The sequence below is a fragment of the Mesocricetus auratus genome, unplaced genomic scaffold (assembly GCF_017639785.1).
Source record: "Mesocricetus auratus isolate SY011 unplaced genomic scaffold, BCM_Maur_2.0 Super-Scaffold_100009, whole genome shotgun sequence".
Taxonomy (NCBI): Eukaryota; Metazoa; Chordata; class Mammalia; order Rodentia; family Cricetidae; genus Mesocricetus; species Mesocricetus auratus.
The window spans coordinates 36,338,708-36,410,796 of NW_024429193.1; the positions used below are offsets into that span (position 1 = coordinate 36,338,708).

The window sequence follows — 72,089 nt, forward strand, 5'->3', positions numbered from 1 at the left end:
AGGGCAGACCAGTTTCTGGGGACAATGCCACCTTAGTTTTCTGTCTGCAGCCTTTTTGAGAGTCTGGTATAGTAAGTTGATGTCCGGAGATTGCTACAAGGAACTGTTTGAATTTTCTCTGAAGAGCCCAAGGAAACCAGCATAAAAGGATACAGGAGGGTTTAGTCAGCTCTAAAACTTCATAAATAAGAACCCAATGCCTCATTCTGGTGCTCAAGAATCACAGCCCACCCGAGGCTCTACTCTTGTGGGGAAGTGGAGTCCTGGGGGGGGGGGGGGGGCGTGAGTACCACCTCCAGGTACCTAGTTGCAGCTCAGCAGACCCTGGCCCTGCCAGAGAACACTCACCAGATATGAGTCGCAGCTGCCACTCAACACCTGGATCTTTCCTCACCATGTGGTAATCCAGCTTGTACCAGGCAGCCCACCCAGCCCTAGTCCCTCTCCTGCAGTGTGTGACTGCCATCAACGGAGGCCACCACCCTTTCCGGAACTTTTGGGAAAGCTCTCTCACAGGTGGAGGCTTCCTAGGCCTTTCTTGCTGTCTTTAGAGATGCAGAGAAGAGAGGGAGGGAGGGTGGGAGGGAGGAAGGGAGAGAGGGAGGAGGAGGAGGAAGAGGAGGAGGACAAAAGAAAGATTGATCTTCTGTGTCAAATGCACTTAGAAAACAGTATAATACATTCCTCCCCAGCCCCCAGGTCCCAGCCCCCGGCCCCTGACTCCCAGCTCTCCAACCTGGAGATTTTTAAAGTGTGCTAGTTATTAGAAGTGTGAGGTCCCACCATCATAGCAACTGTTCAGCATCACTAAACCAGTGCCTTCCAGAACAGAGGAACAGCACGGGGGGAGATGCTGCTCTGAAAGGTGCTGAGACCTGGCTGGGGGCTTGCAGTGCTGTTCCCACACTGGGATCTAGAAATCGATATTCCTAAATGCCCCTTGGACTGACTCGTGCCCCAGTGGGATGGTTCTGGGGGAGGGAGGAGCACAGCAGGTAAGGGGGTGGAGCACAGCAGCTAAGGGGGAGGGAGGAGCACAGCAGCTAAGGGGGGGTGGAGCATAGCAGCTAAGGGGGAGGGAGGAGCACAGCAGCTAAGGGGGGTGGAGCACAGCAGCTAAGGGGTGGAGCACAGAAGCTAAGGGGGTGGAGCACAGCAGCTAAGGGGGTGGAGCACTGCAGCTAAGGGAAGGGTGGAGCACAGCAGCTAAGGGGGGTGGAACACAGCAGCTAAGGGGGGTGGAGCACTGCAGCTAAGGGGGGTGGAGCACTGCAGCTAAGGGGGGGTGGAACACAGCAGCTAAGGGGGGTGGAGCACAGCAGCTAAGGGGGAGTAGAGCACAGCAGCTGCAGGTGACACTCTCCCTGTTTGCTTAGCTTGTCCAGGAAAGGAGGCTGCTGTGTATTAAGTCACTGTCCTCCCCTTGCCCGGTCGCCACTTGGGTGACATGGCAGTATTCTTGGAGTTGGCTCCCTTTTTCTTCCAAAGCCATCTGAGGATGGATTTTGGCCCCAGGTTTTTCTTCCTGGCTACCAGGAAGTGGCAGGACTAAGAAGAGAAACAGATAAAGGGACAGGACTTCCATGTTCGGGGCATGCAAGTGCTCATGGGCCCCATGCATGCCTGGCCCTTCAGGTCCTGCTGGGCCCAAGAGAGCACTTTCTGTCCTGAGGACGAAACAGTGTGCAATTGCCTCATGCTGTAGTGTTCCACTCCTCTGTCTTTGCCCTCTCTACTCCCTCTAGTTGTTTTCCTTGTATCAATGCCACCTTCAAAAACTCACATAATTAATTCTCTGAAACTTAGCCTAGAAATGTTAACCATTCCCATTCTATCTTTTCCAACCCAACTCCATCTACCAGCTCTATGTAAAACAATGACTCATGTGCGTGTGTGCGTGTGATAAGTGTAATGTTACATTTCAGAACATTTTACTAAGAATTTGTGCCATTTTACCATTTAAAATTTATTTTTGTTTGTGTATATGTCTGTGTGTATGTGCACATTAATGCAATTTCCCTCAGAGGCCAGAAGAGGGCATCAGATTCCCCTGGAACTGGAGTTACAAACATTTGTGAACCACCGTGTGGGTGTTAGAAACTGATTTTGGGTCCTCCGCAAGAATAGTAAGTTGCTCTTAACTGCCTTCTCTCCAGCCCCAGGCTTACAGTTATTCTGAGTGCCTTTGCTATCCGACAGTGGTTCTGGCTTTGTGATTCTGTAGGGTTCAGAATCCCACTAACCACTTGTCTTGCCTTCTTGCTAATCCCCTCCTGAGTTTAAATTCTACATTGTTTTGTCATGAGCTGATTGGGAGACTTACTGGCAACTTTCAGGACTCACCCACCCCCTCCTATCCCTCACCCTGAGGCAGGCTAAACAGGTAGATGTCTGAAGACATATGGTGTGCCAGAGACTGTGACTTAAAGGCTTAAGGGCAATACTTCAAGATTGTATCATGGATCCCCACCAGCCAGCAATTCCGGCTATACAGTTGCTCAGAACCACAGCTGACCTCAGAGTACAGATAATCTGTGTTCACCTTTTCTACCTTCAGCCTTTCAGAATAATCTCCCCTAAAGAGAAGGAGATAAAGGATCCGGAAGCTTCAATTGTCACCTAGTGACAGCAAACTCTTTGGTGATAATAACAATGGGGGATTGTATTAGTAAGAGCTTTTGCCATCTTTGAGTAACTAAATGTCCCAACAAGGAAGATTGCTTATCAACATAACAAAAAGCCCTGTGATGGGATGACTCTCCGGCAAGTGACATCATTGAGTTCCCAGCTTCTGTCCACTTTTCTGCTTTCCATCATTGGTCACATCTATCAACTTGTCCCAGGATATCAACCTCAAAGTTATAAAACGGCAGATAGTGTGGTCTTAAACACAACACAAAAATGTCAAGCCAAAAGAATGATTTGGGGTCCTTTTTCAAAAACAAAGTCGTCTTCCTTAAAATCCCACAGAAGACCCTTCTTCAATCTGAGTTTTCAGGGCTGCACCTAGTGTTCAGGCTTAATGATCACCAGCAAGATGTTCTCCTGGCCGAGTACTCCAGCAAGCTAACTACAATTGTGTTTCCCCAAGCTTCCCCAAAAGACTTCTCGGTGCGCTGACGAATCAGACATCACTACCAGACCAGCTGGCCTCAATTCCTAGTCGGAGACAGGTGAACCCTACACCTATGAGGAAGCTAAGAACTTTCAGGTGAATTTTCCACATCGTCATTCATTGTCCAAATGTGTTTGCTTTTCTGAGTCACACCTAGTTGCTGCTGCCAATGGCTAGAGAGCCACTTAGTGAGGTCTAGACTTGTTACACCCCCACCACTCGCCGCCCCTGCCAAGCACACACCTGTCTGCATTGTGACCCAACCTCTAAAGAGCTGCCCCCCTTCCCCGTCACAGCCCCAGTTTAGCCCATTCTTGACTCTTCTATCACCTGAGGTAGAACTGTCAACCCCAGGGGGAGATATTAAGGGCAGGCTTTTCTAATCTTTATGTGTTTATGTGGCGATGAATTTCCAGAAACATGTGCTGCCTAGGGAAAGCAGTGATCTCTCCAGGCAGGTTGCTAGCCCTGTCATAACAAAGCTATATTTTCTCTACCAAGGGCCATTGGCCGAGCTTGAGATGACAATGAGAAAGTTCTACATTTAATGGCTGCTATCACTGTGTCTCTATTGGGCCGTAAGTGCTCCACCTCTAGTGAATGAGACTAAGGTGCTTCTTACAGGGTTTTATGCAGCCATGGGCTCACTTACCCTCCTGCCTTCCATCATCTGAAGACTGGGTATTCTTTTCCTCGGGCAATGAGGCGCCATCTTGGAAATGAAGAGTAGACCTCACAAGACAACCAAGTCTGTCAATGTCATGACCAAGATTTTCTAGTCTCCATAACTGTGAAAAAATTCTCTATACTTTAATTGCCAGGCCACAGATATTCTGGTATAGCAACACAGCCTATGATATCATACTCCTAAAAGGAAGAGCATCTACAAAAGGGAGAGAGTACACTTGAAAGTCATTACAGTGCTTAGAACTCCAGGCTATTTTTTCCTACCTATACTTTGACTTTTTCTATTCCAATGTTTACGTTACTATACTTATAATCATATATTTTATAATTCAAAGACTCATTCTCAAACTGTCTCGCATTAGTCACATCCTGGGTTTGATTAACTGACACATGGCTCTCTGCTTCAGGAACTGCAGAAAGACTTCTCTAAGACTGTGTACCTGGTGACAGGCACCTCCCTCTGCTGGGTCCAGTGACTTACGCTGTGTGAGAGGTCTGCTCACCAGGGCAGTGGTGAACATCAGGCTGAGATGCTCTCTGCTGAACCAAAGAGTGAAGAATGGAAGATGAGAAGGACCAGAGATGGGACAAGAGAAAACCCATGGAAAGAAAGGGAAGGAAAAGTTTGCAATGCTGCCTTTGGCTCTGGAATGCTTCTTGCCTCCTGAGCCAATGCTACCCCACAGACAGACTCACTGGCCACCAAGCTGGAACACCCGAGAATACTTCTGAGAAAGTCTCTACACCTCACAGTGAAAACAACTGAACCACCAGCTCTTGTAGCATTGTTTCCCCAGATGTAGCATTAGCATCTTTAGGACAGGCAAAGCATGCTTCTCACATCAAACATGTGACGTTCAAATCTGGACACATCTTAGTTATTTCTTTAATGATTTGTCACTGATTTCTTCAGACTAAACTACTGAGTGTATGTTTGGGGTGTGCCAAGTATTCTTCTAAGTACTAGGGTGTGATTCATCCGTGAGCAAACAACTGAAGAAACCTCAGCTTTCTTTTCATCAGAGCTAAGCTATGGAAGCAGCCGAGTGCCTATAATCTATTGAATGGATAAAGAAAATGTCACACATACACACACACACACACACACACACACACACACACACAATGTTGTTTGGCCATAAAGTAGAATGATGCCATGCTGTGAGTGGGGGATGAATGGAACTAGAGATCAGTATGTTAAGTGAAATAAGCTAGACACAGACAGATGAATAATACTTGCATTTTCCTATACATATGTTAGACCATGGCCCTGATATGTTAAGATATGATTCACTCTAAGTGGCCAGAGTCTATAACATGAAGAAATCGGGTCATGCCCCCTAAAGCTATCTGTTTGGAACAGAGATTTAAGAAGCCATGCTGTGCTTCAGCTCCACAGACCCTAATTTCTGGTCCTACCTACTACCTGGCTCCTCCATGCTCTTTGTTTTTGGGTTTTTTTTTTTTTTTTTTTTGGTTTTTCGAGGCAGGGTTTCTCTGTGGCTTTGGAGGCTGTCCTGGAACTCGCTTTGTAGACTAGGCTGGCCTCGAACTCACAGAGATCCGCCTGCCTCTGCCTCCCAAATGCTGGGATTAAAGGTGTGCGCCACCAACGCCCGGCCTCCATGCTAAGCCTGTTGGTATAAGGATGAATGATGGCCCCACGTGGCGGGAGTGGAGTGGGCAAAGGGAGTGCATTCCGGGGAATAGAACTCTAAGACTGACATGAATCCTGTTGAATTTGATGAGAGGTCCAGGGAGGTTCAATAAAGGTCAGAGGTCATGGGAAGGGCCTACTGATGTGAAGACTGGAAAGTGAAGCCTTGGCGTTTGTTTTGGTCCTATCTTTAGAGGAGGGCAGGGATGGGTGGGGAGGGCCAGACTAAGTGTCATTAGATCACGGGGTCACAGACCTTTCTGGTGTGCTGTGACTCATGGTGCTTTCAGACAATAGGCCATTTCCAAAGCCTCTGCCTGGATGAATCTTTCTAGCTACTCCCACCTTTCATGCAGTCTGACTACTCACCTATTGTCCAAAGCAATTGAAAGAAACGCATTGTCTTCTTCAGCCTCTTCAGATACTCTTATCAGGTCTTCGGCAACGTTAGATGAAACAGCAAAAGTCCCTTTTATAATCAACCCCCACATTTTCTCCGAAGTGAAAAATAACTTTCCCACATCCTTGGGAAGGAGCAGGCCAGAGAAGAGACAGAGGTAGCAGGGGAAGGATAAAGTCTAACGCTCTGGTATAAAGCTGCCCTTGAGAGGGGGGAGGAGCCTCGGAAGAATGACTGGGGATCACTCTAGGCCACAAATCACCAAAGGGAAGCATTGTCAAACATGGCTGGTGGCCCTCTCAATTACCATCCTCTCAAAAAACCTGACACATTTCTAGAAACTCATCCCCCTTGAAAAAAATGTCTTGCTTAGGCCTGCAATGCGCTTTCGGTAAGTAGAGAGCCAGCCTGCTTCCCCATCTCTGTCCCATACCAACTGAACTCTGCTGATCAAAGATCAGGCAGCTTGGAAACGTCTATTCCCCATCTGTCTTGCTGTGCCACAGTATTTTGAATATGGATTAATAACAGAGAGAAAATGGAACTCTGAAGTATGCCAGGAATCGAGCTGTTGAGTTTCTGAGTCAACCAGCATCAGAATCAATGTCTGCCAACATATGTATGACAGCTTGAGATCACCATAAGGAGCTGAGCTCAGTGGTGACAGACTTGGTTGGTATTATTGGAATTTTTCAGGCCTTGTCGTGTTGACCTCACACAGGAGTCAGAGAGAAAGGAATGCCAGAATGATTGCCCAAGCTCCAGTCCTGTGCTTTCTTCCCTGCCTGAACTTACTACTGTCTCCCCAAGTATGACATCTTTAACACCCAATAATCTGCCCTTATGACCCCTCCATGAATGTAAATTCAATAGAAGATTCACTAGAATTTAGTGAGGCATTTGAACAGCTAACCCATAGTCAGCCACACTGAGAGATGACCATTACTGTAATCTCAGGCACAGGGAACATATTTCCCAAGCTATCATCCCTTGACCTGGCAGATAAGAAAAGCTGGGGAGTGGTGAAAAGATGGTTCTAAACTTCACAGTCTTCTAAAAGCATCTCACTGGTCCATGCTAAGTTCATGCAATGGCAATTTTTTGTGTGTTTACTTAACGGTGTCACAAGTTGCCCAGTACTTCCTCGAACATTATTCTGGGTATTTCTGCAAAGATGTTTTTGGAGAAGATGAACATTTTTGTTGATAGACAGTAAAGGAAATTGCTGCAATTCTTGATAGGAGTGATCCTTATCCAATCAGTTGAAGACCTAAACAGAATGAAAAGGTCCACCATCTCCTGGATTGTTGCGGACAATCTGCAACTACTGAATTGAGGCACATATGCACACACACACACACACACATACACACACTGCACACACAATGTTTAGAAGAATAAATGATTGAAAGAATGTCTGAAAACATCCCTGTCTTCAAATAAATCAGGAAGGTTAAGAAAAATTCTTCTATGATCATTGAACAAAATCAGTTTATTAATTAGTTGCTAGTCAGTGGCTCCAAACCCTACTAAATGAGGGTTTCAAGAAAAGCAGTATAGAGTTTGGAGTAGAAGCAGAGAAGAGGTTCCTCTTTTCCAGAAGCCAAGAAAGCAGCCTTCATTTGGGTAGAATTGTGTTAGCTTTGACAGAAGACAGAGGTTCCTCTAGGAGGAAGGTTTTCCCTGCTGAATCCTACTGGTCTCCATTACAAGATGCTGAGTCGTTTCAACCATCATGACTCGGTTATTCTAGGCAGGTCAGTCTGGTGAGACAAGGTCAGGACTTGTCTTGAGGCTTGCTATTTGGTTTATTGTCTTCATTTCCCTGGTCAAACTAGTCTCTTCAAAAATGTCCATTGACAACTTTCACCAATGAAATATGTTTATAAGTGCCAATGAAATTAATCTCAAATCTACCACTAAACATGCAATTTCTTCCAAATTATATGTTCCCACAGTGGTCAGCTTGCCTCTAAAATCCCTGTTGCCATTTGAGATCTCTGTAGAAGACTAGAAGCAAAGTGATGCCACACATAGGAGCTCTTCAAAGCTCCCACAAGCCAGTGTTTTTAGTCTCACAATCCAAAAAGAAATGCTAGCAAATTCAGGTTCTGTGTGATTCCTGGATTTGAAGTTCATGGGACAACTATAGTGGCACCTCACCACAAATGCACCACAGGAAGGAAAACATTTCCTTTTTGTAGTAAGTGTTCTCATTGGACCTTCTTGGACCACCAGCCCATAAATAATAACATGGAGACTTATCGTTGATTATGAAAGCTTGGCCTGAGCTTAGGCTCTTTCCCAACTTGCTCCTCTAACTTAAATTAACCTGTCAATCTCTATTAATCTGCATTCCACCATGTAGCTCAGTTACCTCTGCTTTGTAGTGTACGCCCAACTTCTGCATCTCCTGTCATCTTTCTGTGCACCTAGATTCCTATTCCTCTTCCTTTCTCTCCTCAGAAGTTCCACCTGTCCTCTGCTGCCTAGCTATTGGCTGTTCAGATTTTTATTACACCAATCACAGCAAAACATCTTTACACAGAGTACAAATATTTCACAATACCTTTTGACTCCCAGGATGGCCAAGGACCATCAGAACCAAGAAGTTAAGAGGTAATAGAAGGCATAAAGCTATCGGGTGCAGTGTAAGGACTTCAAGGTCACAAAGGGGAGAGTCTAGAAATACTGAGATAGAAGGGAGATGCCTGAGCTCCTCGGATCTTTCTTTTTCCTGGAGAGAAAGGGCCATGCCCTCTCGACATCCAATGACGAATACTAAGATGGCTAGTAGGATTCAGGTAATAGTGAATGGTGGGATCAGAAGTGATCAGATTCCACAAGCTGTGAAGGGCTCTCTTACCACTGGCTGAGCCCTAACAATTACTGTCTTTGGCTCAGTCTTCCACTGCCAGAATCTGTCTTTCTGTAGAACCCTCTAGCTTCTGAAACTGCTAAACAGTGCTGTTATTTCCTGCTATGAAGTGTATGTGGCCAGGGGCCAGCCACAAAACATGAATTTAATATCCCATTCAAATTTTGTCTTTATCTTCTCTGCTAATTTATTATACCATTTTCAAGCTAGCCTTAACTTTAAATCCTATAGAAAAAACTAAAGATACTGTTCAAAATTAAATGAACATATCCACAGCTAAGCATTTAGAAAGTACATTCTCACTGTTTTAGTTTTTTGAACACATTCACTTTTAGCAACTATATCAGTTATGCACTGGATGGAGTATAATGTTTTGGTGTACTTTAACCATGGATTGCTCAACACTTAAGTGATAAAAGGAAAATAGCCAAGTCCCTGCTGATACCAAGGGAGCTGACTTTGTGTATCTCAGCTGTCCATACCCCAAATCTGGGACTGCACAGTAAAAAAGAACTTTATCTGGGAGTCACAGGTTGCTTGGAAGAAGTGACTTCATAGCTCTGAATCAGTGTTCTGAAGACAGGAAAACTGGGAGCTCCTAGGGGCTGTGGAATATTGAGATGGAGTAGCTACCAAACTGAATATAAGATAAAGATTTAAGAGAGAGACAGATAGAGGGAGGGAGGGAGAGAGAGAGAGAGAGAGAGAGAGAGAGAGAGAGAGAGAGAGAGAGAGAGAGAGAGAGAGACTGTATGTGTAGAACAGAAATACTCTTGAGATTCAGGGTACAATGTAATTGTTCAGTTGTTTTGGTCATTCAAGATGCCTTTTGCCAAAGAGTTGGGGAGACCAAAGTTCACATTCCAGGCAAGCAGAGTCCTGCCTGGATGGTCTTAGACTCTGTATTGAGAAGCACTTTCAATGACGCTTTCATTATAATTTTCTATTTTCATTCAAATTCATACTATTGTGAATAAAGGCTGGAATCATTGTCTTATTTTCCTTCTCTGTAACTATATGTAAATCCAAGTTCTACGAGCCCCTATAGCACATAGCTTCTCAATTCAGGGGAAAGGAAGCAAAGCTTGGACTAGGGAGATGGCTCAGTTAGTAAAATACCTAGCATTGCAAGTACAAGGAACTGAGGTTGCATCCCCAAGTTGTACATAAAATCCACTGTAGATGTGCATGCCTGTAGTCCCAGGACAGGAAGAGCAGAAGCAGAAAGATCACTGGTTAGCCAACCTAACCAAATTAGAGTTGCAGGTTCAGTGAGAGACCCTGCCTCAAAAACTAAAGTGAGGAGCAATTGAGGAAGACACCCAGCACTAATCTCTGACCCCTTTATGCACATGCACACATGTGTGCACATGCCAACACAACACACACATACACACATATGTTTTTAAATAAATTAAGAAATAAGAATTGATTAACATTGACCCACTGGAAATACCTCTAGATTTAGGATGGGGGAGAGCCTCTCCAAACCATCACTCCACTCTTTCTTCAGGCCCAGGGCTCAGTCCCTGCTCTTGGACTGCCTCCGAGGCTCTGACCTTGGCCAGTGGTGAGACAACATTTGCTCATCTCCCTTAATGGATCTAAGAAAGCCATCCCAGAGCCCTGGGTGGTCTTCACCTAAGGGAACACAGAGTACACAGAATCACCCTTCAGTGACCCTTGTTCATGGAAGAGGTTTGATGAGAAAAGTCCCTAAATTCTTCCTCTTGACTTTGGAATGTGTCTTATTCTTTCCAGATGTTTTTCCTAATGACAGAGCTTGATCTGTTCTAAAAGTGAGTCTGAATTCCTCAGCACAGAGTGATCAATGGGGAGGATATACAGACACAGGTGGGGAAGCAGGGTGTTTGGGGATGAAATAGCTTTTTGCTGGATGGGCTGAGGTTGATAATATTATCATGACAGCATATGACTTGAAAGGAGAAACAAAACTGTCTTCACTTTCCAAGGACATGCTATATCATTATCTCATACATGATCCCAAATAATCTAAATGGCCAAGGATAATCAAGCAAATAAATGAAAGTATTCTTGAATAATATTTCAGAAACGTTACAGCACACAAAATCAACACACACAAATCCTGTTTCTATATAACATCAAAGGCCATGAGGACACCAAAGCCAAAATATACTACCATTTACAGTGTCCCCCAATAAAATTTGTAGGTAGGATGCCAACAAAATGTACCTTCCTGTTGAAAACTACAGAATGACAAAAGAAGTTAAGGAAGTTATAAATAAATACAGAAATATACTATGTTCACTGATGGAAATATTCAACAATCCAGCAAGAATTTCTGCAGAATTAGATAACATCATTATTGATTTCTGTGGAAAACCAACAGGATGAGAATAATTGGAAAAAATGTTTAGGAAAGAAACATGAAGAGAGGAATCTTTCTATCTCAGATCAGTATGATGATAAGGATAATGTGCACTCTGAAAAGAGGGTTGGAGCAGTGGGACAGAAGTCCACCTACACAGAGACTGAATTTTCTTTTATTTTTGAGATTACACTATAATCACATTTCTCTCTTCCCTTTCCTCTATCCAAACTCTCCCAAATACCCCACCTTGCTCTCTCTCCAATCCATTCCCTCTTTTTGAATTAAATTGTTATTATATGGATATATATATATATATATATATATATATATATAAAACCAACTCAGTCTGCATGATGCTAATCATGTGTATGTTCTCAGGTCTTACCATTTCTTGTTGAATAGCCAACTGATGTGCTCTTAGCTGGACAATATTTCTCCCACTCTGAGCATTCCTTAGTTGTCTGTAGTTCTTTGTATAGATGGGGACTGATACATAAAGTCACAGCCAATCAAAATGCATAGTTGTGGAGTCCGGTCCCACTGTATATATCTGAAAAATAAGTCCTCACTGGTTCAGGGAACATTGAAGAAGAAGGGGAGGAAAGACTGTAAGAGCCAAAGGAACCAGGAGTTAGCTGTGAGACTGTCTCCTAGGGATATCAGAAGCTACAGGCATGGAATCTCACCAACAGGAGTGCCCTCCAAACGTGTGCTTAGCAAGGACAATAGACATGCCAAAGGGAGTGAGGGCGTGACCACAGGCCTCAACCCTACACAAGGTTAACTGACTTTTGACAAAGAGCAAAGCAAAAGTCAGCACAGGAAAAGCATTATAGGATGGGAGGGATTTGGACTCAGGCCTCACATCTTACACAATATTAACTCAAAATGGATCATATACACCGTGTGACTATAAAAGCTTAGGAGAAAAATATATTAAAAGAATACTTAGGATCAGGAATAGTGAATGATTATAAACATAACACTAAAACTGTAATCAACAAAAGAAAAAAGACTTTCTTGAAAGTAAAATGACTGTATAGACCCTGTTTTTAGAAAACAGGAAAAGGAAGGACTGGGGTGCAACTCTGTAGAGCTCTGATCTAAATGCTCAGGACTCTGGATTCAGTCCCAGCTCTGCCATGTCTTGTGGAAGCAGGGGAAGGAGGAAGGGGGAGAGCAGAGGGAGAGTGTGTGTACACTACACACTACTAGAGAACATTAGCAACCACATGTAACAGAAGACTTGTATCTCAAACGCACAAAGACCTCTCAAAGCTCCTGGAGTTCAGGGTGGGGGGTCATAATTACAAAAGTGTAACGCCAGGGATAGCTCTGTGGTGCTGGAGAGTTCCATCTCCATCTTTGTGGCTGCTATGACTTTACACATGGTAAAGTTGCCAGGATCTATGAAAAGCTAGCAAACTCTGAATGGGGCCTGCACTGTATTAATGTCACTCTCTTGACTGTGATGATGTTTGGTGATTATATAAGTAAGTGTTGGCATTTGGAAAAAGGAGAAAAGTGGGTGCAGGCTACACAGGACCTGCTAGCTTACCATGTATAATTTTTGCCTATTAATTAAAATTTTAAAAGTTATTTTTTAAATTAAGTTTTTATCTACATAGTCATCCCAACTGAGAAGCTCATAATAACACGGATATAACTCCAATCTCCCACTCTAGACAACAGATCTTCCAGGGACTAGGGCTTGCATTTCTTTGGGACTTCCATATTCTGACCACAGATCAGTGTTTAGTGTATTTCTAAATCAGTCTTCCTGACTTCCTCCAACTTCCTCCTCTTCTTAAACTGCTGGTATTCCCATCAGCCATGCTCTTGTTCTAGACTCTTCGATCCAGCAGGCAATGGTACAATAGACATTAATGTTGTGTAAGATGTGAGCCATGGGCCAAAATCTCTACAATGCTTTTTCTGTGATGGCTTTGTTTTGCTCTTTGTCAAAAATCAGTTAACTCTATGTAGGGTTGAGGACTTTCCCTCATCTACATTGGCATGTCTATTGTTATTATCTTTGTGCAGCTCACAGTTGGGGAGCAGTCCATAGACATTCTGTACCTTCAAAGGACATGAGTTCTCAAGGACAAGGTTGTCTTTTTTCCTGTGCACCACGGAATCACCTAAAACAGTGGTCAGCACATGGAAAATACTCAGAAATTAACTATGGGTTGACTTACAGGACTAGGAGGAAGGGAGAGAGAGAGAATGAGAATGTCTTGAGAAAACTAAATCCCGGTCCTCAATTCTTCCCAGAGAGCAAAAGGAAGCACCCTTACTCAAGAGTCCTCCTGCACCACCCTCTGTGGGCTTCTCCTCTCTCAGAATCCCTACATGGTCAAGCATGGCCACTATATGGTTCTGTTCAGAAGCGTTTGCTCTGCATTGGTAATGTGCCAGCAATGGAGAGCAGAGACAGACACGTCTGCTTCCTGCCACTGTGAATCTCCTGATGCAGTTGGAGATGGACAGACAAACAATCATGCCAGGTAACTCAGGACAAGGAACTGGGGAGGATCTCTCAAGTCCTTAGACTGGCGGGGAGATGGGCAGGCAGCTGACCACTACCGAACACCAGAAGGCTTAGTAAACACTGCACACATTATGAGCCTTCCACAGCCACATAAGGACAGTTTTACTCTGTTCAACTCACCTGGATATAGGAGGGCGAGAAGGATTAGATGGGCAAGAGGAAAGGAAAGGTTCCCAGGCTCTGAGACTGCATGAACTGTCAAGGAGACACACAAACACAAGCGGGAGTCATTTGTACTGCTGGGTTGGAAATTTGACCAAGATTAGATGGGAAAGGGACTAGGAGTAAATGACAGAAGTCAGACCTGCTATGCTGCGTTTGAAGTCAACAAACGTCAGAGTCCTTCAGATCATCAGCTCTAAGGAAGCCTGGTGTTCACAGGGCTGGGCTGGCATATCTGTGAGTATCAGGTTCAATTTCCCATCAAAATCTTAGAATAGCCGGGCGGTGGTGGCGCACGCCTTTAATCCCAGCACTCGGGAGGCAGAGGCAGGTGGATCTCTGTGAGTTTGAGGCCAGGCTGGACCGACAGCCTCCAAAACAATACAGAGAAACCCTGTCTCGAAAAACCAAAAAAAAAATCTTAGAATAATGCCGTAAGTGTCCGTGATGCTCTCTAACGCTGCAATGCACGCGGGTTCACTTTAACCTCTGGTGCTTGCCTATCTTTGACAACAGCTTTCCCTGACTGCCAGAGTCCACTGGGCCTGGCCACGAGGCTGGCTGCCCACACTCCCCAGCTCTTAAAACAATAAAGCTGGTTATAAAACTCCAGCTTCATTTCCCTCGGGAGAAATAACTCTGAGTCCTAAGTCCTGGGCTGGCTCCCAGCATCCCTGGCAGGATTTGCTCTTCTGGCCAGAGTGGTGATTTATTCCATCATCTTTCCCTCTCCGGTTGTCATCCCTTCCAGTGTTTTGTGCTTAGACTTTCACAGGTGTTTCCTGGGCATGCCTATCAGATGATTTGGTGTGTCAATCTGTTTCTGGGGTAACCTGAAGTGAGAAACACACACACACACACACACACACAGAGAGAGAGAGAGAGAGAGAGAGAGAGAGAGAGAGAGAGAGAGAGAGAGAGAGAGAGAGAGAGGATCTTCAGTAAAGCTGGCAACAGTGGCTGCCTACAGAGAAACACATAAGTACAGAGTGGAGGGGACAGGACTATTGTCACCAAATATTCTTTATCTTTTTTGTTTGTTTGTTTGTTTGTTTGTTTTACGAGGCAGGGTTCCTCTGTATTGTTTTGGAGGCTGTCGGTCCAGCCTGGCCTCGAACTCACAGAGGTCCACCTGCCTCTGCCTCCCGAGTGCTGGGATTAAAGGCGTGCGCCACCACCACCCGGCCCTATTCTTTATCTTTTGATTTTTACACCATGCCCATAGATTTTTCTATTTTAAATGCAAATAACATTATACTTAAAATTACTCCAAATTTAAGCTTCAAGTCATTGAGAAATGAACTGTAACATCGTGATAACCTCATCTGATGTGATTTGTTTGAAATCTGATCATGTTAGACACCACCAGGGTACTCATTTATGTTGTCAAGTGAGAGTTCTACATATGACGTCGTCAGAAGACTTTTTTCAACTGATTTGATTCATACCCTGGAGTATTTGATGAGAGTATCGTCACTGGTTAGAAAGATTATTGTCCTGATATCCAGTCTCTTGAAGTCTTCCCAGTGAGTGACATATAAAGCAATGTGTATAAATATAACACTCTGAGTCATTGTCAACCAAATTCATGTTAGCAAACCCAGGGGGCCACCTCCCTTCCCTCCTCACTGTATGACACTAGCTAAATGTTGCATGAGCACCTGCCCTAAGTTTGGACTACATGTAACTTAACTTTTACATTGACTATAAGACATGAAAAACTTAGATGTTGGTCAACGCTAGACTCGCAATGTCCACCTATTCTACAATTGAAACCTTGGATACATTTCAAGAATCCTGTTTGAAGAAACAATTGAACTGTTTTTAAAAAAATAAACCTCTTCTTATTTATTTTTAATTGACACATAACAATTGTGTACAGTTGTGGGGTATAATCTAACGTTTCCACTCAAATACATCTGCACAATACATATTGTTGTGGACTATTACTTTAAGATGTGTTACATTTGTTTATTCTGTGGAACATGTGCTTTGCAACAACAAATTGCAAAGATGTGTTGCATTCTTTTATGTTGCATTTGTTTAACTCTGTGAAGCTGAGATACTTCCTATCTAAAACACCTGATGGTCTAATAAGGCGATGAACAGTCAATAATAGCAAGGCAGGAGAAATGATAGGCAGGTCTGGCAGGCAGAGAGAATAGAGAGATCAAGGAGCAAGAGAACAAGGAGAGGAGGACACTAGGGGCCAGTCACCCAGCCACACAGCCAGCCATGGAGTAAGAGTGAAAGTAAGATTACAGAAGTAAGAAAAGGAAAGGGCCCAGAGGCAAAAGATAGGAAGAATAATTAAATTATTTCTTAATTTAAAGTTAAGAAAAGCTGTTCAGGAATAAGCTGAGCTAAGGCAGAACATTTATAAGAAAGAATAAGCCTCCATGTGCTATTTACTTGGTAGCTGGGTGGAGGCTGCCCCAAAGAGAAAAGAGTGAAGAGTAAGACTAAAACAGCCAACAACGTACAATGGCCACATAACTGCACTATTCCTAAGCTCAAATATGTAGTGTGTGTATTGGAATACTTTGAAACACTCACTACTAGCTATTTGGAAGCAAGCAATGAATTGACAACCACAATTACCCTGTGGACATTGCTTATGACTTATCTCTATGAACCAAACTCTCAACATCAAACAATCAAAACAAATTCAGGAATAAATCAGATACCTGGCTGACAAAAGAAAATCTCTACTGAACCCATGACCATGAATATCTACACTCTTCAAAATGCCTATGTTGTCTTAAAAGCAAGTAGTAAACAAATGCTTAAAAATAGCTTTTCACTGGTTTCTTTGGTAGACACTGAATATACTCTTTATTTGAAATGGATTATATTTTCAAATGGTAGGAGCCTCTCCTACTTTGTTTCTTATTTCTACAATAAAGCATTGACCAAAGCCAATCTGGAGGAGGAAAGGGTTTATTTAATCTACAAGCGCAAGTCACAGTCTACCGGAAAGAAGCCAAGGCAGGATCTCAAGGCAGGAGCCTGGAGGCAGGAACCAAAGCAGACACCATGGCAGAACATTGCTTCCCTGCTTCCCACCACGGCTTGCTCAGCTTGCTTCCTTATACAACCCAGGGCCACGTGCCCAGGGCTTGCACTGCCCGCATCGATCATTCATTAAGAAAATACCCCACAGAGGTTGGAGAGATGGCTCAGTGGATAAGAGCACTTGCTGCTCTTCCAGAGGACCCAGGTTCAGTTCCCACACCTACATGGTGATTCACAACCATCTATAACTCCAGTTCCAGGGGATCCAACACCTTCTCCCGACTTCTGCAGGCACCAGACACGCATCTGGTATACATGCAGACAAGCACTCATACCCATGAAATGCATAAATCTAAAAAGAATTTGTTGTTGGTTTTTTTTAAAGAAAATATTCCACAGACATGCCCAAAAGCTAATCTCTTGGAGGCAATTCCTCAACTGAGAGTCCTTCTTTCCAGGTGACTCTAATTGTACCAGCTGACAAAAAATAACCAGCACGCAGGGACCCAAATGTGAAAGATCAGTGCAGTCTGTGATCCAGCACGGGCATGAACCAGGGCAGGCATTAACCAGTAATGACATGAACCAATGCAGGCATAGGTATGAACCAGCCATGTGCCAGATGCCCATGTCTAAGTTAGAGGTTGATGAGCAGGGTATCCTCACTCAGCCACTTTCCATTAGAACGTCATACCCAGAGGTCATGCTTTGAGAGTGAGTCTCTGGAGTCAAGGTCTTAAATCCTCAATAGGGCCCCAAGTAAACCTTCCCATCATGCTCTGCAAATGGTTCTGAACTGATCCACTTACCCAGAGATGACTCTGGATAGCTCCTACATTCTCTCCCCCTGTCTGCTCCACCCCCACCCCAAGCCCTTCCAGGTTTCTGAAGAAGACTCTCAGCCTCCCTGTGTGGAACTTGCCTAGCGAGCTCACATGAGTCTCACCCCGCTCCTGCTGCTGCTGCTCCCTGAGCGTCACGGTGGTAAGGGCAGCCCCGAGAGCTTCCTGTCATTCCGACTACACGCCTTGCTTTCTTTGCTTCTTTTCCTAGATGGGAACAGAGAAGAACCACCAAGGTCAGAACAATGTCCTCCGTGAAGAAGTGATTCCACGCCTGTAGCACTGTTGTCCCTGAGGGCTGGAAGCGCAGGCCTCACCTGAGTTGGTACTGACTGTGGACCCTTCCTGGCTCCTCCCTCCTTGTGACATCTACCATGGAAGTATAGTGTCATGGAGGAGGGAATGTGAGAGGAAGGGTAGCATGCTCTTCCTAGGGGAGAGGGCCATGCTAGGCTGACCTCAAGTCCACCCATCAGTGCCGCTCACCAGAGAGACGCTGACACATGCTATGGGTCTCAAGGACACCAAAATCAAGTCATCCCTTGCTACCAGCTCCCTCTTATCCACTTGTCACCTCCTCTGTACGCCTGGTCTGACCTCCCCATCTTCCCAGCTTTTTCCCTGGCTCAATGGGTGCCGGTTACACATGGGACAGTGGATAGGTGTCAGGGCCTCTGACTGAACCATTTCCTCCATCTAGAAGGTTCTTTTCAGATGTACACAGCCTGGGTCTTTATCCAGATGTTGCCTCCTAGTCTTACCTCTCTGCCCTCCTGTGTTCCGATTATTTTTTACTCTTATTATTATCTGCTAACACTCAATAGCCTAGTAAGGTCCACAAAGGAGGGGAGATTCAAGACCTAGTATATGTAACCATTTTGTTACTATTTACCAAATGCACGTATGAAATGTCAGGGTCTGACGCAAGGACCTTGCCCTCTGCAGCCTGATGGCAGTCCTCACCAGTGCACAAAAGACCGACCACGTTTCTCCTCAGGAAAATAATATCAAGTCGGACACAGGACTCTGGTGATGAGAGCAAGGCTGGGTCTTGGAGCTCAGGCCAGTGCCATGGGCCCTGATACGTTCTGTCCCTGCTCAGCTGCCTCGGCCTACATGACTGTGCCGCGCTCCACCTAAGGACGGGCTGGACATTGTGGCTGGGTCAGGGGATGCTGGAGCCTACCCAGGCCGTGTCGTGGTGCTTGGACTGTGGGACTTTCATGTGTGGTGTCCAGTTCCAGAAAAGCACAACCAATTACGCACAGAGCGAAGCGCTGGGTTACTGGTGTTTATAACAGTTGTTTACACAGAGCCACCACTAATTTCCTGCTCCTGCAGTGGGAAGCACACATCTGGCTGGCTGGCTGTGGAAGCTCTGGGGACACATCAAAAGTCCCGTTTTACTCTGGCGCCGGGAAAAGGGTGTGTGTCTGTGAGGTGCAGGGTGAGGGTGACAGCTATGGAACTGGAGATCACCGGCTAAGCATCCAAGCACCCCCCCATTCCTTGTACAATACTGATGGCATCATCATAATCCAAGGCTTTATATAGTAGTTTCCAATTGCAAAGCCCTGCGTCACACCCTGCTCCATCTCATGGCCATCCAGACCTGTAAGACACGGCAGAAAATATCACAGCTTTTCTCCCAGGAGGACTGTGAGCCTCAACAGATTACGTGACACGGGGCCACAGGGATCGTCTGCATCAAAGCCAAGCCGAATTCTGCACCGACACTAGTACCTTGTTCTGTGCGCTCTATGACTTGGGCCCGGGTTTAACACTTGCAGCTTTGATTATTTCCTAGAAATCTCAAAGGCCTCAGTGTGTGCTGTGGCTGAGTCTGGAAGCTCTCGCGGTGAGGCTGGCTTGTGAGTCACTCAGCTGGCAGGAGAGCCTTCCTGGCATCCACATGAGCAAAGAACACCTCTGCCTGCCAATCTTTAACCCCACCTGTGGCCCCACAGCCCTTCTACAGTGATTCAGAAGCAGAAGCAAAATGAAAAGGTGCCTCTTTTTGAAAGGTGGCCATCAACTGGGATCCCGCATCAATGAATGTGAATTTTGAGGACAGGAGTATGGCTGCCGCGGGCACAGCATTCACATCTGCTATACTCGATGTACTCAGCAGGTCTAGGATGCCGTGCCGGGTGCTTTATGACAAATGTCACATTTACACTGCCACACTGAGTAGTTAAGGAACATGAGGACTGGAGAGGCTATAGATTGCCTGTGGCCTGACCGTACGTGATTAAATGGAGTTCAGACACAAACTGGGTCTGTGTCCTGCAAGCCCGTGCTCTGAAACTATATGTGGCATTGCCATGGATAGTGATGACATCCAGCCGCATGTATAGCCTGTAAGGATTCAGGAATTAGGCTGGCCTGCCCCGTCACCTGGCTGAATGCGCTCAGGCAGTACCCTGGTCAGCCCAGGTGCAAAGGACCCTTTAAAAGAATGACCCCGCCCACTTACACTGTCTTTCCTACTCCTCTCTTTCTGCTCTCTCTTTTCCCTCTCTTTCCTGCTGTTCCTCTGGGGCTGACGGGACTTTTTCTCTCTCTCTGTCCTCTCTCTCCCTTTCTCTCTCTCTGTCTCTCTCTCTGTCTCTCTGTCTCTCTCTCTCTCTCTCTCTCTCTCTCTCTCTCTCTCTGTCTCTCTGTCTCTCTCTGTCTCTCTCTGTCTCTGTGTGTGTGTGTGTGTGTGTGTGTGTGTGTGTGTGTCTTTACCTCTTTTCTCTTTCCTTTCCTCCCTTCCCTTTCTAATAAAACTTCTCACTTAAGCTCTGTCTGTCTGGCGTGTTTGTCCCCCGCCTTGGTCAACCTCGCCTGCCATGGAATCCGCCAATGTCCCCCTCACGCTTTATCCTAACATGAGATCTACAGCATCAAGACCTCAGGACGAATCTGCCTTTCCCCGTGATTTGTTCTGTCTCTGCTTCTGACTCTGATTTCCCTCTGGTCTCCCCCAGGCTTTCCCAATGCTCACTGGCTCTTCGTTTCTTTCTCTTTGTTAAGCTACATGGAAACTCAAAGATCTCTCTTGATCATGCAGAACACGCCATTTGTTCAAGGAATAGTTTCTGGCCAGATGTGGTGGCACCTATAAAACCTGAGGCAGGAAGGGCGCAAGTTCAAAACCAGCCTGGGCTTCATAGGGTTGCACTGGAGAGAGAAAGAAATGAAGGAACACAGAGAGAGGAGGAGGGAGAGGGAGGGAGGAGGGGACGGAGGGAAGGAGAGGCAGAAAGACAGGTAGAGAAAGAGAGAGAGAAACAGAGAGAGGAAGAGCGTTGTTTCTGAATGTATACTTTATGCCGAGCTGTGGGGGGGAAGCGGTCGTCAACAGACCTGAGTCCCTGCCTTTCTGAGGAGAGCTTGTTAGTGAGGAGGCAGACAAGGCAGTGAATACACAAGGGAATGGCCAGCAGCCAGTAAAATAAAGCAAGCCGGAGCTGGGCTTGAGGAGCAGGCTCTGGGACGGTCTCCTTGAAGAAAGGCGTGTGGGGACACAATTGTGTCTCTCTGGAAGAACATCACATCACAAGGGTGGAAATGGGTGTGGTCTAGAGTTGCCAAATTTAGAGAAAAATGAGTGGGAGGATAAGAAGAAGGTTGGAGAGCTGGCTACCCAGTTAAACTGGAGCCTCTAGGGAAGGATGAATAACAGTATCCAGCCCACGCAAAGCTGAGAAGTGCTTGTGTCCCGCTACAACATCCTCTCAGACTGCAGCTTATAAACAGCAGAGCTTTTCATCATTCCAGAAGGTGGGAAGAGTGAAGTACTGGTAGGCTCAGATCTGCCAAGAAATCGGTCTCAGCTTCCAGGTCACACCTTGTTACCGAGTCCTCCAGAGAGGAAACTGTGTGTCTGAACACTGAGGAAAAACAGAAAAGGCAGACCCAACCCCGAAGCCCTTTACAAAGGCCCAAACCCCATCCAAATGGGGTTCCGTTTTTGCTTAATCACTTCCTACAGACTTCATTCTTCACACTATTGTATTGGAGATTAAGTTCCAACATGAAATTTGGAGGCGGCCACACATTCAAACCACAACAATGCTTACACTGGAATTCTAATTTGTCTCGAATGTGCCATTTTAGCTGGCAGACAGATTCATGTTTGGTCCAGGGGCACTCCAACTAGTCCTTGTCCCTTCTTTGCAAACACTGACTGGTGAGATTAAGCTGCTAGCACAGGGCTGGGAGGCAGCTCGCTGGTAGGGACTTACATAAGTTCAATGCCCGGGTCAGATGTGGAACCATTGCAACTGCTCAATGAATTATGTGGGCTTGCTCCCAAGGTTCTCCCAGAATCAGGTTTCCCATTTCAGATCCAACAGAAAAGGAAGTGGGGCTGTCTCACCCAGACTACAGACTACGGACTACGGACTACAGTCAGCAGCAGCGTGCTGTTCCCCACCCTTCCCAAGCCAGGGATATTGCTTCATCATGTGCTGACAAAATGGGCCAGGGAAGCAGTCAGTGTCAGGCATGGCAGTTGCCTTATAAGGACATTGGCTAGGGCTGCCAGGTGTGTCATCCCAGAACTGAGAGGCCTCCTAATGCCATCCTCAGTGAGTCAAGGCTTTAGGGGGGTGAGGGGTGAAGAGCCCTCAGAAGCCCCATGGCAGCAAGTGAATTTTCTCACTCCCCTCCCTGTTACTGGATCCCATGGATTCATGACCTCATTCATCTTTGCATTTAGGAAAGTGGGAAAAGATATTTTAATTAGGAAAGGCAGGAACTTGTAAGTTGTTACTTCAGTAGTCAGAGTGTTCGTTCACTCTAGAGGGGTCTGCTGAATGTAAGTACTGGAGAGTCCCCCTTGAAAATGACTACATGGTGACCCTACAAGCCAGGAGAGACATCTCTGGGCCCTGTACTGTAAGGGAAGCAGTCTATTAATCAGAATGCTGTCTCCCAAAGAGAGGTGTGAGTAAGAGGCCAGCAGAAAGATTTTTTTTTAAAAAGCATCAGAAAGTATAGTAGAAGTCACAGAAATAGCAGCATAGACCCCAGGAACTTTTGCAGAGAGCAGGAACTGCCCAGCTTGAACCACTCCTCACCCTCACCCCTCCCCTAGACCCCAAGACGGCGCACACTCACAGTTCCTGTGTTGGGATAGGTGGTGGAGACTTACAAGAGAAGAAATAATGGGATAACATCTTTCTCATAATCCCTCTATTGCTCTTGGTCTCTGGGTGATAAGTGGCGTTCTCCATCTCTCTCCTCTGTGACCCTAGCTTTCCCCGCCTCTCAGCCAGCACTTCTGCTGCCTGGGTGGCTAGATTATTGAGGTGACATGGATGTTCCCCTGTGAAGGGTTTCTCTTCTGAGACTCTGGAGGACATGCCTTCACGGGGAGTACAGTGTTCTCAAACTTCCAAATTTTCACATAAGACAGCACAAAGTAATACAGTAAACCCAAGGCAGAATGCTTCCTGTTTCCCAAGAAGGGACTTGGAGAAAATTCTAGGAGTGAACACATCATTGATGCCAGGGGAAAAATGTAAACGTGGGTGTTCTCTAACAATAAGTCAAGTCAAGCATACACAGGGACAAGCAAAAAGGAAATTGGAGAGCAGCTAGTTTTGTCTTGGTGGCACATTTATATTAGAGAAAGCAACAGTAACTCAAAATTTCAAATTTGCACAACTTTGATCCAGTCATTACAAGAATTTGTTCTGTAGTCTGAGATGTTTAAAAGGACAGATGAGGGGAGTCCGACGGAAGAGGAACTACATGAAATGTCTATTATCCATGTGTTATCCACTGGTAGTTCAAAACAGTGTGATTTTCCCCTATGCTGGAGTAGGAACAGACTAAATTTTTTATGTTGCACTTTCTTAGAATTAGTAAAAGACAGAGGAAAAAAAGCAGTATAGATCACATATTATATGAGACCTTTCAGACAAGAACTAAGTCACCAATCTGAGGTCCCTCACAAAAAAATGTTACTGTTGTGACATGTATTTGCAGAGGTAAGTCTCTCAAACTGCCCCTTTAAGAAGAAAACCTTTTCCCCAAAAGGCAGTATTTGTCGTCTTGGCTATTCTAAGTGCAATACATGTTCCTTACCAAATCTTCAAGATCTGATAGAAAATAAAATGTGCAATCAGTAATAAGTTAAATTTATTCTGTGGTAATTGACATTTGTGATCTGATACATACTCTTTCACTTCCTACTTGATAGATGAATGAAAGGAAAGGAGGCTGGGGAGGTAGGTGGTAAAATGTTTCACAACCCGCCTGTTCACTTAATACATTGTGGGCTACGGCCATCTGTCCTTGTAAAAGTACAGAACTCTAGAGATCTGCTTCTATGCTGCATTGTATTCCACTAGTTGTTTAGCCAAGCCACCACTGATGAGAGTTTGATGTATCTGCGTTTGAACGATTGTTAACAGTGTTTCACTTACCGAGCTCCCTTATAAACTAAGTATCCTTATCTGATTATTCCTGAAGCACACAGGCCCTGGAAAGGCTGGCTTAAGAGTAGAAAACTCTACCTTTTGAATCACTTGATTTCCTCCTAGAAAGGTTCTAACAGGTTGACATCCCACAAGGAGTATATTTGAGTACCATTCCTCACATCCTGCCAACAGCTGTCTGCATTCCACACAGGAGACTGGGCTCCTGCCGCATACCTGACGGACATTTGCATTGCTTCTTTGCTAGGATGTATGGCATTGCCTCTGGTCAAGTTTCCTCTTGGGAACTGATCTTCTCTATAGTGGTTTCTATGAGCAAATCACTTAGTAAGAGCGCTAATCCTTTGTAACATAGAGGGATACTTTGACAGCAGGCCGTCTTAAAGAAACAGATGTTTGTGATGAAAATCAGAGACCTACTACTGTGATTTAAGAATTACAATTGCATTCTCATGAGACTCTCCTCAGCCGGAAGCATTGCATCAAAGCTATGTCCTGCATAGAAGATACCGGCAGGCACATCTTCCGGAAACCCAGGATGTCAGTGTGCAAAGGAAAAGATACACCGAAGAAATAAACAGATAACCGCAGACTGCGAAAGAGAGTTACAAGCGAGGTCCAGTGAGGGAGCAATGGAGGAGTGGTTGGCTGTAACCAGGGAAAACAGAAAAGACCATCTTTCTTTCATTGCTTATCTTCTGGGTTTATCTTGGGTGGCTTTGTTGTCACTGAGCAGATTGCTCAGATTAATTGATATCAGAAACACTTGTATCAGAACTAGGGAAGAGTGGAAATTGTGTTGATTTTCATTTTAACAAATTCAGCTCTTCTTTTTTCTGATCTCTAAGGTCAGAGTCCTACGTCAGAGGCCTGCGATAGTAGTGACCAGTGGAGAGATAAGCAGGGCCCCAGTGGGAACCCATGATTAGGCTAAGCCACTGAAGCCGCTGACCGCCTACAGAGAGTGAGGGAAGTCACATTTCATTTGTACCTCTTGGCTACTGTATGGAGAATGGGTTCAAAAACAAAAGGCAAGGAGCCCATGGAAGTGTTGTCATAGGTAGACAGTGTCAAGCTCCGAGGTCCCACGGTGACCCAATGCGTTGAAAAGACATTACAGAGAAGGGAAGTGCTGTTTGTAACGGGAGACAGTGAGCATCAGTGATGCCCATTCACTGAATAATAGGTGTAGGAGGCAGGTTTGAGGGACTTTAGATGAGAAGCAGGAACCCAGAGGGCAGCTACACATGTGACTCCAGAGCTCTTAGCTGGGTCTCTGGAGCTGAGGATCCATTGCCAGCTATGGAACGTTGAAACCTTGGAAGCGGATGCTGTTGCCCTTGCAACGTTAGAATGAACGATGGTACAGGCGCAAAGCCAGAGAGGAGTTTTCCCAGCAGCAGACGGGGCAGAATGGGAGATGGGACATCCTGGGACATACCACCTCCCCTGCCATAGGCTCTGAGAGGTCACGTGGTGAGTCTAAGCCAATCAAAGACTCATTCTTCTGCTTGCTTAGTGAAGCCAAGAAGCCCAGTGCTTTAAAGAGCTCGCTCCTGTGCGCTGGCTCTTGGGGTGGTTCGAGCTCAGCTCTCGCTGTCAAGATCAAACAGTTTCTGCTCACAGCTAGTCCTCTGCCGTCGAAAACCCCAGCTTCAGCTTGCACAGTCTCTCCACGGCAGGATTCCCTCAGCAAGTCTACACAATCCACTGACCGCTGCCCCCCTGAGTTCTGCTTCCTTAACACTCGCCTTCTCGTGTATATCCGTGTGGAGCAGATGTTGCAACATATAGATTGTGTGAAGGAAAGGCTAACACGCCCTCGAAGTGTTCATGCTTTTGTTGAGATGTTGCATATCCGCCAGCTGCCCACAGCTCCTTAGCTCAACGTTGGACGAATTGGGACCGAACTTGGAGTCATATGATGACACGTCCACCAACAAGCACGTCTAGCCCTTGCCTAATAGAGAAGTGGTTTTCAGCAAACATTTTAAGATGATGACGATCCATTTTCCAATAAGCAAAACCCATTCAGCTGCTTTCTCACTCTGTGCCCTGAACCGCACTTGCGGAATTAATTATTCACTTTCTTGTGACACCGCTCATGACCCCTACTAGACTGTAAGCTCCCTGCAGAGTCAGAAACCCCGGTACCTACAGATACCCTGTGTGACCAGGAATGGGGTGCATCCCTGAAAGCCTCCTGAGGAGGTAAAGTGGATCAGGGAGTACAGAGAGCAGAACTTCTAACCCAGCCTCTGAAGAATAGAAAATTGGAAACCCACAGAGACTCAGCAGTGTGTGCGGTCACACAACCCACTGGTGACAGGGGAGGCATGTTGCATAAGAAGGGAGGGGAATGGTCAAGAGCACCACCCTCTTCCCACCTCCTTCACTGACCAGCCCTGTGGCCCTGAGCACGTCTCCACGCCTCTGCTTCTGTGTCTGTGAAACAGAGACGCTCCATGAGGTCCATGAGGCCTGGGACGGAATAAAGGCTCACAAATGCTAGAAAAAAAGAAAGTGTTGTGCCAAAATTTGATGAGTTTGCTATCTCTAATAATCTAATACAAATTCGCCATATAGTCTGAACTCCATCCTGGATGCAGGGAGTCACGGGTTATAGGTTTTGGTTCCTTAAACGTAGAACATCTTTTACAAGTGAGACTCATGTGGCTTTTGAACACCCTGTAGGATGCTGCACTAAAACAGACACTGTCAGTGCAGCGTCCCCAGCACCCTTGGACTGAACTGTTCTGCTTAGGTGACATCAGGAAATCTGAGGGCGACCAAACTGGTGCGTATTATTGGTTTTGAATGCTAAGTCTGTGTGTTCAGATGCACCCGCATGTATGTGTAGAAAAGAAAGTTGATGTCAGGTATCTCCCTCAGTCTCTCTCCAACTTATTTTAAAAATAAAGTCACTCACTGAACCTGGAGCTCAGGGCTTTGGCTAGTCCACCTGGCCAGCAAGCCACAGGAATCCCTGTGTCTGTCTTCCCACTGCTGGGATTGTAGGCACACCCACCATACTCAGCTTTTCCCATGAGTTTTGGGGAACCAAACTCAGGACCTCAAGCACTTGACTAACTGAGTCATGTGCAATACTGATGTAGAAAAATAAAATTGATTTCAGCCTTCCGTTTGCACATAGGAAACGGGCTGGAAAGAAATGTAGCTGTCTATGCAGTACATGTGACAGAGAAGGACTATGAACAGAGTATTTTCTTACCTTGTGTATTTCATAGTTCCATCAAAATGTGTATTTCAAGTGCATCCTTTCAGATGAGTGATTCTGTGAGCTGTCCACATGATATATGTTTTATCTTCTGCTCTGCTTTGCCAAGACAGAAACAAGGGAAAGGGCTCCAGCCTCCCCTGGGGAGAGTTCCAGAGCCATTCTCTTGGTCTTGAGCAGGCCCCCTGCCTCATCTGATGCAGATCCTGCCTTCCTGGCCTGCTCTTCTGTTGTCTAAGACGCTTCGACTGTCTAACCCTTGCATCTCCATGTCCCATAAGCCCCACGGCCACTTTGGATCCAAGCTGTGATCTTAATTGCCTTCTACTACTGAAGCCTCCATCTTCGGCTGTGTGTCCCCCTGTGTCCCCACCTCATTGTCCCTGTCCCCCATGCCAGGCTTCTCCTGTCTCCAGGCTCCAGCAGCTGGAATCTACTTCCTTCGCTACTGTATCGCAATACTGTGGTGGGGGTGGGGCATCAAGGAAAAACTGAACTTCCCCAAAGCCCTTCAGAGAGACCGGGTTTGAGTTGGAAAAGGATACGGGGCGGCTGAAGCTCCATGTTACTCATGAAACTGTCTCTTATGCAAGACGGATATTGATGGGTTGGGGAAGTGAGTTATATACACATAGATGTGGTTTGTGTCTTCCTTGGGTGAGGAGCTTGTGTCCACACCGCGGGGATGGACTCTGGGGCTTACCATAGCCATCCTGCCCATTCCATACAGCAGTGCCCCCCCCCGTTGGCTCCATCTTGAAGGCAAATGTAAATCGATCTTTTTCTACCTTTCCCACTGCTACCCTCTCACCCAGCCACCCCAGTCTCTTGCCTGGACCTGCTGCTCTTCTCCCTGATGCCTGCGCCCTGCTTTTCTCAAGCCCTTGGAATAGCCGCTCTTTATTCTCTTCAATACCCTTGTGTTGATGGTCGTTCATAAGAGGCCATGAAGCATAGACACTCAGAGTCAAGTGTGGTGGTGCATGCCTGCAATCCCAGCAGTGGGGAGGCTGAGGCAGGAGGATTGTGAGTGGGAGGCCATCTTAAATTGCACAGCAAATGCCTGTCTCAAAACGAAATAACAAGTAAACACAAAAGAATGACCGTGTAAAGCATGAAATCCGCCTAGGAACACGTCTTCTTCCACTGAATTATCCATGCTGTGATCTCAGTTGATGCACTTCTCATAAGGACACTGGTTTCCAGGCAAGCAAGGATTTTAAAATAGTTACAAAGGGATGCTATTGTCATTACATCACACTGACAGTTTGGTCCAGCCCCTCGAGCATACCAGGCATTCAGAAAGTTTGGGAAATAGTATTGATTGTTTAAGCATTACAAAGTGCTTGCTCAAAACCTTTTCACTAGAACAGAAGCTGAGTGAAATTTTGGAAATTTCTCCAATCAGGCTCATAGAGTCTAGGAGTCAGAATTCCAGATGGAGACAGATGACACAACGTTCAAGTGTGTGTGTGGGGGGCGGGGAAGGACTGAGGAGAACTCGCTGAAGGACTATTTGCTGATGTCTGTGTGCGGCTAGGGAGCACCAGGGTTGCTGACAGTGGGTGGTGGAGGTACAAAGGGCAGGAGCGTTTACCTGGACCCGAGGGAGACTGTAGCCACAGCAAATGTCATCAGGCGCTGCATGTCCATCTTGGGCTGGTTAGTGAGTCCCCCACTTCCTTCAGCTTCTGGGGACATAAAGAGTGCTTCAAGCCCTCCGGGACAGGGTCCTTGTACTCAGGTCAGCTCCATGGACAGCGAGCAGGATAAAAGTGGAGAATGGCCTGGAAACGGAGACATCCTAGGACTGGGAAGCTTCAAGAGGGAGTGAACATCTCTTGGCCTACAGGCATCCAGCTTTGCTCACACCAAAGATGAGGATCACAGAAACCAGGCAGTGTTTCTTTGGGTTCACTGGCCTTGCAAAAAAGAATCAGATAACAAGCACTTTATCTGCCATGTGGATTTTATGCTACAGCTTTCTACTTCATTAATATGTAACTATCCCTACAGGTAGAAAGGCTTTTCCTGTGTCTCATGTAAATGATTCCCACTACAGCAGAAACGGATTGCATCGTAATCATTTTTCTATAGAGCAGAAAAGACTGGCTCATGAATGTATAAAATCACAGCTGCAGTATTTTTACCTTTATGAGTGATCAGCACATTGCTTTCCATGTTCACCTGTGATCACCCTCTCCGTCCCTAGAAGTGCCTGTCAGATGTGTTTTGCTAAAACCCTGGTTTGAGTATCCATCTGAAGCAGGCCGGGAAGATTTCTCGCTTTCTTAGAAGGAGGCTGTCATCATTTCCTGACTTTGTTCTGGAGTCCGTCAGCTTCTCCTGCTTCATCTCGGTCTCCACAAGTCTCTCACACTGGTGGAAAGGATGGCTACTACACGCTCTAGTTACTCTTAAAGCTGCTGTTCTAAGCCTTTCTTTGTGCCTGCTAATAGTTCCTAAAATGTGAGCCAAAGCCCAGTCCACAGGAACAAGGCGGAGGAGGAAGGTGACGAGCATCCAAGGGTCCAGATTTATATTACCGTCTTCCTTGCATGATTAAATATCTGACAAGAGCAACTTGCAAAAGCGTTTGTTTTGGCTTACAGTTTGAGGGCACAACCTGACATAGCAGGGTAAGCTTGGTGGGAGAAATGTGAGGCAGCTGGTCAGGCTGCACCCACAAGCAGGAGGCAGAGGGAAATGAGCACCAGTGGCTCTGCTTGCTTTCTTGTTTTTATTCAGTTTAAGACTTCAGTCTACGGAATGGTGCAGCCCACGGAATGGGGCAAGGGAAGGATACCCCCCCACACTCGTCCCTCACCACCTGTGACAGGTGGGAATGCTGACCCTAGGGTCACGAGAGAGCTGGCCCTGCCCCCCACCAGCTGCAGAACTCAGGAGAGTGGCCTCTGCACGTTGCCTGGCAATGCAGGAAAGCTGGCTCTAGTGGTATAGGTGTGGGTGTCCTGGCCCTGAGAGTATAAGAGCAGGAGAACCAGCCCAGCCCTTTTCTCCTTGCTGTACAGGGTGAACTAGTCAGGGCAATGCTGGAGAGCTCACCCTGGTGGTGAGGACAAGGGAGAGCTGGCAGGCCGACCAACCCAGCAACCACCCAGGCCCAGAACCAGGGCTATGAGTGATCTGCTGGAGCATGTGAAGGGGCCGGTCCTGCAGACGCAAAGCTGCAGAATCTCACGACACAGGGCAACAAGAGGAGCCCCAGGGAGGGCCCAGTATTGATCGTGTAGCAGAAACCAGAGGCCTCGAAGCATTCCAATGACTCATTGCAGCGAAAACTCACAAGTAAAGATGTATGGACTAAAGGTATACTGTGTGACTCTCAGTCACACTACTGATTCCAGAACAATATTTTTCTGTCCTTTGAATTATTTTGTCTTTTCTTTTAAATTTCATTGTCCTATGGGGGGGTGGGCGTTGCAAGAGCAGAGCTGATGGGAACGGGCAGGGAGATGAGTAGGATCAATATGCATGATGTGAAATCAACAACAAATCAGTAAAAAGTAAAATTAGAAATAAAAAAACAGAAAAAGAATGGATTTTTCCCACCTGAGTTAACCCAATTTAGAAACCTCCCTCACAGGCATCCCAGAGGTTTGTCTCCTGCGTGATTCTCAAACGAGTTGACAATGGTGTTAACTATGAAGAGTCAAGTCACATTTTGATTCCTCCGGGATAATGAGAGCCCCGTGTGGGCAGGAAGGACACTTATCTGCGCACCCTGTGTCCATGGAGCCTAGCTTAGTCCCTGGCACATAGCAGGTGCACAATATGTTGTAGGCTTGAATGAGTGAAGCCATGTAGTGGCGATTTTGTTCTTCGGGTGAGAAAACCAAAGCCCAATATTGTTTTAAGTGTTAGTGATGGGGCCAGTGAGGTGACTCAGTGGGTAAATGCACTCATCAGGCAAGCTTGGTGGGGTGGCTTGAAGGAGAATGACCTCCATACACTCATACACTTAAATGCTTGGTCCCCAATTGGTAGAACTGTCCGGGAAGAATTAAGAAGAGTGGTCTTGTTGGAGGAGGTGTATTACTGAGTTGGGCTTTGGGGTTTCAAATGATTTGCATAATTCCCAGTGTCTCTCTCTGCCTAGTGGTTGTTTCTCAAGATGTGATCTGTTAGCTATGGCTCCATTGCTCTGCCTGCCTGCCTGCCTGCCTGCCTGTAACATGATTCTTCCCGCCAGCCTGGTCCCAGTGCCGCACCAACCCCAAATAACACACAGACACTCTAATAGTTACAGTGCTGTTGGTCAATGTCCAGGACTTCCCATTGGCTAGTTCTGTCTTAAGTATTAACCCATGACTACTAATATATATTTCTATAAGGACTTATCTTTCTGAGGACGGCATCCTGGCGTGTCCTCTCTTCCCCAGGATCACATAGTGACCCTCTACCCTTGACTACATTTTCCAGAATCCTCCTCGACTCCTAGTCCCACCTATCTTGCATCCCTATTGGTCAACAGTGCTTTATTCATCAACCAATAAGAGAGACAAATTTACAGAATGGCATCTCCCATCACCTGCCTGCCTGCCTGGCCACCTGCCGCCATGCTCCCCACCATAATGGTCATGGATTCCAATCCTCTGAAACCACGAGCACCATATTAAATACTCTATTTTATAAGTTGTCCTGATCATGATGTTTTATCACAAAAAAAAAGTAACTAAGACACACGGTAACTTGAGTTTGATCCCTGGACCCATGTAGAGGTAGAAAGAGAGAACCAACTCTGTGAAATTGTCTTCTGGCCTCTGAATTCATATCACAGTACATGCACTCACTCACTCACTCACTCACACACACTCACACACACACACACACACACACACACACACACACAATAATAGAGGTAGACAGATGGACAGATATAGACGACTGATAATTGGAAAGGTGGGTGGTGAGCAAGGCTTTAAGCTTAGACTTTCGTGATCCTTCCAACACAATGCTTTCCTTTATTGAGCCATCTTGCTCTACTTTTTCATTCCTTTGTTCAAGTTCAACCATCCAGCAATGTCTGGGCCCTCAGGGACTGCCATGGTCCCTCTCCACAGTTAATGAGCTGTTTGTGCTGTCTTTCTTTGTCAAGGCGCCTTCCCGTTATGATCTTAAGATCTTCAGCCACAAGCTGGGCAGTGGTGGCACACACCTTTAATCTCAGCACTTGGGAGGCAGAGGCGGCAGATCTCTGTGAGTTCCAGGCCAGTCTGACCTACAAAGTGAGTTCCAGGACAGCCAAGACTACATAGAGAAGCCCTGACCTGAAAAAGAAAAAAAAATCTGAAGCCACTTCTAGGGGTTCTAGGTGTATTTCAGGGTCTTCTTTGAATAAGCCCCAATTGTGATGTAGGGAATCATGATTGCCCCAGAGCTACCACCTGCCATGGTCTCCATGGCCCAGTTGGTTTTAACTCTATGGGTGAGCATGGCCTAGGTGGATGTTAGTTTGAGGCTGCGCTGCTATCAAGTCTATAAACTGATTTTCATATATAAACTCAGTTCCCCTTCCCGCACTCCTTCCTACCCCTGTAAGTACTGGGCAACCTTGGCCTAAAAGCCCCAGAAAGTGGTGAGGAGAGGGCCTCATTTGGGGCAATTCACCTTTATCTGCTGAACCTAGTGACTCACAGTCCTGGCTGTCCACCTCACCACAAACTGATCAGTTGTGGACATTCTGTTCTGTCTGGCAGACGGTCACAGATCAAGCAGAACCCTGGGTGAACAGCGTATTGCTAAAACATCCCATTTTGACTATTTTTAGGTATAATTTTTTTTTTAATTTAGACTCCTGTGCATTGGCCTCGGGACAATAACAAAAAACGTGATTTGAAAGGAATTCCACTCTTAACTCTATGCATGTCATTACAGAGACTAAAACTGGACAGGAATGCTCAAACATTTACTTCACACTAAAAATAGAAACGTTCCACTTTCCTCCCTGTCTCCTCTCTGATCAGTCTATACGTCCCTGGGGAAAGGTCTCCTAGGCCTGGCCTCCGTAGTGACCCTTTCTATGGTGCCCCCCAAGATCTCGCTGTGGGATGTGAATCGGCATCTCACTCTTTCTGAGGGGGGAAGAGGCTGTACCATTAAAGAGTGCTCTTTGTAGAGCCAGGGGAAATGAAGAAGTGAAGATTCACAGATGCAAATAACCCACCGAGTAGTTTTCTCTTCTCATTGTTACAGCAACACAGCTGGGGGTACAGTCCGCCATGGCAGTGACGTCACAGCCGCGGGAGGGTGAGGCAGTGATGTCACAGTGGCGGGAGTGTGACGTCACAGTGGGGTGGCGGTGACGTCACGGGCGGCGGGAGTGTGACGTCACAGTGGCGGGGGTGGCAGTGACGTCACAATGGAAGGAACGTGAGGTGACTGGCTGCTCATATTGCATCTGCAGCCAGGAAACAGAAGCGAGGCGAGCACTGCTGCTCACGTCTTTTCATTCAGCCGGCGACCCCCACCCTAGCTCGTGGGATGGTGTGTCTTACATCCAGGGGGCATCTGCTTCCTAAGTGAATCCTTTCGGAGAGACCCTCAGAGACACAAGAAAGACCCTAGAGGCTGTCTTTCCACGGCATTCTACTCCTGCCAAGCAGACAGTGGTGATTAATCATCACACCCACTCTTAGACACGTCTTAAGATTTAAGGCTCCTGGGAGCCTCAGTACTTTCTCCCAGTCACTACTAGCAACACATTTTCAATAATCTCGGTTGTAAAATGTCACATCAACACTTGGCACTCAGGGGCCAGAGAGAAGGCTCAGCAGTTAAAGGCGTTTGCTGCTCTTCCAGAGGACCCAGGTTCAATTCACAGCACACACATCCGTGACTTAGAAAGATCCGTGACTCCAATTTCTGACACCCTCTTCTGGCCTCTGTGGACACCAGACACACGTGGTGCACAGGCATGTAAAGCATGTAAAACAATACAGATACTCTTTTTAAAAAAACTGTGGCATCCTGATAACAGCCTGCGAGCTAGTAAAAACCCTACATGGGACCAGCTCAGAAACAGGGCGTGATGAGCCGAAGCTGGTAGGCTTTATCAGACAAAGCAGGGAAGGCTGTGTTTATATTGCCTGTCTGGAGTGTAACCGTCCATCCATTCATTTCTTCATCTTCAGCCGGTTGGGAAGAGCTGTGGCTGAATCTGTCCAAGACTAACACAGTAGGGACAGAGAAGAGGGGCAGCCTCAGGCCTCAGTTTCAGAAAGCCCTCCTCCAGGTGGGGGGACCACGCGTGTGATAACTTCAGCTATAACACACAATCGTGCCCTGGTACCGCAGTTGCTCACCTCTGAAACGAGTTAGGGGAGGTATCGCTGTAGAGGACGTCCCACAGGAAGCTTCATTCAATCTGGATGGAGGAGAGCAGATCCGGGTACAGGCACGCATGCCAGTAATCCCAGTGCTTGGAAGGATGAGAGTTCCAGGCCACCTTAGGCTACTTATGGGATTGAGTTCAGCTTCAATTACAGAACGAGATCCGGTCCCAAAACTAACAAAGAACAAATGGCAAGTAAACGTTTAAGGTAAATAACGGAGCGGCACTAGGGCGGCTCAGATGAGCAAGTTCTTACCTCTCAGGGGCACCGTTTGAAGTTCCTAAGGCAGAGGATATGATTGGCCATTCCTGCGTCAGTTGCTAACGCTGGTCCAATCAAGTGCAGCGTAGGAAGCTGCCGAAAACAGTTAAGTGGCACTAACCCGACCAGTCGCCTCGACAGTGTTGTTCTGACTCTGTGGTTCCGGGTTCACAGCACACATGCCTCATGCTCCCTTCTCTAGGATCAAAGCCCTAGCCTGAGTGGAGATGATTCCTTACATCAAGGTCACAGGCTCTTTTACTTCTGTCCCTGTCTGAAAGGGCACGGGGAGTGGCTTGGCCACATGGTTTCAGTCCCCAGGCCCACTCCTCTTGGCCTCCCTCCTCCACCGAGCTGGTGCTGCCCAAATGGGCCTGGGCCTCAGAGGCAGCTGAGCAAATCCAGATGTTAGAAAGCACCGTTCCCGGAGGGGCTGACAGCTGCCGAAGGTTATTGCACTGGAGGGAGGCTTGTTTGTCATCAGAGTAACTGGAGGCGGACTGTGGCCGTGTTTCCATCCAAATGCGGGGGAAGAAGGGAGATGGGAAAGAGCTGGCGAGCAAAATGTGAACGCTGGGGAAGTGGCCACATTTGTGCCTTGGAGAAATGGCCATGCCTGTGACTTGGAGAAATAGTCATGCGTGTGCCTTCCCTTCTGCTTACCCCGCCGTTGTTAGACCCGCGCTCCCACTCCCACAAGACGGTCTCCCTAAAAGGACATTTCTTCACCCGTTGCATTAACTTGCAATAGAAGGAACTTAGTCTGGCCACAAGAGATTTGCTTCCCTGATCCTCAAAGTCATATGCCTCCCAGACTGTGGGTCTTAACATAGCTTCATCTAACCACAAGGACGTGGGGGTGGCGGGAGCTTTATTCCTCTCTCCGGCCAAATTTTATCTCCTTATCTTTCCTTTAAATATCCCACCCTGGCCCATGGTTTCTGCAGTGCTCTGTCCTTCAGCCGCCCTGTAATTTCTGGATGTGTTTTGCCTCAAAGAGCTAAGAAGGTTATATTGTCCCGCCAAGACACAGGACTGACTTGAGACTCAGAAGCCCTCAAGGCTTAGCTCTGCCAGCCTCTACCCTTGTAACCTCAAGTAAAATACAGGGCTGTCTTCCGGTTTCTCTTCCGTCTTTCGTGGCTCTGTCCATGCCTGCACCACCTAGTATGCCCATCAGTCACATCTGCCCACCAAGCCCCAAACTAAGCTTTTATCTACCCAGACACATAGCCAATGTCCCCCAAATATTAAAATTTAACATCCCACAGTCTCTGAACAATACCAAACTGTAAATACCAACTAAGGCATTTCACACGATTTGTAAACTGTGAAGAGGAAAAGAACACGGTTCAAAGTTGCAATCATGCTATTATAGTTTTGTGGCTTTTTAGGAGTGTCTGGTTCTGTTAAACTGGAAGGTTTAGGGTAAAGAGTTTGCAGGGGAACTACACTTTCTCATTGGCAGGGTTTCATTCATTAATCATCAGACCTGCCCCATCCTCATCCACAGTGCCCCCCCCCCCGTGTTAGGTTTGTTGTTGGGATAGAGCCAATAAATCAGGGCTGCTCAACTTCTACACTGCTGACATGTTGGCAGGCAAGAACACCCAGAGGCATCCCTGTTGGACCAGATTACTGATTGTTTAGGGAGGGGCACAGTAGAATGTCCAGCAGTGGCTCTTGCCCTCCACCCTTCAGCCCCCAACAGCACCATCCCCTGGGACACAACAGTTGGGATGTTTGACATACTTTTTTTCTGTTGCATCTTTGTTATGGATATCCTCGATGTTTTAAATGTATGTGCCTGGGTCCCTTAAACACTGCACTCAGTCCTGCCCAGAGATGTTTTTGCTGACTCAGTTGGAAGTACAGACTGTGGGACTGCCCTACTGCTGATCTGCACCTTGGCCCATGAGTTGATTTTAGCTGCTACAAAATTGTTATGGGGTGCTGTGGGGGTGTTCTGCGCATATGTGTTGTATAGTATTTCAGTCTAGTGAAAATATTTATCTTCTTAAACATTTATTTATTTATTTGTGGTTTAAAAAACCCTATAGAATCCTCTCTTCCAGCTTTTTGAAATGGATGGTTCATTGTTAACTGCAGTTACCCTTTTTTAACTGTAGTCATAAATAACACAGCTGGGTTTCTTGTTCCTCCTAATTAGCTTTCTTCACCCGTCCTCCCTCCTGTCCTAGGCCTCGGGTCATCACGGTTCTAGTCTCAAACTTCTGTGAGACGATTCTGTGTGTATGTGAGAGTCTGGTTTCGTTTGTTTTTGTTCTGAGATTCCACATATGATGTGGAATTTGTCTTTACGTAACTGACTTATTTACCTCAACCTTCTCTAGTTCCATCTGCGCTGTCACAAATACCACAATTCCATTCTTCTTATGGCTGCAGGTGTTCACATGGTATATGTGTACCATGTTTTTGTTATCCACTCATTGGCTGTTTCTTTTTCTCTCTAGTTATGAATAATCCAGTAAACATGGAAGATGACTCTTCAATATGCTGGTCTAGTTTCTTCATATATACAAAGAGAGCAGTGGGGTTTCTGGATCATATAGAAATTTTATTCTTAATCACTTATTTTTCGGGTCTGAAATACATTTCCATCTCTGTACTAACTTAGACACACACACACACACAAGCATGCTGTGTGCACAGTGTGCACGCATCCCCATTTCTCCACTCCTGCCATCACTATCTTGGGTCTTTGGGATGTGATTGTCATTCTTATTTGAAGGGCATATCTCCTTGTGGCTTTGATTTACATTTTCCTGAGGTTTGGTGAGTTGAATATTTTTTTAAATGGCCCATTAGTCATTTGTAGCCTTCCTTGGGGTAATTAATGCCTATGTAGGTCTACTGCCCACCTTTCTGCTGGGTGATTCAGTTCACTTTGCTGAGTCTTTGGGGTTCCTTGTGCCTTCTGAATGCTGACCTCTTGTCACATGTGTACTTTGACAATGTCTTCCTCTCCGTCTACTGTCTCTTCACTCGGATCACCATCTACTTTGTTGAGAAAGAGGTTTGTAGGTTAACATAGTCTTATTGGTGCTGTTCTTGTTTCAGGTGTTTTGGGGAGTCTTCCAAGAACTTTGTCCCTTCTGTAAAGGATTTCCCCTGTTTTTCCTTCTGGAAGCTCCAGATTTCACATTTAAGTTTTCAACCCGTTTTGAGTCCAACTCATCTTTTTCTTGTTTTTGAGTCAGGGTCTCACTATGTAGTCCAGAGTGACCTCAAAGTCATAGTCCTCCTCGTCAGTCTCCTGAGGGAGATGAGACAACAGGCTTGTCAGCTACTTTTTAAAATGAATATTCTCTAAATACCCAGGAGCAGTTAAGTGGGCCTCACCTGAGAAGGAATTTAGGTGGGTGTCCCATATGTCTGGTGTGTTTCACAGGGGCCCCTTCACACAACAACTAGTACCACCACCACCTGAGCCCCTGCTTGGGGCTTGATCCACACCACCTCATCTACCCCTCGACATGCCCTGCTTTAAGAGTTATTGGGAATAAACATCTTCCTTCCACCTTACAGATGAGTAAATGGAAACCCAAATGTGTCTGTCAAAAGCATGTGGTTGTTAAGTAGCAAACCTGAAATTTGGTTCCAAGCTCAGTGGAGCAGGTACTGGATTCCAGCATCTAAAACAGAAACTCTGAAGCTCAAAACCCTAAAGACAGAGAGAGCTTCTTGCCTGATCCTCAACTACTGGATTAAGAAAACACTGCCTTGATGGGGGGTGGTGGTGGCACACACCTTTTACCTCAGCACTTGGGAGGCAGATGCAGGTAGACCTCTGTGAGTTTGAGGCTAGCCTGGTCTACAGAGCCAGTTCCAGGGCAGGCTCCCAAGCTACACGGACAAACCCTGTCTTGAAAAAAAAAAAACAAAGAAAAGTAAAAAAGAAAGAAAAGACCTCCTCCAATCTGATGGACAAATATGAAAAAAGAAAAACACACAAGATTACAAAATTATAAAAATCAATATCCATTTTGATTAAAGTCTCCCTTGGCCACCTCCTAGCTGAATAATCAGGATTTATCATTAGCCATATAAAATAGAGGTTATGGGGGCTATTGTGACTAATTATATGTGAACTGATAAGTTCTAAAAAATGTAGTTCAGCCACTGACATTTCCCGAGAGTTTCATCATCAAATCATGGGAAGAACCTGGCTCCGTCCTCCAGTCAACAGGACAGCCATCACTGAGGCCCTGCAAGGCATTGGTCTCTTTCCCATAACATCAGTGATGACACAGGGAGACTGAGCATGTTGGGCTATGGGGCCCACTTCTAATACCCCAGGGAGAGGGCACTCAGACACTGAGGCACATCTCCAAAGGTCTGGCCCTCGTTCAGGGACTTTGGAATCTTGTGGTTTGCCTCAAACTCTGGCAAGAGGGAAAAGTCCCAGTGCCTAATTTAGTTGCTCCCTCAAAAGTAAACCAGAATGAGTCATGTGGGAATGGAGAAACCACCAGTGCCTGATGTCCATTTGAGGATCCTGATAAAGACCCAAAGCTGAAGATGTGGTGATGTAAGCGCCTGGTGGCCACTGCTTCCACTCTGGTGACTCACTTGCAAGATGTGCCAAGCGTGTGCATGTTCATGCTCACATGCAATGAAGGAATGCCTCGTGTATTCTTCCTCCTTGGTGAGTTTACCAGCCACTGTTAACATCATCCAAGAAGACTAGAAATGTATACAGTGGTGTTATTACAGGGTTATCCTGGTTCTGTTTAATATGACGGAAACACCTAAGTTTAGACTTGGGCTAGTAATGCGGATCAGCTGAGACTTGCCTAGCATGCAGGAAGCTCTGGGGTAAGTCCCCAGCACTTCATAAACCAAGAGTGGTGGCATGTTTGTCATCACAGTACTCAGGATGTGGAGACAAGAGGATCCTAAGTTCAAGGTCATTTTTAACTGGGCCATGAGTTATGCTGCCTCAAAGTAGAAAAGAGGAGAGAGAACAGAAGGGAGGGAAAAGTAGAGGAGAGGGAGGAGAGGGGAGGGGAGGAGAGGGAAGGGAGGGAAGGAGATTGGAGAGGAATATAACAAGGGGGACTTTTTTTTTTCACTACCAGCACTGGTAATATTGTTTATTACAAAATAATCTCTGCGTGTGATGAAGATTACATCCAAGTAGTAGAATACTATGAAAGTCCTCTCCTCCTCACTCCACCCCGTCCCTATTACATCCAACTTTAACCAGTTCTGCTGATAGCAGCAAAATACTAAGTAATATGGCTCGACTCTCTCATCTGTGATCTTTTGACAGTATTTTCTGACTCTTGCCTCATAAAGGGCGTACTAACTCATCTTCTTACCACTTTTGTCTCTTCTTACCTTCATTGTTTCAAGTTATGTCCCTTTGTCTCACCCGCCACTCACCTCGTGTGTGTGTGTGTGTGTGTGTGTGTGTGTGTGTGTGTGTGTGTGTGTATTGCTACTGTGGTTAAACCAAGGGCCTTACATCCTGGGGTGGTTTGAATGTAATTGGTCCCCATAATACCAAGGAGTGGCACTGTGAGGAGGTGTGGCTTTCTTCAAGTGGGTATGGCCTTGTTGGAGGAAGTGTGTCACTACAGGAGCAGACTTAGAGGTTTCCTATGCTCAGGATACAACCGTGTTTCAGTCAACTTCCTGTTGCCTGCAAGATGTAGGAATCTCAGCTACCTCTCCAGCACCAAGTCTGCCTGCACACCGCCATGCTCCCTGCTATGATGATAATGGACTGTGCCTCCGAAACTGTAGGCCACCACCTCAGTTGTATGTTTTCTCTTATGAGTTGCTGTAGTCATGGTGTCTCTTCACAGCAACAGAAACCCTAACTAAGACACATAGTCCATGTAAACATCTTAAAAGGAAATAAAAATAAAGCAAATCCATTAAGATGGATGCTAAGGGGTTAATGAGAATGCCATGATACCTCGTCCTTTTAACATGTGACCATTTGAATCTGCATGCTCCTCCACTGGCTCATGCCATGAATGACTGTTCCCCAGCTGGTGGGTGAAAGGAGAAGTATTGACCCAGGACCCCCAAGACCAAGTTCTCAGTGCAAAGGAGATTTATTTGCCCCAGAGGCACAGAGGGCAGGGAATAAGGGACAAAGAAAGCAGACAGAGGAAGAGAGAGAAGGGGAAGGTAACAGGAGAAAGAAGGTAGGGTTGTTTGTTCCAGAGGACCAAGGACTGCCTCTGGACAGAGAGGCAATGCATGTGGCACATAGGAAAATGGCACTTTATAAAGGTACATCCAAAACTTTATGTTCGGATGAGGTGTTTAATTTTGATTGAGCATGTTAATTAGGTGAGCCAAAGGGGGCTTTTGATTGCTGGACTTCAATATTTCCATAGCTGGACCTTGGTGATCCACCACCACCATCAGCAGCACCACCACCACCATTAGCACCACCACCACCACCATCCCCACCACCATCAGCAGCACCACCACCATCCTCACCACCACCATCCCCACCACCATTCCCACCACCACCACCATCATCCCCACCACCACCATCCCTACCACCATCCCCACCACCATTCCCACCACCATCAGCAGCACCACCACCATCACCACCACCATCCCCACCACCATCCCCACCACCATCAGCAGCACCACCACCATCCTCACCACCATCATCAGCACCACCATCCTCACCACCACCACCACCACCATCCTCACCACCACCATCCCCACCACCACCATCCCCACCACCACCACCATCCCCACCACCACCATCACCACCACCATCCCCACCACCACCACCATCATCCCCACCACCACCATCCCCACCACCATCCCCACCACCATTCCCACCACCATCAGCAGCACCACCACCATCATCACCACCACCATCCCCACCACCATCACCACCACCACCACCATCCCCACCACCACCATCCCCACCACCACCACCATCCCCACCACCACCATCACCACCACCATCCCCACCACCACCACCATCATCCCCACCACCACCATCCCCACCACCATCCCCACCACCATTCCCACCACCATCAGCAGCACCACCACCATCATCACCACCACCATCCCCACCACCATCACCACCACCACCACCATCAGCAGCACCACCACCATCATCACCACCACCATCACCACCACCACCACCATCACCACCACCACCACCATCACCACCACCATCACTACCATCACCACCACCACCACCACCACCATCACCACCACCATTACTACCATCAGCACCACCACCACCATCACTACCATCAGCACCACCACCGTTATGAGCTGTTCCTGATGCTATGCCCTCCCACCTCAGTGAACTATATTCCTTAAACCAAGGGCCAAAATAACCCTTTCTTCCCTTAAGCTGCTTAAGCCGGGTATTTTACATAGTAAATTTTACATAGTAATTAACTCAGTGTCTTAACCTTCTGCCTGGGGACTGACACTAGAGACGCACATTAAATACTTCCTGAGAAGTGAATGAATGGGCAAGCCTAAGGGTTTAACCTTTATCCCTTCAGAGAGCATAAATGGCATTAGTGTGGAGACCCCAAATGGATTTACCAGATTTAAAGATTTCCTTCACCAAGATTGTTCCACCCACTCAGAGAAGGGGCTGCTGGGACTGTGCAGTGGGTCTCTACTTAGAGAGATGTGTTAGATCTTTGATTACATTGGAGATTACTCCAAGGAGATCTCCCAAGAAAGCTTGTTATTGTACTAATTCCCAAAGTGCCAGGCAGTGCTAAATGAACCCAGCACTAAAAACACTACATACTTCCAAGTATTTGTTGAATATATGAATGAAAGAGGGACAGGCAGGCGCGCACACACACACACACACACACACACACACACACACACACACACACACTTACCTTTATCTTGATTGTCCAAACCTCATCTTTTCAAACATAAATATCCATATCCTTCCTCCTTTCAGTACTGAGCAATTGACCTGATCAGAGCATGTTTCTAAAACTAAAAGCTTCTACTGTTTCATTTAAAACTTGCCTGTGATATTTGAGGGATATCACAGACCCTTGTTTTTATCTTCAGGTAATACAATAGCGTTGTTATAGTTTGACTCTGACAAGCTTGGATGTTGACATCCTCACCCCACTGGGTGATACTGCCATAGGAGGTACTGGACACTTTACAAGACGGACTTACTAGAAGAAGATGATGGCTGGGAATGGGTCTTTGAAGGTTATGCCAAGTCCCTGCTTCCCTCCTCATTTCTTTGCTGTCAGGAGATAAGCATCTTTGTCACAAGTGTCCACTGTCATAACATTCCTTCTTGTCTCCAGCCCAGAGCAATAGATTCAGCCTTAGTCTGAAAGCTCAGAAATGATGAGTCATTCCGCGTGGTCTGTAAGAAACTCCCTTTAAGTAAAAAGAAACAAGTAAGTGAAAAGCTAAAGATAGTAAATAGTAACTAAAGGTGTCTTTATTAATATCAGAAAAGACAGGTTGCGGAACATAAAATATCACCTGAGATAAGAAGAGTTGATAACAGTAATAAGAGGGTTGAATTAACAAAAAGACTTAAGGAATTATAACCTTTATATTGCTAATAACAGCCCTTCAACATAAAAGGAAAGCCAATATGTGCAGAATTGAAAGGAGATATTAAAAAGTACAAATTTAAAACTAGATAATTCGCCATCTCACAGTGGTTGAAAAGAAAACTCTCATCAGCAAGAAAGTCACTAAAGATATCGTGTTGGAGGACAACCATTGTGCCAGACCTAGGGACATTTATAGGACATTCCCTAACGAAGAGGCACAAATAGCAAACGACCAACAGCTTCATAATTAATATAACATCTTGAATGTTCATTTGGGACTGATGTGGCTCTGGGACCAGACTGGTGAGAAAAATTCTCGTTACATATGGCGTCCGGACTTTGGGCACAAATTTTCACATAACAAAAGCTTAAAACCAGATTTTTTAAAAAACAAAAGAACAGAGAGAAGCATGACTTCTTGGTGGCAGCATTTTCTTGGGTGGGCCCTGTTTTCCCAGAGACAAGCAGAGACTTGCATGGCCAGGGCTGGCAGTAAATTTACGCCCGCCATGTTGGAAAGCCAGTGACTGAAACAGCCGCTGCTTTAATTTTAGCAATGTTGTTTAGCAAATAAAAGACGCGTGGCCAGAAAAACATAAAGATTTACAGTAAAGTCAGATTCAAATGAAGTAAAACCTCTAAAAGGTTTGTAGTGTGTTTAAAAATATGGGTAGACTTGGGAGAGAAAAAGAAACAGGATAATGGCTGGGCAGTGGTGGCACACACGCCTTTAATCCCAGCAGTCCAGAAACAGAGACAGAGGCAGGCAGATTTCCACAGAGAAGACCTGTCTCAGAGAAAAAAGTAAAAGAAATAGAGCAATAAAAAAAGCCACATAAAGATGAAAAGTATAGAGAGAGTCTGGATACTGTATGCTATTGTGTTGTCTTTGAATTGTTTGACTGCTAAGGAAATAGCAACAACTGCTAAAAGAAATGCTACTGAATTAATCCAACTTATATATTTTTAAAATGCTTTGACTTCTAAATTTAAATATAAGTACAGGTTACTTGGGAAAAGCGTTTCTGCTTGTGTTTCCACAGAAAATGTAAAGCTATGGATTCCTTCCATACTAGTGTGATTTGATGAAGCAAGACCCCCTGAAGCAACGTTCCAGGCAGTCCAGCATCTGAAGCAGCTGGGATGATGCAGACTACAAAAACAAGGACCTGGCCAGGTTTCTGTGTTTTGTCATGATCACATGGTATGGACAGTGCCCCCCAACTAGCAGGAAGCAGTTTGGAATGAACAACGCCCAAATTCCCAAATGCTGTTTATAAATTTTTGTTTTCATTAAATGGGGCTGGATATAAATGGTTAGTGATCACAACCTATCTCTTTAAAGATAAAAGGGAGATTTTGATATAGAAATTAATACTTTGTATTGGTATGGATTTTCATTTAATGATACAAATTTAAGATCAATTTTGTGATATATATATATATATATATATATATATATTTCTCCTCTTGCTTAGATATTGTGTTTATACGTCTCATTTAAAAATGTACCGTATAATTAAATACAGATTATAGATAGTTTCCTATAATAGTCAAAACTTATAGCTAGGTTAGTGAGTTTTTTTTAGATATACAGAGATGTATTTGAGATGGATAGATATTCTTCAAACCTTTCAAAGACCTACAGAATATATGACAATTAAATGGTTTAGGGTTTTTCATGATAGTGAGACACTACTACTCCTAGTACACCAATTACATCTAAGAGGAAGATGGGCATCGAAGAAATTCCTTATGGAGTTTGCTTTCAACACGGCAAGATTAGCCATTTGGGCAAGAAACTGCTCTTTCCTGGATTATTTGACTGTGGGTATATAAACTGGGCATGCAGGACATGCAGGACATGCAGGACATGCAGGAAAGTGACTGCTAAATTTACAAAAAAGATTGACAGGGTTTGTGCTTCATGGAAGAGTCTGCCAGACATTCTGCAGGACACAGAAAAATGACTGACAAACTGCCAATGCAGATGGACAGTTTTAAATCTCCTGCTTTGCTGAGAAGTCTTCCAGACACACTGTGGCCTATGGGCTGCAGATGGATGCCCCAATGTTACAGAGAAACTTCAGGTGACTGTTCAGGTAGTGAGATGTCTCTGTCAATTCTAGTGTTTATGTATTATCCTTCTGTGGTCTTTGATGGAGTTGAAGACAGATAAAAGCCCAATAAGACAGAGAAACTTCTAGTCAAAAAGTAAAGAGATATAGAGAGATGAAACAAAGTACAGTTGTCACATATGAGAACGTAACATCACTAGAGATTCTACAGCTAGGGCCAGCAAGATGGTTGGTTTTAACTTCAGTAGTTAAAGACATCTGTCACTAAGCCTGATGATCTGAGTTCAGTCCCAGGAACACACGTGTTAGAAAGAAGGGACTTCCACAAGTCATCCTCTGACCTCCGCATGCATGCTATGACACACCACACACAAGCACGCATGCTGGCACACATACAAAAAATATAATTTAAAATACTAAAAAAGGAGAGACTGCTACAAACAATATTATGTCAATAACTTTGAAATTTTCTGTTAGCTGGACAAATATTTTGATAAACATTTAATTTTACTCAAAAAGCCAAGAAGCAATGGGCAAATGTGACATTAAAGCCCACTTAAAAACTATGCTTGGATTGGTTAGGAAGTGGTGGCGCCTGTGTTATCAGAAGTAATGATGGATCCACTCTACACTCAACACTTCTAGAATGCCAAGGGCTGGCCAATGTTTCCTTTGCTGGCTGCCATGATCAGAAATTTAGTTGCATCATATGAATCCCTAATTCTAAATGTTGACTTTTCTAAATGATTTTGGGCTAGAATTTCTTTAGGTCTACTAAAGTATTCCTTGCCTCTCCAATTCTAATATACACTACATTTTCAGAGAAGACTCAGATTTTCAGCCTGTCATAATTTTTTATATTGTTTTAGGTTGTGGCTGCACCTTTCCCTAGAACAGCCTGCCTTGGCACAGCAGAGCATGTCTTCCAGTGTTGTGGAATAATCTTTTTGTACACTGTGAAGATTTGTCACTCTGCTTGGTTTAATAAAAAGCTGACCAGCCAACAGCTGGGCAGGATGTCCAGGGCAGAGAGGATGCTGGGATGAGGAAGGGTGGAGTCTGGGTAGACCCCATGAGATGCAGAGCCAGCAGGATGGGCAGCATGTAGATTAATTAAAATGGGTGAATTTAAGTTATAAGAACCAGTTATAAACAAGTCTAAACTGTTGGCCGAGCTTTAACAATTTGGGGGGAGCTGGCAGGTGCAACAGAAAAATTTGCCTCCCTCCCAGTGCTTTATCCTTTAGCCTAATGATTGTTTTCTCTGAACTGCTCTCAGATGCTTTCATCAGGGACATGGAGTTGGGATACAGAGACCTGATCCAGCTGTCTCTGTGACCTGGGCAACTCAGATAAAAGTCAAGTTGGAAGGGAAAGTTGATTGCAGAGAGCTAGGCTACCCACTAACAAAGGAAAATAAGGCACTATAAATATTTGCTTCTTATTTATTCTGTGTGTGCATGCGCACATGCGTGAGCTTGTGTGTCTGTGTGTGTGTGTGTGCGCGCACACACGCATGTGTGTGTGCACCATGGGCATGCAGAAGCCCCTCTTGTAGAAATGATCCATCTCTCTAGCACCCTAAACAATATTTTATTAGGTGGATAGTGTGGCCTAAAGTATGGCAAAGTTTGTTAGTTCAGACAATAGCATTTTCAAAACCAAAAAAAAAAAAAACTTCTTCCTCTTTTTCCTTTGAGATTGCTGGGCGTTATTTCTGCACCTGGTGACACGGTTTTCTCATGTGATACAGTAAAGGGGTAAGACACAAGTGCATTCTGTACCTTGTTCACAGGGTGGGGAGAAACCCTTGCTGGGTAGCAGGATTCACGCAGTAAAGGCTGGAACCTGTTACAGTCGCTTGTCCTCAGAAGATTCCTGTAATGTTACTTTTGCATTGCTGTGACCACATATCTGACAAGAACAACTTGAAAGAGATAAGATCTATTCTGGCTCCTGGCTCAGAGGGATTTTAAGCCAGTTGTGACAGGGAAGGCATGACAGTGGGTCTTCATTATGTGGTAGCAGGAGCATATGAAAGCATCTCATGATTATAGACCAAAAAGCAGAGAGATGAGAACCAGAGCTGGGGGAGCACACAACCTTTAAGGACCTACCCTAGTCGGGCATTGGTGGTGTACACCTTTAATCCCAGCACTCGGGAGGCAGAGGCAGGCGGATCTCTGTGAGTTCGAGGTCAGCATGGTCTATGAGAGCTAGTTACAGGACAGCCTCCAAAGCCAAAGAGAAACCCTGCCTCAGAAAAAACAAAAACAAACAAACAAACAACAACAACAAAAAAGACCTACCCTAGTGCCCGTTTCCACCACCCCAGCCTGTCTCCTAAAGCATCGACAGCCTTCACAATACTGCCACAGGCTGGGACGAGCCATCAGAACATACACCTATGCAGTGACCCTGCAGATTCAATCCACAACAGCCCCGATTTCTGCTCCACTGCCTGTGACTCCATCCGACTCGCTGACTGCCAGACTTAACTGGGTCAGCGTGCGCATGCGTGGGTTCCACACACTCTGGGATCAAGCTTCCGTCCCTCCTCAGCTTGCCAGATCTGCAGTCACTTGTTTTCTCCAGGCCTGGCCTGCTGAGTCATCCTTTAGGATTCTCAGTCACAATGGACTCCTCTGCCCTCTGGTCACATGGCCCAGCTTTTGTTTTGTTAGAGACCTCTCAAGACCCTCAGAATGGGTCTTGGATAAGAACCTGCCCTCCTTACTAGAAAACAAACTCTTTATGAATGAAATCAGGCCCCATACCTCCCGGGGAGCTGCAGGGCTCTCTGGCTGCAGGGTATGCTTTGTGTCTAAATCTGTAACTACTGCTTGAAACAAGCTTGGAATAAAAAAGACTTGCCCGAAGCTATGCTAGAAGCCTACAGCGGTTTCTGGTCATGTGACTACTGCTTCAGAAGAGCCTTGAGGTCAAGTGACTCAGCAAATATTTTCAGGCCAGACTATAGGAAATGAGAGCTTGAAAAGCAGTGGTTATTAACACTGATGGAAAACACATGTGCCTGGAGCCCAGGGGTAGAAGCTGGGTCCAGCAAGAGCTGCAGCCTGGGACTCCAGCCTAAAATGCCTATAAGGTCTGCACAGTTTTGTGCCTCCCTCCCCAAAGAATTCCATTCCAGAATCTTCCTAACAGTTAAAACTTGATCATCTAGGCAACCAAGTTAGAAAATGCTAGAACTGGTGATTTCCTTCCTTCCTTCCTTCCTTCCTTCCTCCCTTCCTTCCTTCTTCCCTCCCTCCCTCCTTCCCTTCTTCCCTCTCCCTCCCTTCCTTCCTCCCTTCCTTCTTCCTTTTCTTGTTTTGTTTGTTTTTGTTTTTGACATTCAAGGTCTCACAAACCTGAAGCAAACCTCAAGTTCACTGTGTAGTGGACCATAAACTTGAACCTCTAGTCCTCCTGTTCACCTCCTCCACGCTAGGATTATTGTCCTGAACAACCATGCGGTCTGTTAGATGCTGGGCCTTTGTGCTTGCTGGGTAAGCACTTTACTAAGTGAGCTCATACCCAGCCCCTACAATCTTATTTTGATCTAAGTTTCCAAAAGGGATGACTGTTTCTTAAGCTGTCATTAATACCATGTGACTTCTTGATAGATCTCGGCAAATGTCAGATACACTCATTGTTACTTCCATAGAATTGCCTATCCTGTAGCTAAGGAAATACGAAGCCAGTGTATTTAAATAATAATTTCATGATAATAATGGTAACATCTATGAGCACTTTCTATATGCCCAACACACCCAAGGCTCTACACACACTATCTCATGCTGACAAACAGGTGTAACTATCTCCATTTTCATGTGTGGAAACTGGGGAGCAGGGCCATTAACTCATTCAATGGTGCACAGAGAGTACAATAATAGACACTGAGCTTAAGCTGGCTATTGGGTCCCAAAGTCTACAACTCAGAGTCTGGTCTAAGCTATCCTGAGATAGCAAGCAACAGGACCCAGGGCTTTCCTGAGTTTACTGCTAAGAAAAGCCTCAGGTTAAGATGGTTGGCCATCGCATCCTGAAAGCTAGAGAGCATTCTGCCAGACATCTGGCTTCTACAGGCCCCACTCCCCCTGTAATCGGTCTTTTTTAACCAGGACTGTTGGTTCCTAATGACCCTGAGACTTATTATTAATTATGAAAACTTGGCCAATAGCTTAGGTTTATTTCTAACTAGCTCTTAAAACTTAAATGAACCCATATCTTCTAAAATGCATTCTTTTGTGAGACTTGTTACCTTTACTTTGTAATACCCATGCTGCTTTCTCTGTGCTCCTGGTGTCTCTTCCCATCTCTGTCATGTGCCTAGATCCATGCCTGGAAGTCCCACCTATACCTCCTGCCTAGCTATTGGCTGTTGAACTGTTTTATTACACCAATCACAGAAATACACCTTCACACAGCATACAAATGCCCCATAACATTCCTCTGCTAGGACCTGTTCCTAGATGCTAAGGTATCCTACAACATTCCTCTGCCAGGACCTTTCCTAGCTGCTAAGGAAAAAAACCTATGACCCAAACAAGTCAAACGGATGAGTCAAGTCCTCCCTCTGCAGGCTCAGGACAGACCACGGAACCCTTTATATAGACCTGTGATGCATTTACCCTTTAAGCCATTTTGTTCAACATTAATAAGGGTAAGAAACTTCTGTGAATAAAAATGAAGTCTAGTAGGATATGGTGGCCCATGCCTTTAATCAAAGCATTTGGGAAATAGTGGCCAAAGGATCATGAGTTAAAAAAAAACAGCCATTTCTAGACCAACCTGTGTTACACATTGAGGCCTAATTTCCAAAATTTTAAAAATGTCTTTTTAGGGCTGGAGAGGAGGTTCAGCCAGAGGACACAGAGGTTTTATTCCCAGCATCCACATAGCAGCTCACAACTACTTAACTCTAGTCCCAGGAACTCTCACACCCTCTTCTGGCCTCTGTGGCTACCAGGAAAGTAGATGGTGCACATATATTCATGAAAGCCAAATATCCAGACACATAAAATAAAGCACATCTTCTAAAATATGCATCTTTTACAATGGAGTTGGCTATATTCAAAACAAAAACATGGCCCCATGGATTTACTAAACTGTGTGTGTATGGTAAGGCATGTTAGAGAACTTACTGTTTAGATTAGAAAAGCTAAAAGAAACCATGCCATGCATTATTTGGCTTCACATGCCAACCACTGGAAACGTGCCTCCACAATCAGTGTGGAAGCAAGTCTGAGGGGGGAGGAGCTTTGGTTGCAGTCATGACTCCACACTTACCTATAGGGGACACCACAAAAGAGGACAACTCACAGGGACCTGAGCTCCAAGAGAGACCTGAGCTCACAGAGAGACCTGAGCTCACAGAGAGAGAACAGAACTCACAGAGACCTGAGCTCACAGAGAGACCTGAGCTCACAGAGAGACAACTGAGCTCACAGAGAGACCTGAGCTCACAGAGAGACCTGAGCTCACAGAGAGACCTGAGCTCACAGAGAGAGACCTGAGCTCACAGAGAGACCTGAGCTCACAGAGAGACAACTGAGCTCACAGAGAGACCTGAGCTCACAGAGAGAGAACAGAACTCACAGAGACCTGAGCTCACAGAGAGAGACCTGAGCTCACAGAGAGACCTGAGCTCACAGAGAGACAACTGAGCTCACAGAGAGACAACTGAGCTCACAGAGAGACCTGAGCTCACAGAGAAAGACCTGAGCTCACAGAGAGACCTGAGCTCACAGAGAGACCTGAGCTCACAGAGAGACAACTGAGCTCACAGAGAGACAACTGAGCTCACAGAGAGACAACTGAGCTCACAGAGAGACCTGAGCTCACAGAGAAAGACCTGAGTTCACTAAGATCTGCCATCACATTTCCAGTCTATTTCAGTGGAAGTCTAGTGCTTTTGTTCAACTAGTATCTGAGGCTGTATTCACCCAGCCCCCACAACCCCTCCTAAATATGCCTAGTTTTCTGACCTGAGAAGAGTGTGTAGGCCTGGTTACTGGCTTGCCCCCCAGAAAACTTCTGAGGCCAGGGAGGTCAGGTGAGCAGCAGTCTGGCCCCAGGGATGGCAGCCATTGGGTTTGGAGGAGGATGTTTCTATGTAATATTAAGTGAGAGTTCAAGGTGCAAACACACACACACACACACACACAACAACAACAACAACAAAACTGTCTTTCTGCCTTGCTTCTTGCATCTGTGAAAGCCTGGCCAATCTCTTGGTGGGAAGACTCAGTGCTTTAGGGAAAAGGAAGCCTCAGAGGAAAGCCCATCCCACTGACTGAAAGCCGATCCCACTGATTGATTGAAAGCGGATCCCACTGACTGAAAGCCGATCCCACTGATTGATTGAAATCGGATCCCACTGACTGAAAGCCGATCCCACTGATTGATTGAAAGCGGATCCCACTGACTGAAAGCCGATCCCACTGATTGATTGAAAGCGGATCCCACTGACTGAAAGCCGATCCCACTGATCACAAAGCCCATCCCACTGACTGAAAGCCGATCCCACTGATCACAAAGCCCAGGGCTCCTCTTCCTCCTAAAGTCTGCGGATTTATTCTTTTGGACCCCCTACAACCCCCCCCAGCAGCCTGCAGGAGCTGTGTACACCAGTCTCCCCCAGGGCTCCCCCAGTTCCAAGTCAGGCAGTGGGTGTTTGGTAGAACCACTCTTCACTGAGTTAGAAGAGTCCTTTAGGAATTACAAACAGATAGTTCAAAGCAGCTGGGGGTTGGGGGGTGCGGGGAAGAAAAGAAAAGATGACTATCTTGCTTTTCTTGACTTAAAGCGTTCCATGAAGAACCAGTAAGATGTTTTCAGAGGGCACTGGGGCTCATGTTTCTGTTCATCTGTTGTTCTTTTTCTGCTTAAATTTCATATAACTATTTGGATAGAAGACTATTTATTAAGGCCAAAAAGGTCAAGCCATGAGATGCTACGTTACTGAAAACTAAAGGCGACCTCCACCAGGCAGTACCAACTTGCCACCACCTCAAAGACCTGTGCCTTGGGACAGGGTCCGTCAGCCCTGTGCCAGACTCCCGATAGTTTACAGCTCCAGGCAACGCGTGATTGTAACCCCATGGGAGATCTTCCAGCCAAAATCTGCTCTCAGAGTCCTGACTCATAGAAACCAGGGAAGATAATAAGCAACTAGTGTTTTTTTAAGCCACTAGGTTTTAGATTAACTTGTTAGGCAGCCTGTGGTCCTTGGATCTCTCCCTTCGTGGTTAAGGAGTGGTTACTCCAGTGCCTAAGTACCATCATTTAGATAAACGACATATCGTATCAGGGCACACTTCAACTGGTATTATAACAGGCATCAATACACCAGACTCTTCTGAATCCATATCCAGATGTGGGGATATATAGACCAGAGGCTCACTGAGGGAAGCCCACTGCAGCAGCCCTTCTGCTGATTTCATCAATGCCAATCCACTTCTAACACTAAGTATGTCAACCAGCAAAGGCTCTGCTGCTGACAGAGACAAACTCTAGGAGAGGCACTTCTGGAGTGTGAGCTTCCTAGAACACTGGTGTCAGTTCCTACTGAAGAACCATGACTGTGCCTGGGATGTAACACAACTGGCAGATGCATATGAGGCCACGCCCACTGGATGAAGGATGAATTACAGATGTTGTAACACCCAAGCTACCTCTCTTACAACACGTTCGTTTCCGCTTCCTCTTCCAAGCTCCACCAAGCCTCACTATTAACTCTCACTTCTGAGGAACTTTACCCACTCTAACAGAAAGATGGGCTTCCTTTCCCATCCTGCCTGCAGCTGGGCTGTAGATACCCAGTAGCTCTCAGACCAGCTGCATTTTAATGAGAACAACGCTAGACTGTTAGGTGCCCATAAGTTCTGAATGCACCCTCTGGGAAATAATTGTCAGTTTCCCACTGGGAGAAGCCAAGAGACGCATCTCAAATCCCACAGCTCTTACCAGAAAGAACCCCTTGAACAGAACAGACGAAACAGCACAGAGCCAAAGGTTTCTGTGGTGGTGGGTTCAGAAGGCTAAGAGGGACAAAAACGAGCTCCCCTACATGAATCTGGGTCGTTTCCTCAAAGGGGCACCATGAAGAGTGGGAGAGACTTGAGTTGAGGGAAAGAATCATAGATTTAGATGCTTAGAAGGGGATGAATAAGAAATGAAAGCATCCCTGTCATGTAATACCACAATAAGGGAAATAACCCATGGTTTATGTAATTACATTATGTTAACACTATGTCCAGCACGCACACCCTCACAAGTATCTGCTTCTTCATTTTGCCTCTTGCCTCATTTCCTCCTTTATGCTAAGTGATGCCATTTATATTTGTTGATGCGGGACCCACTTCCCTGTCAGCATCCTGCCTGCCTTCCCCGGATTTCTCATTCATATATTGGTAAGTCACATGCTTGAGTGTATTTTACTTAATGTTCTAGAACAGATCCAGGAAAGCCCCCTCACTTTCTAGGAACATTAGCCTCTACGTAAAGGCCTCAGATGATTGGTCCCTCATTGAGCTCCGGCTTTGACTCACACCCACTCTCACAGGTCGGGGTCAGGAAGTGTGGAAAAGTGAGGTTTCATTGCTCAGCACCCATGCACTGTTCTGTAGACTAGGAATTTACTCCTTTTGGGCAGGCAGGGTGCACTTTCCTGTCAAGGTCAGTCCCAGTCCTCAGGCCTGACCAGTCAAGGTCGTGATAAAGATCCATGTTAGACTGCTGTGTAGCAGCCTGGGAGCTTTCTTCTTTCTCTACTAACAAGTCTGAGAGGAGATGAGCCTGGGGTCAGAGCCGCCCTCTTTGCTATCAGTTCAGTAGCGACCACTTAAACAGTCGATGCGTCCACTGGTTAGAACTTTTCATGACGTCACACCCACCCAACCCCACCCCTCCACATAGGGGCCACTAGTGCCACTGCATCTGAGCACTGTCAGAGAAGCTCCTAACAGAGGACACGACTGTTCACTGTGTGAAACAGCATATGGAAGACCAGGGATGCTGGATGCTGGCGGTGAATGAATTAGCAAAGCACGGACACAGAGAATTTATTGGACCACATTGCAAGAGAATAGGCGGCAACTTCCCAGAAGAGAGCATTGCTTCAGGGAGCCGGTGAGCATTCTCCGTGGCAATTGAGGGAGTCACTTGGTCTTATCATCTTAAGATTCACTTAAGCCTGTATCTGAGGCATCAGTCAAAACTCTCGATTTCTTAGTGGATTTTCAACCGGGCAATGGTGGCACACACCTTTAATGCCAACATTTGGGAAGCAGAGGCAAATGAATCTGTGACTCCTAGGCCAACCCAATCCACAGAACAAGTTCCAGAACATCCAGGGATACACAGAGAAAGCCTGATTCAGGGAAAATAGTCGATTTTACAGTACATGTTGCTTTTCTTGAGACTCACATTTGTGTAAGATGTCATGGTCATTAGGGGTTAAGCTCCAAACGGTCATGGTCTGATGGCTAAAGTGTGGAGCTTTTATTTTGGTCTTTTGTCTACACATACCCTCCTCTCCATGCTAGCTAGCCCCTGGTAGATAAACAAGGTCAAATCATTGACAAGGGACAAAACTCCCACTTCTGGAACGGCTTCAGGGCCGAGAAGGGGAAGGAGGAGGCATTGCTGACTCATCACAGTGGCTTCAGAACCGTAGTGCATAGAAGGCTCAAAAGGCATTTTGGGAATGGGACACGTTTGTACCACAAGCTGTCAAAGGCCCATTTGGAGACAAAGAGGCCCTCAGTGGTAGGAGACGGGTCTTGATGGATATTATCCTTGAGGCAATACCATCTGGAACTATGGAGGACATCAATAGTACCAAAAGAGCCAAAGCAAGAGCCAAAAACACAAAACAGAGTTAACAAGAAAGGGGCTTCAGGAACCAGGCAGTCCAAAGCCATCTGGAGAAGTTACTCAGGAGCCGTCCTGGCCAGGTCTATTAGATTCTGGAAGATACAAATGTTGAAGGAAACAGGGACTGAGAACGTAGAGCACGTTAAGAAATCCTGTTAGAGGGACATTGGCAGTGAGAAGACAGAAGAGGACCAATGGCCTGGCACAAGGAGACACTGTCACCCACTGGGGAAATCAGCAGGAAGATAACAGCCTGCTGTGTTGCGGGGACAGAGGATTTGGGTCCTATTTTTCCTTCAGAAACCTCTCTGTAAGATAAGAGAGACTCAAACCAGGAAACCGACTTAGATACGGTCAGTTCATGTCTGCCCGTTGTCCTGATAGGCCTGGGCACTAGTAGGGAGGGGGTGTCCTCTGGGGACTAAAGGAGGACTTAAAACATGTTTTGTGGACTGGTGTTAAGTGCGAGGAGGCCTGACGACGGCGGTGAGAAACCCAGCTGTGGTGGAGGGTGGCTGAGCTCTTCTCCAGCACGAGGTACGGAACAGCGCTGGAGTTTGTTTACTCAGAGACAAGTTAGTTCTGAGAGAAGCATGTAAACGTCTTGAAGGGATTTCTGTCATTCAAGAAAGGATTTGTCTGGTAGGACAAAGTATGGGTGAGCTTAGATGTTGGGAAGGCACCTCCCATTTGAACAGTCCCTAAGTCGGGAACTGTGTTTCCTGAAAGAAACTAGAGTTACTAACCTGAATGAAGCTGGGCCTCCATAAACTCCTAGGGCATGGCACTGTTAGGAGGTGTGGCTTTGCTGGAGTAGGTGTGGCCTTGTTGAAAAAAGCGTGTCACTGTGCGGGTGTGCTTTGAGGTTCCCTACGCTCAAGATACCGCCCAGTGTCTCAGACCAGTTCCTGTTGCCTGCAAGGTGTAGGACTCTCAGCTACTCTCCAGCACCATATCTGCCTGCATGCTGCCATGTCCCACCCTGATGATAATGGACTGGACCTCTGAACTGTGATCGAGCCACCCCAAATAAACGCTTTCCCTTATAAGAGTTGCCATGGTCATGGTGTCTCTTCACAGCATGGAAACCCTAACTAGGACACTGCTCTAATGGGCTCTCTTGTTTCTCTTTGAGCACTGGCTGGAAAACAGCCTTTGTTTCCTGGAGAGGTGAGTCCAGTTAGCAACTTCATGGAGTTTGACGAGAGAAGTCTCCTATAAATGACTGACTGAAACTGGTCATCCTAATGACTTTTTCTGTATTTTTTCAAGGAGTACCGAATCCCATGTCTAAACTGAGCCAGGAAGGGAATCTGACTCAAACTATGATTTTTAGTATTACTTGTTATTATTTGGCTACACTCTCCCCACCCACCCTGGACTCAAGACTAGGCAGTTAGACAAAAACAAACCCTTTCCTCTGCACTGTGAAGGTCCATAAGACTCTGTGGGGATTATTCACAGGGACATAAGGAGAATCCCGGGGTTTACTTTCTCTTTACCATTTGTAACATCTACTGTGTTGGATCAGGGTCTTGTTGACCATGTGACCGTTCCTGGACACTTAGGGGACATTTTTTCTCTGGTGACTCTCCTCTTTGCAGAATATGTCTGCAGTTGGAGTTCAGCTCTTGGGATCAGCATGGCCTCTCTGATCAAGAAGATAAATGACTTACTGAAGATGCTGGACCCTTTTAACCATGTCCTCTAATTCCCTGATAACTTGGGAAGGCAATGACCAAAATGGTAAAAGTCGTTTGTCATTTTTTGTTCTTTTTCATCCTCTTGAGTTAGGCCTCCACGTCTAGTTGTTGAACACCCAGGAGAACCTTTTATTTTTAGAAAAGAAATAAGGGGTATAGGCATCTGGTTTGTGGGCCTGTGACGGTGACCACACCCAAATGGGAGCTGGAGAGATGCTCAGCAGTTAAGAGCACCGGCTGCTCTTCCAGAGGACCTGAATTCAATTCCCAGCACCCACATGGCAGCTCACGAGTTTCTCTAAGTTGAGTTTCAGTGGATCCAACACCCTCACACAGACATACATGCAGGCAAAACACCAGTGCACATAAAATAAAAATAAATACATTTGTCAAAACCTTTAAGAAAAAAATAATGGATTTTAGTTTGAACTTTTGAGGGCATATTTAGATAAAGCTTAGACAAAAACAGGTTTAAAAATAAGTCCCAATTCTGTTATGACTCAGCTTTTTAAGTAGTTAAAAGTTGGCAAGCATGGCAGAAAACATAATTATCTTGATAAAACACAAACTCTGTTTTTTAAGGTAGTTAAAGAACAGATGAAACCTTAAGCAAATCTTAAACAGAATTTTAACCTTAGGAAGTTAATGAGCTTTAATCATATGTGCACACTGTCTTTGGGTTTTATCGTTCACAAAACTCCTGTGACTGACCTTGTGATGCTTATGTTTTTTGTGCTAAGACTTTTCTATTTTTGTTTTCTTTTTTTTTTTTTTTGGAAAATTTAGCACATTACCTTTGGCCAATATCTTATTTTGGTTTACAAAATATTTTCATATCAAAGGATCTTTCTTATTTTCATGCTTTTTATATCTCTATTCTGCTCATTGGCTACTTTTAACATTTTTTTAAGCATTGTGAACCAAAGTACCATGGCAAATAAATCTACCTACTCAAAGAATTTAATCTAAATTATATTCATGGAGTTTATAACATGATAACAGTCTAAGCTTACCTGTCCACATATTGTTGAAATATAAATAAAATTTTTGTTGCCTGTAAATATTAGGAGGAATTTTTGTGACTTTTAAAAGGCTCTTTTGTAAATTCTTTCCTGGTGTTAAAAGAACCTTACTTTTCATTAAGATCTTGCCCAAATGACAAAACTTTCAAATTAAATGGCCTTGAATTAATAAAATTACCTTGATTAGAAAATGCAGTACAAAAAAATACATGATCAAAAATCTCTATTTCTTAACTCTATAGTTATAGTTTGGCATACAAAAGCATTTATCCCAGGTTGGTGACATGGCCCACACTGGTGAGATGATGAGATGGCCCAGGATGTGACATGGCCCAGGCTGGTTACATGGCCCAGGATGTGACATGGCCCAGGCTGGTTACATGGCCCAGGCTGGTTACATGGCCCAGGATGTGACATGGCCCAGGCTGGTTACATGGCCCAGGCTGGTTACATGGCCCAGGCTGGTTACATGGCCCAGGATGGGACATGGCCCAGGCTGGTTACATGGCCCAGGCTGGTTACATGGCCCAGGCTGGTTACATGGCCCAGGCTGGTTACATGGCCCAGGCTGGTTACATGGCCCAGGATGTGACATGGCCCAGGCTGGTTACATGGCCCAGGATGTGACATGGCCCAGGCTGGTTACATGGCCCAGGCTGGTTACATGGCCCAGGCTGGTTACATGGCCCAGGCTGGTTACATGGCCCAGGCTGCTCAGATGTCCTAGGCTGGTGACATGCCCACAATGGTGACAAGGCCTAGCAAGTCAGGCCTAGCTTGTCATACAAATCTGACAACTTGAGTTCAAGCCCTGGCTCCTCAGGAAAACTCAGTCTGGATGTCAATGTCTAACTCCAGGCTCTGGCAACACATTTCTAAGTCCCTATATCTGCCAGGGTAGTATGAGAGAATTCTCCTGTTTTATCAAGCACTCTTTCATTTCCATAAATGTTTATTTAGTGTGTGTGGTGTAAGTGTTTGTGTGTGATGTTTAAGTGTGTGAGCATGTGCATGACAGTAGCGGGGAATGCATACACCATGGGTGTGCACACAAGTTTCTAAGGTTCTTTATGAGGTCATACTCTTTCATAAACCCTTTGGGTGAGTGTAAATAAAACAGTGTGGCCATCGGGTACAGGTTACACACTTGTCTGAGAAGGAGGCCATTAAGAAGAGAGAGAGAGAGAGAGAGAGAGAGAGAGAGAGAGAGAGAGAGAGAGAGAGAGAGAGAGAGAGAGAGAGAGAGAGAGAGGAGGAGGAGGAAGAGGAGAAGGAGGAAGCAAGTGTAGAACTTAGATGTTCTTGTTATTGCTGTTACCTTTAAAAGGTGTTCACAATAAAGGCTGGCAACTTCTTTACCACATCTTTCATTATGAGCTTTCTTATGACAGGTGGTATTTTTAATTCCTAATGATATGGTGAAAAAATTAACATGAGTTGGAGAGATGGTCCAGGAGCTAAGAGCACTGGCTGCTCTTCCAGAGGATCCAGGTTCGATTTCTAGCACTAACATGGCAGCCCACAACCATCTGTAATCCTAGTTCCAGGGGATCTCATGCCTTCTTATGGCCTCCACGGGCATCAGGTGCGTGTGTGATGTACAGACATGCAGGCAGGCAAAGCACCCACACATAAAATAAAATGAACAAAATCTTTTTAAAAGCCTCATGTCAATATCATTCAGAACTTGGCTTTCTTTACAGGGTTGTCACATTTTCCATTGGAAACAAAAACAATCTTTCAAGACATAGATACATTTTTTTCTGGAATATATTTGTTTAACATCTTTGAAAAGGATGATGATAGGTTGTGCTTGGCAACAATTTACTACTCATGTGCTAGAGAGGTATAACCGTCTTTTTAAATCCCCAGTTACTATTATTCCCATGGAGACTAAGCTTCCCTGCTGAAATGAACTCAACATTCTCTGGAGTAAGCACACTCTGGTTCTGTGTGCCAGAATCCAGTGCTGAAACCTTGTGATGATGCCCCAGCCAGAGGCACCATAGTCCAGTCAGTCCCTTCCGTCATGGTGGTCCCTGGTACAGACATCAAGAGGAGAGAATGGAGGTGGCTGGACCTGCTTGCCTTCTCCCTCCTCCCCTTGACATGAAAATGGCACCAGAAATGGGATCTATCAGATACTATTTTCACTGTTGTTACAAAAATGCCTGGAAAAGGTAATTTAAAGAAGGAAGGGGCCGGATTCAAGAGGAGACAGCCTGCCACGGAGGGAAGGCGTGGTGACAGAAAACCGAGGTAGCCGCTCACCTTCATAGACAATCGGGAAGCAGAGAGAGATGGATGCTGGTACTCAGCTTTCTCCCTCCTTTTTCCTTCTTATTCAGCCCATGGGGTGATACCACTGATTTTCAGGGTAGGTCTTCCCTCTTTAGTCGGCTACGCCACCTTGATGACTCTGAATTCCATCACACTGGCTGTCAAGAGCAACCATCGCAGGGGAGAAATAAACAGATGTCCTCCGTCCCCTTCTGGAGTCTGGACGTGAAGAACAGAGCAGAAGCCAAACACCCGCCTGGAGGCAGCAACTCAGCTGCAAGTGATCTCAACTCTGGGGAGCCCTGTGGCCATGTCTTCAAAAGCAAGGGTCACCTTTGGGGGGAAATGAAGTGTAGGGTAAGCCAGCTTAACTCTAGACTCGGCTACTTTCCGGCTGTGTGACTTTGGAGGAGGAACTGGCCCTCACTCGTCTCGTTAAGACAATAATTGATGCTGCCACTCTGGGTAGAGGATAAGATGAATAGATATTTGCACACATAACAGGCACCACCTAGAGTGCGGAGTGAAGTAAGCATGGCACAGGGTGGGGCTGGTGTTCCAGGGTTATAACTGGGTGTGGTGGTCTGAATAAGAATGACAGTGCTAGGCTCATATATTTGCTTGGTCCCCAGTTGGTGGAAATGTTTGGGAAGGATTAGGAGGTGTGGCCTTGTTAGAGGAAGTGTGCTACTGTGGGTAGGCTATGATGTTTCAAAAGTCCACGCCATTCCCAGTTAACTCTCTCTGCCTCTTGTTTGTAGATCAGACATAAGCTCCCAGCTGCTGCTCCAGTCCCATGCCTGTCTGCTGCCATGCTTCCTGCCACAATGGTCATGGACACACCCTGAGACAGTAAGCCCCAATAAATTCTTTCTTCCGTAAGTTGTCTTGGTCATGGTGTTTTGTTGCAGAAATAGAAAAGTAACTAAGACACTCTGGCTTTCCTCATGTGAGCTACAAACCTTGTGCTTTCTTTTTTAGTTATTTTTTATTTTTGTTTTATGTGTATTGGTGTTTTGCCTCCATGTATGGATATGTAAAGGTATCTGATCCCCTGGAGCTAGAGTTGCAGACAATGGTAAGCTACGACATGGGTTCTGGGAACTGAACCTGGGTCCTCTGGAAGAGCAACCAGTGCTCTTAACTGCTGAGCCACCTCTCCAGCCCCATAAACCTGTACTTTTTTCCCAGGTTGGAGAAGATGGTTTCCCAAGAGTTCCAGAGTCCTGGTCCTTTCCTGGTCACCACACACACGGCCCCTGCATGCACCGCTGTACCTTGGAAACAAGCTTTGCTTGTTCTTTCTGTTCAAGCATGAGTGGCATCACCACCCCAGTCCTTGAAAACTAGAAAGGACACAGAGGGTGCCTTGCAGAGTTCTCCAAGTGTTTCCAAGACATTGCCAGAAGCAGACACCACACCTCCAAGCAAACAAAGGTTGGGCAAGTATTGTTTACTCAAAGAACAATGTGCCCTGGTGACAAGCCCATGAAGGCATTGGGGACAGAATGTAACAAAGTACCCACAGCTAGATGTGAGGAAGGAGGCAACTGGGGTAGCAGGCTGAGGGTTAGCTGAACCTCAGAAGGGCCCCAGGATCCTGGGTACATCTCCTATTCTTATGAGCAATGGGCTCTCAAGCAGGAGACAGCATTTCTGGGCCCATGAGTCCCAGTGGGCAATGCCAGGAGGCGGGGAATCAGTCAAGTTAATCTGAAGATCCCTTCAGTCCCTGGCTTCCCCTTAAGGAGTTAAAAGCTGGGGAAGAAATAATAAAGCAATTTTCTCTGCATCCTGGATCCTGAGCTCTCAAGACTAGGCCAAGAGGGTCATCAAATAGAAGGCTGAAATAGCTACTTTGCCTATTGTTTCTTTAAATGTTTTAAATCATTTGTGTATATGCATGTGGGTGAATATGACTGTTCATTATGTGCACATGTCACGGGCAGGGCACCATAGAAGGTGTGTCAAACTGGAGTGCTATCCTCAGGAGCTGTCTGCTCTGTTTTTTGAGAGAGTCTCTCACTGATTAATATAGGCTGGCTGGCCAGTGAGCCCAATGGACCCATCCATCTCCATATAGCCAGCAATAGGACTATAACATGTGCTATCACACCTAGCTTTTTACATGGAAGCTGGGGTTTGAACCCAGGTCCCACGCTTGCTATCTCCCCAGCCCCTAAATGTTTTAAATCTTTGAACTCTCTACTGGGACAGAAATAGCAATGCGAACATTAGTGCGCTGAGGAGTGAACGTGAGGTGTGGGGGAGGGACATGCTGGCTATGCCCTAGTTGACTAATGTTCTCGTTACAGAATCCAGGCCTCGTTGTTTTGCACCTGTGAATGAAACCAAGCTCAGCTTTGTTTTGTAAGAAGAGTCAGTGTCCACACAGACAGAGAAGCCCTGAGGGAAACAAGGCACCCTCATGTGCTGAGGAACAGGCTGAACTTGGGCGTGCCTGTCTCAGGCCTGCTGCCCAGAAAGTCCGCCCTAAAGAAAAACCAGCCAAAGCCAGTGAAGACCTCATTTCTCCACAAACATCTGGAAAGATAAGGTTGCAGCCCCACTAGGCCCTTCTTCCTTTCTTCCTTCCCTCCTTCCTTCCTTCCTTCCCTCCTTCCCTCCTTCCCTCCTTCCTTCCCTCCTTCCCTCCTTCCTTCCCTCCTGCCCTCCTTCCTTCCTTCCCTCCTTCCTTCCTTCCCTCCTTCCCTCCTTCCTTCCTTCCTTCCTTCCCTCCTTCCTTCCCTCCTTCCTTCCCTCCTTCCTTCCCTCCTTCCCTCCTTCCTTCCTTCCTTCCCTCCTTCCTTCCCTCCTTCCTTCCTTCCTTCCCTCCTTCCTTCCTTCCTCCCCTCCTTCCTTCCTTCCTCTCTTCCTTCCCTCCTTCCTTCCTTCCCTCCTTCCTTCCTTCTTTCCTTCCTTCCTTCCTCATCTCAGCCACAGTTTCCCCTTCCTCTCCTCCTATTCCTTCCCCCCACCTCCCCTCTACTCCCCCATCAATTCATTCCTCTGTTTCTGTTCAGAAAGGGCAGGCCTCCCATGGGTATCAACAAACCGTGACATTACCAAGTTGCAGGGAGACTACGTATCTGCCGTTGTATTGAGGCTGGAAAAGGCAATCCAATATGAGAAATAGGTTCCCAGGAACCAGACAAAGCATTAGGGACAGCCCTGCTCCCACTGTTAGGAATCCTGTAAGTACACTAAGATACACAACTCACATACATGTAGAGGGCCTAGGTTAGTCCCATGCAGGCATTTTTCAGTTGTTGGGTCAGACTCTGTGAATACCTAGGAGCCATGTTAACTGTTTCTGTGGGTTTTCTTGTAATGTCCTTGACCCCTCTGAGTCGTACAATCCTTCCTGTCTCTCTTCAGCAGGGCTCCCCTATGGGGCTCTGCATCTGTTTCCATCAGTTACTGGATGAAGTCTCTCTGCTGACAATTGGGGTAGTCACTAATCTGATCACAGAAGAGGACCAGTTCAGACTATGTATTCACTATTGTTAGGAGTCTTGACTGGGGTCATCCTTGTAGATTCATAGGAGTTGCCCTTGCATCAGGATTCTATCTGACCCTAAATTGCCCACCCCCTTTCCAGTCATCCCTGTCGATACTCTCCCCATCCATCCACCTCCTAACCTGATTCCTCGAGTTCCCATCCCCAGCCTCCCTCAGTCTTGTATTTTCCCTTCCAGGAAGTGGCTGAATGTCTTGAGTGACTTCTCATCGCCTCCCTGGCAGCAGCTGGGCAGGAGTGGGGTTTCCTGAGTGGCTGCTTTTGCTAACACTCCAAGGTGAGAAGGCTCACAATGGAGCAGAGAAAGTGGAGGTTTACCTGGAACAAATGTCATCACACACTCTGGCCTGGAGATTAAGAACAAGCAGTAACCTGGAAACCAGGCCCACACCCTAAGCAAACACACCAACGTAGGTGTGACCCTGACAAGTGGCAGTTCTCAGGTGTCCATGGCCCTCACCGTCACAGTCTGCCCACCTACAGTGCCTACGTCTGCTGTCCTCCAGATCCCCTGGGGATCAGAACACCTCTCTGGGGACCTGACCTCCTTCCTGTGCAGACACACACTGTACCCTCGTTACTCGAGTGTGTCAGTGCTCACACACAATTGGCCTCCGATGTGTCCCAAGTGCCAAAGTGGCAAAGGAAGAGGCTGGCAAACTTCAGGGCAGGTGATGAGTGAGCAACGGATAACTTGGGCTCGGAGTTGGGAAGGTATCATCCTCCTTCCCATTAATTCACTTGTGAGGGAAGAGCCTGGATGGCCTGGGGCCGAGGGAGCAGCTGGGACAGTGCTCCACACCCTTGGGAAAGGGAGCTTTTCCGTCACAAGAGCATCCCCACTCAGAGCCAGTACCCATCCTTGATAAAAAGTGTCATTTCGTTTTCATTTGATCGCGGGACACCCGTGTTACTAGTGTGCGGTGCTGCTGCGGTAAGGCCAGCTTGTCAGTCATTAACCTTACACTTACTGGGGCAGTGCCTCAGGACTCCCGGAACTTTGTCAGCCACACAGAGAGGTGAACAAAAACAGATTCGGTTCCTGTGGTCGTGAAGTGGGTGTGGGAAGAACAGACTTGAGGCGGGTAACTGTTTGAGAAAGCAAACAACACCACAGAGGATTGTCTTGGCCCGCAGAGGCCCAATGACAGCACAGAGGATTGTCTTGGCCCGCAGAGGCCCAATGACAGCATCTACTAACTGGTTCTGGAAACCAGCACAGGCTCAGACTTGGCTCTTGTTTCTATTTTTGTTTTCCACAGTCCTCGGGGTGGAGGGTCGGGATGGCCCCACAGAAAGAAAGCCAGGACCTTCCGGAAACTCTCCTCTTACCATTGACAGAAATGCCATGAGGAGGGGAGAGATAATGAGAGGCCCGGGACTGAATCACAAGGAAGTCAGCTCTGGATTCAGCAACCAAGAAAGGCCATCATTTGCACTGTCCCCAGCACAATCACCTACCAAGAAAGGTCCAGCCCTTCAGAGAAGTAGAAAATGGGATTCCTGTGCCACACGCTTGCTGGAGCCTGCTCTCACTCAATTTAAAATGATCTTCGCTTTCACAACTTGTATCTGGTGTCTCACTCAGACATATCTCACCTAGAGATACAAGATGGGCCCTCGGAGTGTTCCTTTTCCAGTACCAGGAGCGTCTCAACTCAGCGTGAAGATCAGCATTCACGTAGCTAGCCTTTTTCAAACTACTGAGTGAAATTACTCATGCTCTCTGCCTAATGTGGTCACATTGAATAAATCTTTTCCTGTTTTTCATACCACACTGTCTATTTGATTAGCATACCGAAGATGGATGGTTGAGCCAAGGTTCTTAGGGCTGCCAAGGCCCAGGCTATGATCCCAACAACCCCACTAACAAAGTCTCCCAATAAATAAGTCACTTACTTAACTTGTGTTCACAAGAACCAAGGCTGTACCAGACGACAACAAGTTAGGCCCTAGAAATACCACTGTGACCAAAACAGAGACTAACAGGGCGATAGATTATCAAAGAAACAGTAGGCAAGTGATTAGTCACATTGAAGTTAGTTGTAGTATTACCGCCAATGGCCAGCTGTAGGCTCTCTGGTGCCAGCTTGAGTAACCAGTTAGCAAGCTGTAGTCTAATTTTATAATCTGGACAGTATGATGACCAGATTTAAATTTAAAAATAGACTTTGTTGTTGTTGTTTTTAACCACAACCTATATGTTCAAACTTGATTTAAATTCAGGAGTTACATTTAACGTGTTGAAAAAAAAAAAGCTAAGATACAGGTATCAAATCTCTAAGGAACAAAGTTTCTGACCTAACAAGTTAGATATCCCACCAGTCTACCTAGCAATGAGTGATTGCAGGTTCAAAACAGCTCCTACAGAAATATCACAATGAAACAATATTTACATGGCTAAGTGGGTAGGGGTGCTTGCTGCTAAGCCTGGTGACCTGAGTTCAATTCCTGGAATTCACATGGTAGACGGGAACAACCTACCTCCACAAGCTGTCCTGTAATCACACACACACACACACACACACACACACACACACACACACACACACACACACACACAAATTAAAAATTTAAATGTAGATGCATAAGAACTCTAGAAGAAACAACATTAAAATATAACTGTAGTTATTTACATGATAATTATAGCTGATATTTTTACAATTTCCATATTTAAAATTTTATTTAATAGATGCCTATTTTTCATAATAAACTTTTTAAAACATCTGTTTAAATATGCAACAATCTTGTCTTCTTTAGGGTATTACTCAGGCCGACAGCCTTATTCTTTGTGGTTGGTCACTGTGGCCTCCTTTTCTCTCCCAATATATATTTCCTGAATGAAGGAGTAGACAAAAACTTAGAACCATAGCGAGACAAACTAATGAAATGTTTGTGTTGAGCCCGAATTTCCCCACCAAATATCAAAATAAAATACGCCGGCTTTCTTTGTTTAATATTTTTAATTTTAAAAAGATTTTTCATTGGTTTATTTTATAAATCTGGGTATTTAGACTGCATGTGTGTCTCTGCACCACATGCATGCTTGGTGTCCACAGAGGCCAGAAGAGGGCATCAGATCTGAAACTGGAGCTAAGACAGCTGTGAGCCATAATGTGGTTGCTGGGAATCAAACCTGGGTCCTCTGGAAGAGCAGCCAGTGCTCTCAACCACTGAGCCATCTCTCCACCTCTGTTTGGAGCGTCTGACAAAAAGATCTATTAGCCAGATGTGTGGCATACACCTATGAGGGCTGTGTTTTGAAGGTCAACTTGGGTTACACAATGAGACTAAGCAAAAAAAGAAAAACAGAGAAAGGAAAAAAAAGAAAAGAAAAATGAGTCCATTTTATTTGTCTTACTCAATTCTCAGCTATTTCATTTGTTGATATGAACTTTGGGTATGGTAGGTTAAATTAAAAAATAAATGTTTAAACACATCCTGACATTTAATATTTCTCAAAATTCCATTGTTTGAAAGTTATCTGCCTTTTATCAAATAACATCCTGCAGGCTTCTCAAGAAATCTCATTTCTTATCCACAGATATTTGGATCCCATCAGAATATGGTTTTCATTTACAACTATGTCTCCTCTGGAGTCTTCTGCCATCTGCTTAGTTGCTATGACTAATAAATTAGAAAAGATAAATAAAAAGTATTCAGTGGCAGAATTTTACCCTGGAAGAGTTGTGAGTGATCACTTGGTCTAACATCCCTCCCGAACAAGGAATCCCTTGCAAGCCTCGGCCAGTAGGCTTCTGGTGTCTGCTTGAGTTGATGCTTGGAGCTCACTGGGTTCCATGGAAACTGTGTTTGTTTTCTTCAAGGTTCTTCTTATCTTTAAATCTGCCACAGATGAAGGTTTCCCTTTGTTATATGTGCATTTCTGTTGAGCACATCAAAAACAAATGTTCAAAAAACTTTCTTTGTCTGAAGAAAAGAAATTCTACTTCATTCATTCACTTAGCATAGTTTTGAACACGTACTGTGTGGTGAGTGCTATCTGGAGGACTGGGGACAGTGCAATGGCTGAGTGAAGAGGTTACTAGTCCAGGATGTATTTACTGTCTATCTAGAATGAAGCTTCTTGCCTAGTTAAATGCATACATTGTCAGTGAGCAGATGGGAAGCAGTCAACGTTAGCTCAGGTCCAAGAATATGTAGGGATTTCTTGTATACCCCTTGAAATTCCTGGGGATCCCCAAGGGAAGGTAAAACTGTCCTATTGGACTGCGCTGGACATGCTCTAGGTTAGCACTGTTTGGACAGTAAAGAAATGTAAGCAGAAGGAGGAGGAGGAGGAGGAGGAGGAGGAGGAGGAGGAGGAGGAGGAGGAGGAGGAGGAGGAGAAAGAGAGAGATGTAACTTATTTCATCCCTAAAACTAGGGGAGCAGGCTATCCCATTCAGAAAGAGATAAGACAGGCATGTACCAGCAGGCTGTTTATACAGGTCTGCTTATGCTACATGCTACATGCGTATATACAGGTGTACTATGCACAAACACACACTCATCTGTTAGTCGAGTGCAGGCACACAGTCACGTAAAGGTGGAAAGACGCCGTATGTCACTTATCTCATTGCTATGACCGAATGAATGTCTGGCAAGCAGCAACTTGAGGGAGAAAAGGTTTGTCTTGGCTGGGGGCTTATGGGATGCGGAAGGCCCGGTGTGAACATGAGGCTGGCTCCTTCCCTCCCCACATTTTGGTGGAAAAGACGGTGGAGGACAATGAATACCGCACTCAGCTGGCTTCCTAGTTTTCCTTTGTACACAGCCTGGGTCCCCAGCCCATGATGGTGCCAACCTTGTGGGGGGTGGGGGCAGGGGCTCCCCTCAGTTATGCTTTCCGGAAGCACCCTCACAGACACACTTTGGGGTGTCTGGGTGACTCTACACCCAGTGAAGTTGATGAGGAAACTCAACCATCACAAACGCCGCCTCATTTTCAAAGTTATCGAGGTAATGAATAGTCGGTCCTTTTCTCTTCTGTTCTCCGCAAATGAAAAGCATTTCTTAAAGCTAACCGATAATACAAAAACAAAGCAAACGCAACAGAGGCAGTCCTGCTGAAAGTTCAGCTACGGGTGCCTCGGGGTCTTGTTTCTCCTGGCAACTTCCCCACCCCACCTCTTTCTCTCCCAGCCAATCGCTCTCAGCTCAAGCATCGACTCTAGGAGAAAAGTTTTCCTGATGTCCCTGGGGCACTACAAGCCCTCCCTTTCTTTGCGCATGCGCTGAGCGAGGCACCGCTACCTGCTACCTCCGTATTGCGTGCTTGCATTATTGCAGTACCCCCAGGCCTGGCCCTCATGGGGCCTTTAGCTCTGACCCCAGCCTCCAGCAAGGTGTCACACCTCAAGCAAAAAGTCAGAAGGTATGTGAAGCAGGAGGCGCCTCACGTGGGTCGCTCCCACGGCTTCCCAAGGGCTTCAGTTCAACATCCCTTCCTCCCCAACCTCTGCCTGACTCCCTACAGCGCACCAGCTAAACCATGCCTTAGTCCACCCAGGAGCCTGCACAGTGTGGAGAGCGGATCCAGCTCATCTGTTCATCTGTATCATTCATTCACATATGCATCTGTTCCTCCCGCACTGTACATCCAGCCCCGAACAGATCATGCTTTCTGTAGGGGGCACAGAGGTCCTTGTGCTCACTGAGTAGCACTAAGAGAACCAGGAATGTTAATCATACAGGGAGGGGGGTTTCCTCAATAGAGGAGATAAAATTCAAGTACCTGCATTCTATCCAGAAGGCTGAGAGTGGATTTTGACCTGGTGACCTTTTTTGCTCTCTGTGGAGGCAGACCTCACTTACCTAATTCCCCAGAATGATTACCCCAACTCCCTAGACCTGTACCCAACCTAAGGGGAGATATCACATGTGCTTTATGGCCTGCCAACTTCTATGCTATTGGCCAGAGACCACACCAGATTCTAGGCCTTTTAGCTATAGAACCCGCCCTCATGGTTACATGTACTGTGTAAAAGAGTCTCTATGCAGTCAGGCCTTCAGCGTTATTGGGTACCTGGAATTGGACTGGTGTTGCCTGGAAACCTTTCCCCAAAGTGTTTTAAATATGCTGACAATGAACCACCTGGCATTAGACCCGCCCCCACCCCTCCTGGGGTCTGATCCAGGTTGACAAAGTCAGTCTGCACTGGGTGGTCATTCTCGTCTCCTCACAGGGTTTACTTCCCTGTATGACACCTGCAAACACCCCACGCTTCCCACCCAGGGGAGTTCTGAAAATAACTACTCCGCATTCATACGTTAGCTCAAAAGCACTACTGAGACGTGCCCATCAAAATCTCTTCTCTCTGAGGCTTCTGCGGAAGCTGTGAACCCCTTAGCCCTCACAGCCCAAGGGCTGTGAGTCTGTTTCTGCTTTTCTGCAAGGATAAATTTTCAAGTGACATGAGTCATGCTTCCCTAGCCTCTGTATCTTACCATAGTAGCTACTTGATAAGGGTGTGTTGATTGAACTAATTTAGGAAATAGATGAATGAAAAATGCTCTCAACATGAGGGAAATGCATGTCAAAACCACATCTCAGAATGGTTATGATAAAAACAAAAACAAAAACAAAAAAAGTGAAACACCATTGGTGAGGCTTGGGGCTTCGGAAGGAGCCGCTTTCCCTGCTGGCACAGTGTGAGCTTGGGCAGTCACTGTGGAAATCAGTACAGAGGCTCCTAAGAAACCTGAAAGGATAACTACCATGGGCCCTCCCCATTTCTGGATATATACACAAAAGAATCCAAGCCGGCATGCCACAAGATCGTCTCTGTTGGTCTCTGCTTACTGTGGCCCAATTCACAACAGCCTCGTTGTAAAGTCAGGCTCAGAGTCCATCGGCAGATGAATGGATGAAGAATCCATGTGTGTATGTACACATGATGTACATAAAGAGGGAAAAAGTATGTCATTTGTTGGAAAAGGGATGGAATTAGAAATCACCATGTTAAGCAAAGTAAGGAAGATTGAGAAAGACAAATATCACGTTTTCTTTCATGTAGAACTTAGTTTTACATACATACATACACACACACACACACACACACACACACACACACACACACACACACACACTGAAAACAGAAGGGAGACTTGTAGGTGCTGACCATGCCCAAACGGGCATGGTTACAGGTACATAGAAGGTGTGGGGAGATAAGAGCTGAAGAGAAAGAGACACACTCTCTCTTGGGGTTCCAGTTAGGTCTTGGGGAACAGCGGAGAGCTGAACTTAGTTTCTGGGCTTCTCACATATGTGACTTCTCCCTAATAAAATATCATATGACATCCCTACCTTGTGTGGCTTAATATTCCTCAATAGAGACTGTTTGGAAAGAGGAAGGTGGTGACTGGAGAAGGTACTGCCTAGTGAATAGGAAAAGGTGCACATGTGTGTACAAAAATATTATTATGGAACCTGTGTTCCTTAGGGTTTCTGTTGCTGTGACAAAACACCATGACCAAAAATCAAGTTGGGGAGGAAAGGGTTTATTAGGCTTACACTTCAGCATTGCTGTTCATCAGTGAAGGAAGTCAGGACAGGATAGGGCAGGATACCAGAGGCAGGAGCTGATGCAGAAGCCATGGAGGGGAGCTGCTTACTGGCTTGCTTCCCATGACTTGCTCAGCCTGCTTTATTATAGAACCCAGGACCACCAGCCCAGGGATGACACCACCCACCACCGGCTGGGCCCTCCCCCACTGATCACTAATTAAGAAAATGCCTTACGGCTGGATCTCATGGAGGCATTTCCTCAGCTGAGGCCCCTTCCTCTGATGACTCTAATTTGTGTCAAGTTGACACACAAAACCAGCCAGTATAAAACCCATTGCTTTTTCCATGAATATACACTTATGAAGAATGATTTGGGAAATAAAAATTCTAACTTTTCTTGCACATGAAGGTCCCTAACAAGACCAGTACAAATTTCAAAGGGTAACCCAATTACCATGGATAGGATGGTTTCAACACAAAATAACAAAAGGCAGTCCTCACAGTGGAGTGAACGGGACCAGTAACCAGATTAAGTCACAGGGCCTTGATTCTGTCCTTGACTTTGCTTCT

The 72,089-nt window shown here is 45.9% G+C and overlaps 4 long non-coding RNA genes across 4 annotated transcripts; 1 reads left to right on the forward strand and 3 right to left on the reverse strand.

Moving 5' to 3' along the window:
* Positions 1-23,249: 23,249 nt before the first annotated feature.
* On the reverse strand, positions 23,250-29,802 carry LOC121142340. The gene is made up of 2 exons (XR_005879332.1): positions 29,483-29,802; positions 23,250-29,254 (listed from the first exon to the last, which is right to left on the reverse strand). It is a non-coding gene; the product is annotated as an uncharacterized LOC121142340 (long non-coding RNA).
* A 2,491-nt stretch (positions 29,803-32,293) lies between these two features.
* LOC121142341 lies at positions 32,294-35,277 on the reverse strand. Its single transcript, XR_005879333.1, has 2 exons — positions 34,943-35,277; positions 32,294-34,860 (listed from the first exon to the last, which is right to left on the reverse strand). It is a non-coding gene; the product is annotated as an uncharacterized LOC121142341 (long non-coding RNA).
* Positions 35,278-37,505: 2,228 nt separating this feature from the next.
* Positions 37,506-47,797, reverse strand: LOC121142198. Its single transcript, XR_005879178.1, has 3 exons — positions 47,387-47,797; positions 43,127-43,339; positions 37,506-38,225 (listed from the first exon to the last, which is right to left on the reverse strand). It is a non-coding gene; the product is annotated as an uncharacterized LOC121142198 (long non-coding RNA).
* Positions 47,798-62,809: 15,012 nt separating this feature from the next.
* Positions 62,810-65,744, forward strand: LOC121142199. The gene is made up of 3 exons (XR_005879179.1): positions 62,810-63,046; positions 64,188-64,286; positions 65,272-65,744. It is a non-coding gene; the product is annotated as an uncharacterized LOC121142199 (long non-coding RNA).
* The last annotated feature ends 6,345 nt before the right edge of the window (positions 65,745-72,089 follow it).